This window comes from Piliocolobus tephrosceles, chromosome 9 (assembly GCF_002776525.5).
Source record: "Piliocolobus tephrosceles isolate RC106 chromosome 9, ASM277652v3, whole genome shotgun sequence".
NCBI lineage: Eukaryota > Metazoa > Chordata > Mammalia > Primates > Cercopithecidae > Piliocolobus > Piliocolobus tephrosceles.
In genome coordinates, this window is record NC_045442.1 from 14,000,490 (window position 1) to 14,071,344 (window position 70,855).

General features: G+C 47.9%; 2 protein-coding genes and 1 pseudogene across 3 annotated transcripts in view; 1 reads left to right on the plus strand and 2 right to left on the minus strand.

Moving 5' to 3' along the window:
• Nucleotides 1-19,851, minus strand: part of INPP5F (inositol polyphosphate-5-phosphatase F) — a 140,111-nt gene extending 120,260 nt beyond the window's left edge. The window contains exon 1 of the mRNA XM_023224308.1: nucleotides 19,811-19,851. The gene's annotated coding sequence lies outside the window, so the exon portion shown is untranslated. The remainder of the gene's footprint in view (nucleotides 1-19,810) is intronic.
• A 7,810-nt stretch (nucleotides 19,852-27,661) lies between these two features.
• On the plus strand, nucleotides 27,662-28,301 carry LOC111550710 (annotated as a pseudogene).
• Nucleotides 28,302-33,507: 5,206 nt separating this feature from the next.
• BAG3 (BAG cochaperone 3) lies at nucleotides 33,508-59,280 on the minus strand. Of its 2 annotated transcripts, none has more exons than XM_023224331.1 (4): nucleotides 58,743-59,280; nucleotides 40,865-41,191; nucleotides 38,492-38,893; nucleotides 33,508-34,854 (listed from the first exon to the last, which is right to left on the minus strand). In XM_023224331.1, exons 1-4 carry the CDS (start codon nucleotides 58,920-58,922, stop codon nucleotides 34,036-34,038), a joined length of 1,728 nt encoding a protein of 575 aa, XP_023080099.1. In that variant the 5' UTR covers nucleotides 58,923-59,280; the 3' UTR covers nucleotides 33,508-34,035. The 2 variants fall into 2 exon arrangements, with proteins under 2 accessions (XP_023080099.1, XP_023080100.1); XM_023224332.1 differs by having other exon boundaries at nucleotides 33,816-34,851.
• Nucleotides 59,281-70,855: the final 11,575 nt, after the last annotated feature.

Sequence of the window (70,855 nt, forward strand, 5' to 3'; positions counted from 1 at the left end):
ACCTTAGGGCTTATCCAAATTGCCCTACAAAATGTGGAGTCCCTTCCCTATGCACAATATGAAATAATATAGACATATAGAAACCAGATGATTGCAACAACCTATTCATGACTGATACACTCTTAAGGTTCTTGGATAAATGGGAGTACCTATTAAAAATGATTCAGGCCAGACACAGTGGCTCACACCTATAATCCCATCACTTTGGGAAGCCCAGGTGGGAGGATTGCTTGAACTCAGGAGTTCAAGACCAGCCTAGGCACAAAGCGAGACCTTGTATCTACTAAATTAAAAAAAAAAAAAAATCAGCCAGGTGTAGTGGCAAATGCCTGTAGTCCCAGCTACTTGGGAAGTTGAGGCTGGAGGGTCACTTGAAATCAAGGCTACAGTGAGCTATGATCGTGCCACTGAGCTCCAGCCAGGGCGACAGAGCAAGACCCAGTCTCAGTCAATCAATCAGTAAGATCCTTTCAGAGACATCTTGAAAATATGTTTTAACTGAGAAAGTGGAAAAAAAAAGTCAAGAAACTGACATAGTTTCATTATTAGCCTAATCTAAAATAACATGTTTGCTGTGTGCTAAAAATAATACTCAGACTTTCTGACTGAGTAAGCACACTGAGAATAAACAGGTTTTTTTTTTTAATCACAAAAACGTCAATCATAATCAACACCCAATGTGGGAAAGTATCTTCCTCTTAAAAATATTAAGAAGCTGGCTGGGTGCAGTGGCTAACCCTATAGTCCCAGCACTTTGGGAGGCTGAGGTGGGCGGATCACAGGACTTCGAGACCAGCCTGGTCAACATGGTGAAACCCCATCTCTACTAAAAATACAAAAATTAGTTGGATGGCAGGCCCCTGTAATCCCAGCTGCTTGGGAGGCTGAGGCAGGAGAATCGCTTCAGCCCGGGAGGCAGAGGTTGCAGTGAGCCAAGATTGCGCCATTGCACTCCAGTCTGGGCAACAGAGCAAAACTCTGTCTCACAAAAAAAAAAAAAAAAAAAAAAAAAAAAAAAAATGAAGAAGGTGAGCAATGAGCAACAAAAATGTCTAGATTTTACAGACAGAATAAGAGCCCAAAGGTTGTATGCACTGAAAAACAAAACCAAACAGCTATTCATATTTTCCTTAGGGTTTGAGGACAAAGACGCTCTAAAAGAAGGTTATAATGGAGCCAGAAAGGAAGCATACAAAAATATCCCTGTCTATTTTTGTAAAGACAAGGTCTCACTATGTTGCCCAGGCTGGTCTTGAACTCTGGGCCTCAAGTGATCCTTCTGCCTCAGCCTCCCCAAGTGCTGGAATTATAGGCATACGCCACCACCTGTGGCTGGGTTTCTCTTTCAACTGGCAAAATAGAACCTTCCTTGGAGTTAGAAAGTAGGAGATCAGGGAGTTTCTCACTAATGATGGTGTAATTCAGCAAAGGATCCCTTTTCGGGTCATCAGCTTAGTGTCAGTTCCTGGTTCTATCTGACTCATTGCAGTAGTGGGAGGTTTCAAAAACTTGAAGTCGGGAGGGTTTACATCAATTTCACATATTACAAACAACAACAACAGCTCACAGCGCTAGCGAGGCATACCATTCTACTTATCTTTACAACCTAACAAGAGCAGTAATAGTCAACAGAAATATTCTTCTCTGCTACGAACAGATTGAAATAAATACCTGAGTTCCTGATAAAATGGAAAATAACACCTTTCCATAGGTGTGGAATCACCAATGACATCAGAACAAAAATTATTGCTAGGTACCAAGGAGAAAATGTCTTGAGGACAAGATGAATAGCAAGTTCAGAAGAAGGGAAGTCAAAAAAAAAAAAAAAAAAAAAAAAAGCAGCCCCCTGGGCGACCTAGTGAGACTCCAAAAAAAAGGAGATGAAGGAAGATTATCATGATGCTACCTCTAATTTTCTATAGCAGGCTCCATAGAGCTCAAAATACTTTAAAGACGTATTTTTATTCTGAAGTAGCAGGAAGGAAATATCAGCAGCGTTTACAGATGGTGAAACTGAAGCGTCACGTCGTTGGGGGATGCCTAGTTCTCCCTGCAGCATCTGGTAGCTGCGCAGGACGGTGCCTGGAGAGTGAGTTTCTGTCTTTCCTAGGAGCTTACCAACTCAGTCATCAGAAGGTTTCCCCAATCCAAATATATTTTATTTTAATGTAAAAATAGAATATATTGTCTGGACACAGTGGCTCACACCTGTAATCCCAACACTTTGGGAAGATTACGAGGTCAGGAGATCGAGACCATCCTGGCTAACATGGTGAAACCCCGTCTCTACTAAAAATATAAAAAATAGCTGGGCGCTGTGGAGGGCGCCTGTAGTCCCAGCTACTCAGGAGGCTGAGGCAGGAGAATGGTGTGAACCCAAGAGGCGGAGCTTGCAGTGAGCCAAGAACTACCACTGCACTCCAGCCTGGGCAACAGTGCGAGACTCTGTCTCAAAAAAACAAAACAAAAAAAAATGTTAATAATGATATTATAATTTCCTTCAGAAATCTCAAGGCTATTGAGAACCAGGATTAGTCTACTGATTACAATAAGAGAAGGGGCTGGGCACAGTGGCTCATGCCTGTAATTCCAGCACTTTGGGAGGCTGAGGTGGGAGGATTGCTTGAGCCCAGGAGTTTGAGACCAGCTTAGGCAACATAGTGAGACCCCATCTGTATAAAACATAAGTGAATTAATAAATAAATAAAATAAGAGAGGGGACAAAGAGATGTGGTCATTTGATCAGTGTATTGGTTTTCTAGGGCTGCTGTAACAAATGACCATAAAGTGGGTTGCAGCAAACAACAGAAATGTATTTTCTCACAATTCTGGAGGCCAGAAATCCAAAATCAAGGTGTTGGCTGGGCCAGGCTCCCTCTGAAGTCTCCAGGAGAGAATCCTTCCTTGCCTTTTCCAGCGTCTGGAGGCTGCCTGCAATTCTTGGTGTTCCTTGGCTTGCACATATATCACTCCAATTTCTGTCTCATTTGCCACATGTCACTCTCCCTGTATGTCTGTGTCTGTATCAGTATTCAAATTTTTCTCCCCTTGTAAAGGTACCAGTCATTGAACTAGTGTTCCAGTAAAACCTCATCTTAACTTTTTTAGATCTACAAAGGATCTATTTCCAAGTAAAATCACATTCATAGGTACCAGGGATTAGGACTTGAGCAAATCTTTAAGGGGACATGATTCAATCAGCAACAATCAGTTTGAAAACAAGATATTACTACCTAGTGGTAAATACACTTAAAACTACCAAAGGCCATGGCTCTCCCCCTAAAAATGGAGACAGCATCATCTTTACTGTTGAAATAGCCCAGAATGTCTTTCTCAATAAGCTCTCTCTAGATGTTCTTCCCACCTCTAAACTCATGATTCTAGGACTTGAAACTTACTGTCTCACAGACTGTCTCTCTATATGCAGTTTTTCCATTACAACATGTTCACATCCCCATCCTTGAAGCTGGTAACAGTGTTTTTTTGTTTTTGTTTTTGTTTTTTTTTAGAGGAAACTTGTCCTGAAATGGAGTGTTTTGTTCTAAACAGTTCATGTATTCTTTAGAAGGAAAGGAGAGGGATGTTCACAGATGGAAAAACATATAGTAAGAATAATCAACATATTTGAGCTTCCATTCTGCTTAAGACTGTGGTAGACACCATCAGTCTGTTTAATACACATGATCGTTTCCATTTAGGGACATGGAAAATGAGGGGCGGAGCACAAAAGGAACTTGCCAAGGTCTCACGGACCCTAAGAGGGTAAAGGGTAAGCTACAGACAGATGCACCCTACTTCTGACCCCAAGAGCAACAAAACTAGGACAGGTGAAAAGAGTAGAGAGGATGTGATGAGAAAGGCCAGGAACAGAAGCTTCCTTCTTTTCTTTTGTACCAAGCAGCTGTTTGTTCAGGAGCCACTGTTTCCCATTTGTGCAGTGCTGCTTCTGCACCTCAGCAAATTTTTGACCTACCAACAGAACCAGAATAAGCCACTCACACAACACCCACAACAGGGACCCATTGTCATGGAAGTCAGGTGGCTGAGAGCTAAGCATTATTCCCCTGATCTGTTTCTGTCATGGGCGTTATTTGGAGGTTGGATGAAATCATGAAATGTAAGCATTCTTTCTGAGCCTAGAAGCAGCCCAACGAAATTCAATGATTCATTCCTGACCCCAGCTACCTCCTTTTACCCCACAATATTCTTTCTCCACCTTCTCCTATAAAAGCATTTATTCACTCAATAACTGCTATGTGCTAGTTTTAACAATCTGACAACTCAAAGAGGTAGACATCAGCTCTCTCTCTTTTTTTTTTTTTTTTTTTGAGATGAAGTCTAGCTCTGTCACCCAGGCTGGAGTTGGAGTAGCAGTGGCTCAATCTTGGCTCACTGCAACCTCCGCCTCCAGGGTTCAAGCGATTCTTCTGCCTCAGCCTCCTGAGTAGCTGGGATTACAGGCATGCGCCACCACGTCCGGCTAATTTTTTGTATTTTTAGTAGAGACAGGGTTTCACCATGTTGACCAAGCTGGTCTCAAACTCCTGACCTCGTGATTCACCCTCCTCAGCCTCCCAAAGTACTGGGATTACAGGCATGAGCCACCACGCCCGGCTTTTTTTTTTTTTTTCTTTAGAATTGCGAAACCATAGAGAGACAAGTCAAAATAACTCCTGAAGATTGTCTCTTAATGCAAGAGAAATACAAATAACCAGATTTCTTCTTTCTCTTTGGACTTAAAAATGAAATCTCATGTGATTTATCTTTGCAATTCCAAGAAAATATTTAATGTTCTATTTTCTCCTTTTTACCATATTTTACTTTACTCTCTCGCTTTCTGCTTTTCTGAATTATTTTTATCGCCTTCTTTGTTCTTAGAATTTTCTTTTGCCCCCACTTTTCCCCTCTTCTTCAGTTTCCTAATTGTCCCAGCTATTTCACTCTCTCTTTCTTATGGTTCTCTCTAGAATCATAAAAGTGTAGAAATTTAATATGAAAAGGGACTTTCAGTTAGTTTAGCAGTACCATTTTACAGATGAAGAGCTAAGGTTTAGGGAATTTGTCCAAAGTATTCCAGTTAATTTCTGGGAGGACCTGGCACTGGAACCCAAATGTCCTGGTTACCTGAATACAGCTCCAATTCCTTCTTTATATCTAATGCCACATTCATATAAGATATCTTCATATCCCTGCATACCTGCTGATCTCTTGTGCTGCATATTAATGTTAAATCGTAGGCTCGTAGGCTCCGGGCCATCAAGTATGGATTTATTTATTTATTTTTATTTTTGAGACAGGGTCTCTGTTGCCCAGTTGGAGTGCAGTGGTGTGATCTCGGCTCACTGCAAGTATGGATTTAGTTATTCTGGTGCTTAAAAGGTTTGAGGTGTCATTTTTCTGAGTAGATGGCAGATGATTTCATGAAATCTGTGAAATGCGGCTTCCTTATTTAATTTTATGAAAAAGAGAAATACAAAGAACAAAAGGGGAAATTTTGATACAGTATTACCAATAGTAAAAGTGGTAATTCTTGAGAAAGAAAGAGGAAGTGAAATTGTACAACTCAAAAATATGTTCATGGTATACTCATAAGATTTCAGTCAGTAGCACAATCTAATAATAAAACACTTGGGTCATAGGTCAAACAAGTAATTACAATCTGATGTTTTAACTAATTAGAGTGGAAGCAAATTTTATACAATGTTGTGTCCCCACAATCCCAACAGTTCTTGATGCATCCCAAGTGCTCAGTGCACTTTGTCTAATAAATGTTGACTGACATAAATATGTGGTCTAGAGAAAGTTAAATTAGAAGATCGACTCAACTCTGGATTCAGGGTTCTTTTAATGCCAATATTCTAATTCTAATTTTGAAAAGCAGCACAAGAATATTACCAGTTAGAAAGAAAGAATCCAGCCAGGTGCGGTAGCTCATGCCTATTATCCCAGCACTTTGGGAGGCCGAGGCGGGTGGATCACCTGAGGTCAGGAGTTCAAGACCAGCCTGGCCAACATGGTGAAATCCTATCTGTACCAAAATACAAAAATTAGCTGGGTGTTGTGGCATGTGCCTGTAGTCCCAACTACTCGGGAGGCTGAGTGAGGCAGGAGAATTGCTTGAGCCAGGGAGATGGAGGTTGCAGTGAGCCATGATCACGCCACTGCACTTCAGCCTGGGTGACAGAGAGAGACGCTGTCTAAAACAAAAAAAAAAAAAAAAAAAAACAGGTTAATACAGTAAATATCATGTTATTTATATTTTCCCATAATTTAAAAAAAAGAAAAAAGCAAGGTAGGGAAAATGTGTATAGTTCTGAGTAAGGAGGGAGATAAATCTAGATATATTATTACTTATATATTACAAAGAAAAATAGATTTAAATTTTAAATTGTTAACTATAGTGGAAAAGAGGCAACAGGGTAGAAAACACAGGGATATAAGCTAGACTTATTTGAATATACCTTGCTTTGTAGATTAGATTTTGAAATTGTGTAGCTATTTTATATAATTACAGAATAAAATAAAGAGAGAGACACTGTCTAAAAAAAAAAAGGTTAACACAGTAAATATCATGTTATGCATATTTTCCCATAATTAAAAAAAAAGAAAAAAGCAAGGTAGGGAAAATGTGTATAGTTTTCTACAAATGGCAATCTCAAAAAGAGAAGAAAATGGCAATCTCAAAAAGAGAAGAAGAGGAACTATATCTCCTCTATCTCTTTCTTTCTCTATTCCAGCAACCTTACAGACCACTATTCCAGATGATAGTGGTGCAAGCTAGAAGGGGGCTGCCCGACCCCTGTGGACTTCATGTGAGCCAAGAAATAAACTCACATTGTGTTAAGCCACTGAAACATTGCAGAAGCTAGGAGAGATTGGTTTTCGTTGTTGTTGTTGTTTTGTTTTGAGACAGGGTCTCGCTCTGTCGTCTAGGCTGGAGTGCAGAGGCACGATCATGGCTCACTGCAAATTCTGCCTCCTGGCTCAAGTAATCCTCCCATCTCAGCTTCCCAAGTAGCTGGGACTAAAGGCACACGCCACCATGCTCAGCTAATTTTTGTACTTTTTGTAGAGATGGGATTTCACCATGTTGCCCAGGCTGGTCTCAACTCCTGAGCTCAAGTGATCTGCCCACCTTGGCCTCCCAAAGGGCCAGGATTACAGGCACGAGCCACCACGCCTGGTCTAGGGTATATTATTTGGACCAAATACCAGGTAATGCAGGTGAAGCACTTGGCCCTGACTCATGCTAAGCAGTCAGTACAAATGCAGCCAAGCCTCGGGTCAGCCCCAGAACCAAGAATGAGAACCACGCAGATGCCCTGTCAGAATCACATCTCTTCCCCTCTTGGAACATCTGTTTCTTTTTTTTCTCATGTGGAGATCAGTTTTCTCTGCTTGTCTCTTCACATGATAAACAGAAGGTAACTATCCCATAATCCATAAATTAATTTTTCCTCCACTCAATCCAAGTCAGTTCAGGTATTGGCTGTCTCTCAGGCTAATTCCCTAAAGTCTCAATCCCCTCAAGAGAAAATATTATTACCTTAGCTTGGATTAAGTGTGTGCTTGTGGCCCCATAATATGGTCACTGGAGGAGGGTCTTGCCGCCCTCCAGCCCCTGCTGTGAGTGGGGTAGGCAGTCACCCAAAAGCAGTCACTGGCAGGCTCCACAGGCGTTCCCTCTAAAATGACTCTGTTGGTTGGGATATGGGTTCAGAGACCCCAAATAATAATGGTATCAACAGATAAAGCAGTTCTTGTTTCCTTTCTTGAACAGCTGTATGTAGGCAGCTTAGAGCTCGTATGGTAGTTGTCGTGGGTTGAATAGGATCTCCCAAAAATTCATATCCACTCAGAATCTCAGAATGCAACTTTACTTGGGAACAGGGTCCCTACAGATGTAATTAGTTAAGGATTTGGAGATGAACTCATCCTGGTGGACCCTAAATCCAACGACTGGTGTCTTTATAAGGAAAAGAGAGGACGTAGAGGAACACACAAAAAAAAGGCCATGTGAAGATGGGGGCAGAGATTACAGTGATGCTGCCACAAGGCAAGGAACACCTGGGACCACCAGAAGCTGGAAGAGGCAGGAAGGATTCTTCCCTGGAGCCTTCAGAGGGAGCATGGCCCTGCTGACACCTTGATTTCAGACTTTCAACCTTCAGCACTATGAGATAATAACTTTATATTGTTTCAAGCCACCTAGCTTGTGATCTTTTGTTATGGTGACTGTAGAACACTGATATAATGGTTTTGGGGGGCATCTGGGACCCAGGCTACTTCCAGCTTCCTTTCTACTATCCCTACAAGGTGGCTCTCATCCTCATAATCCAAGATGGATCTCTAGGCTCCATATCCATCAAGCGTTGGGATGGGAAGAGGAAAGAAGGAGCTCGCTCCCTCCCTTTGAGGACACATCTTGAGTAGCACCCCACACTTCCGCTTACCTCCCACAGTCAAGCCCAGATGCAAAGAAGGATGGGAAACACAGTCTACTTTCTAGAGACAGAGTCTTACTCTGATGCCCAGGCTGGAGTGTAGTGGCAACATCATAGCCCACTGCAGCCTCAAACTCCTAGGCTCAAGCAATCCTCCCACCTCAGCCTCCCGAGTAGCGGGCCTGGCTAATTAAAAACATTGTTTGTGGAGATGGGGTTTCACTACATTGCCCAGGCTGATCTTGAACTTCTGATCTTCCCACCTCAGCCTCCCAAATTGCTGGGATTATAGTCATGAGCCATTGCACACTCAGCCAAACTGCTACTTTTTTAAAGCAGTGATTTGCCTTAGGATAGTTAATATGGTAGTGGAATATAAAATGTCCTTTTTCATAAAATGGAAATGTTAATTCTTATTTGATATGGCTGTTGGGAGGATGTAATGAGATAATAATGCCTGGCTCACAGAAGGCCCTCAGTAAACAACAGTTATCGTTGAAGGTGGGAAAGGCTGGGGTACATCAATCAATTCATTCATGTATCCAGCAAACGTTTGATGAGAGCACACAGTCAGTGTTGAAGGGTCTAAGGAGTCACTCCCACTACCCCCACTCTAAGAGTCACACCAATAGAATATATGTCCAAGGATCTCTAGCCAAGCAGGAAACAGAAAACCAACCTTGTCACAAAGCTCTAGTAAAAACTGGATTTGAACATGGCTTAAACCTAGACCTAAGGGAGACATAATCCCCCTTTTCCACTGAACTGAACAGAGGAAGACTCACAGGGCAGGAGTCACTGGACCTACCCATCCAGTCATAGTGGAGAAGTTGGAAGAAAGAGAATGATAGATCCTCGCTTCCTCTGCCACAGAGGTGGTCCTGCCAAGGGGTGCTAACCCCACAGAAGCATTGTATCTGAGCTCAGGCAAAGTAAGAAGGGTGGGACCTGTGGCCTGGCCTTTAAGACCAGTTACCCACCAATGAGACTGGCCCAATCAGATCTTCAACCTCTCACCTGGGAGGAAGCAACTAAAGGAAAGGAGAAGGATGATGGAAGTGTTTCCTGAAAATGTTCTTCCAAATAGGAAGAGAAGCAGAAATCTTCTCCACATCCAGGGTCTAAAGAGGAACTAAACTTTTATCTGGTTCTCTTTAAGCTACCAGGTATTTGGAAGTTGGGGAGGGTGTTCATGGCTTGAAGAGAAGGATATACAAAGACATGGAACCACAAAAGATCATGGCAAGTCCAGAAAAGGGTCAGTAGTTTATTTTGTCTGAAGCATAGCCATTGTGTGGAAGAAACAACAGGAGAAGTGTCTAAGCAGCCAGGCAGGTGCAAGACGATTTGTCAAGACTGATTAATTTGAACAAAGGTGGCTATCAGAAAGTAACAGGAAACATCATATTTATCCATGAAATGCCGGGAGCATTCTCTTCAAGTCAAGGAACACGAGGATATTTGTTATTCCTGATATTATTCAGCATTTTTGCTAGACATTGCAATAACACAATAAAAAGAATAAGAGAGGCTGGGCACAATGACTCACGCCTGTAATCCCAGCACTTTGGGAGGCCATGGCAGGTGGATTACCTGAGGCCAGGAGTTCGAGACCAGCCTGGCCAACATGGTGAAACCCCGTCTCTACTAAAAATACAGAAATGAGCCAGTCATGGTGGTGAGCACCTGTAATCCCAGCTACTCGGGAGGCTGAAGCAGGAGATCACTTGAACCTGAGAGATAGAGGTTGCAGTGAATTGAGATAGCACCACTTCACTCCAGCCTGGGTGACAGAGTGAGACTCTGTCAAGAAAAGAAAAGAAAAGAAAAGAAAAGAAAAGAAAAGAAAAGAAAAAATACGAAGCACAACATAGGATAAATTAATTTATAATTAATGATTATTATAGATATGATTGTCTACCTCTTGCCATCTTACAGAAACAGCTAGATTGGACCTTGTTTTAATCTACTAGGGTGACCATAACAAAATATCATAGACTGGGGGGTTTACACAACAGGAATTTATTTTCTCACAGTTCTGGAACCTGAAAGTCCAAGATCAAAGTTCAGCAGGTTTGGTTCCTCCTGAAGCCTCGTTCCTTGACTTGCAGACAGTCTTTTCTCTGTGTGGGGTACGTTCCTGGTGTCCATTCCTCTGGTTGCATTAGCTTAGGACCCCATCCTTATGATCTCATTTAACTTTAATTACTTCTTTTTTTAAAAAAGAGTACACCAGACTAGCCTGACCAACATGGAGAAACCCTGTCTGTACTAAAAACACAAAATTAGCCGGGCGTGGTGGCGCATGCCTGTAATCCCAGCTACTTGGAAGGCTGAGGCAGGAGAATCGCTCGAACCCGGGAGATGGAGGTTGCAGTGAGCCTAGATCGTGCCGCCGCACTCCAGCCTGGGCAAAAAGAGCGAAACTCCGTCTTAAAAAAAAAAAAAAATACGCTGGGCGCAGCGGCTCACTCCTGTAATCCCAGCACTTTGGGAGGCCAAGGCGAGCGGATTACGAGGTCAGGAGATCCAGACGAGGAATGGAGATAGAGACAGAGACACAAGTCAAGCAAGCATCTGAAACCTCTCTCCCCAGTCGTCCTACTTCTTGAAGACAGAGCAGGCTTTTTACTCAAACAGTGGTCTTCAGATACTGTTCTTTAGACTCACCTGGGGGAGCTTTAGAAATTTGTCAATATCTGGGCCCCTCCTGCAGAGTTTTTATTTAACGCGTCTGGGGTAAAGGTGGGCTTGTGTATTGTTTCTATTCACCTTTTTAAAGTGTACAATTGAGTAGTTTTTAGTATATTCACAAAGTTGGGCAACTATCACCACTATCTAATTCCAGAACATCTTCATCACCGCAAAAAGAAACCCATCAGATTCCTTCCCATTGCCCCCAACTCCCAGCTCCTGGCAACCACCAAGCTTCTTTATTTTCTTTCCTTTTCCCTTCCTTCCTTTCTTTTCTTTGCTTGACGGAGTTTCACTCTTGCTGCCCAGGCTGAAGTACAATGGCGCAATCTCGGCTCACCACAACCTCTGCCTCCCGGGTTCAATCAGTTCTCCTGGCTCAGCCTCCTGAGTAGCTGGGATTACAGGCATGCGCCACCAGGCCCGGCTAATTTTTGTATTTTTAGTAGACGGGGTTTCTCCATGTTGGTCAGGCTGGTCTCAAACTCCCAACCTCAGGTGATCCACCTGCCTCCGCCTTCAAAGTACTGGGATTACAGGTGTGACCCACCGTGTCCATCCGCTACTTTCTTTCTCTAGGGAGATGCTCCTGCTGGGCATTTCAGATGACTGGAATCATACAGTATGTGGCCTTTTGTACCTGGCTTCCTTCATGGGTTTATTTTATTTTATTTTATTTTTTTTGAGACGGAGTCTCGCTCTGCCGCCCAGGCTGGAGTGCAGTGGCCGGATCTCAGCTCACTGCAGGCTCCGCCTCCCGGGTTCACGCCATTCTCCTGCCTCAGCCTCCTGAGTAGCTGGGACTACAGGCGCCCGCCACCACGCCCGGCTAGTTTTTTGTATTTTTTAGTAGAGACGGGGTTTCACCGTGTTAGCCAGGATGGTCTCTATCTCCTGACCTCATGATTCGCCCGTCTCGGCCTCCCAAAGTGCTGGGATTACAGGCTTGAGCCACCCCGCCCAGCCATGGTTTATGTATTTTTTTAAAATCTCACTGATTGTACAGCCAGAGTTAAGAACCATCCCTGCTAATAGAAGTCCCTTCGTGGAAACAATAAAACTTGCAAAGGCTTCCCTCTGAACCTCACCTAGGATCAATCCACAGCAGAGTCGCCACAGCTCATGCAGAAAAAGCTGGGAAAGGGCTCTGATTGGCCTAGCTTGGGTCACATGCTCAACCCTTGACCAATCACAGTGCTTAAGAAATAATCATGTGATTCCCTCCCTTGGGCTCTAGCCTAAGGAAAATGTGGGACTTGACAAAGGACTTTCAGTAGATCCAATTTAGAAACTTGTACAGGAAGTTTATTTTATTTTTTTCAGGTCCCTTTTCTGGGCAAGCAAGGCAGCTTAAACTACTAAGGCAAACCGATTAACCTTAAGATCTTCATGTTACATGTCTGACAAAATGATGCTGCAGAAAAAAAGATACTCTACCAATTTACAGGAAATACAAAAGGCTGGGGATCTTGTTAAAGGATACCATGGGGATTCAATGGACAAAATCCAGACTGTGGGAAACTCTCCAGAAGAGACAATATATTTGTTTTTTGTTTGTTTGTTTTGTTTTAATTTCGGTAAATAAACTGCAAGGAAAAGAAAAAGCTAGAAAGAGAAACTAAAATTGGAAGACATTTAAAGCTACAGCAACCAATCACAATCTATAGGTATTAATTAGATCCTAATTTTTCACAAATGTATTACATTTGTGAGATAATTAGAAACCTGAATATGAGATATTTAATGATTATGTTAAGGAATTATTGTTCATTCTTTCAGATATGGTAATAGTATTTTTTAAAATCTTTGTTTGTTTTTTGAGATAGGGTCTCTATCACCCAGGCCAGAGTGTAGTGGCGCAGTCTCAGCTCACTGCAACCTCCACCTCCCAGGCTCAAGCTATTCTTGTGCCTCAGTCTCCTAAGTAGCTGGGACTACAGGCGTATGCCACTGTGCCCAGCTAATTTTTTGTAGTTTTAGTAGAGATGGGGTTTTGCCATGTTGTCCTGGCTGGTCTTGAACTCCCGACCTCAGGCAATCTGCCTGCCTTGGCCTCCCAAAGTGCTAGGATTACAGGTGTGAGCCACCTCACCTGGCCAAAATCTTAATCTTTCAGAAATCCGTACTGAAATATTTATGAATGAAATGATAGGCTGTATGGGATGTGATTCAAAATATTATGTGAGAGGGAGTGGATTAGGATAGGGATGGAGTAGGCCTGGTTTGGGTTGACGGTTGTTGGGACTGGGAGGATGGGAACACAGGAACATTATAATATTCTGTCTTCTTTAATGAATGTTCAATACTCCGCATAATAGTTCGGGTATGGTGGCTCAAGCCTGTAATCCCAGCACTTGGGAGGCCGTGGTGGGGGAATGGTTTGAGCCCAGGAATTCAAGACCAGCCCAGGCAACATGGCAAAACCCCATCTATACAAAAACAAAAATTAGGCCAGGCATGGTGGCCCAGTTGCTTAGGAGGCCAAGACGAGAGGATTGCTTGAGCTCAGAAGGTTGAGGCTGCAGTGAGCAGTGTTCACACTACTGTACTCCAGCCTGGGCAATAGAGTGAGACCCTGTCTCAAAAAAAAAAAAAAAAAAAAACCTGCACAATAAAAATGTTAAAAGTAACAAAAGAGGGCACGGTGGCTCATGCCTGTAATCCCAGAACTTTGGGAGGCCGAGGCAGGTGGATCACCTGAGGTGGGGAGTTCAAGACCAGCGTGATCAACATGGAGAAACCCCATCTCTACTAAAAATACAAAATTAGCCTGGCATGGTGACGCATGCCTGTAATCCCAGCTCCTCGGGAGGCTGAGGCAGGAGTATTGCTTGAACCTGGGAGGCGGAGGTTGCAGTGAGCCAAGATCACGCCACCGCACTCTAGCCTGGGCAACAAGAGCGAAACTCCATCTCAAAAAAAAAAAAAAAGTAACAAATGTATGTATTTATATTGAAACTGTCCTGCCTCTATTTTTTTTTAATAGTGGTTTGAGTCTGTGTATATATAAAAGTACTAAAACCGACGGGAGTGGCGGCCCATCTTGAGCAGCCGCTGTGAAGACACCAGCTGCAGTAGCAGAGGCACAGCCCTGGCTGTGCGCTCCACGGAGCCGGCGCCAAGAACATGTGGGAGCCCTGCACTCCTAGGCACAGCTGCAGCTGCCCAGCCGCAGCTGCAGACCCAGGAACCCTTGCCCTCTCGGGGACCCAGGAAGACCCCCTGCCCCTGAAGGCTCCGAAGCACCTGCTCCCCCTGCCTGGTCTCTCCCCACTCCTGGTGTCTGCTCTGATTCAGAGCAAAGTTGTGGCCAAGCCCATGTGCTGTTGAAACCTAGCCGGGTGTGAATGCACTCGGGGTGGAGCTGACAAACCAGTCCCCTGACACCTCGGCCCCCTCCAGACTTTGGGCACCAATGATCATGGGAGGGAGGCCAAGCGGGTGGTGAGGGTGGCTCGGCATGGGTCTTCAGGAAACCCTCAGCATGAACAGCCTGAGTGTGGTGGGTGACATGTAGATGGTGGCAGGAGGCAGACAGGCTTCTGGGCGGAAAGAGGTGGGTCCCCCGTGAAGCCCCACCTTCAAGCCAGGGAGAGCCTAAATCACGGGGGCTGGGTGGTCAGTTCTGGGTGCAGTCTGCAGCCTGAAGTGAGAACTTATGTTGCTCTTTTCAGGCCCGCTCATGGCCACCCATGGACCAATCAGCACACACTTTCTCCCTTCTGAAGCCCATAAAAAACCTCAACTCAACCAGACTCACAGAGACTTTGGGATGACCTGCTGCAGATAGGAGCTGACTCCTCTGGGTCTCCTCTCCGCTGAGGGCTACAGACGTGGGGACTACCGGCTGCAGGAAGGAGCTACCTGCTTCGGTCTCCTTGACTCGTCAGAATGACCTGCCTGTGAATAGGAGCTAGCCACTTTGGGTCTCCTGAGAGCTGTTCTATCACTCAATGAAGCTCCTCTCCACCTCGCTCGCCCTCTAGTTGTCTGTGTACCTCGTTCTTCCTAGATGCATGACAAGAACTCGGGACCTGCCGAATGGTGGGACGGAAAGAACTGTAACACAAACAGGGCTGAAACACAACCCCCTGGCTCACCACATTGCAGGCAACAAGAAGAGAAGAGCTCTGACCCTTCGGGGACCTCAGACCTAGGGGCTCGCCATGCCAGGGCTGCGACAGCTCTTTGGGGCTCTGCAGTTCCTGGCATCTCCAGGTTTGCAGGTGCCACCACATTACCCTCATTCAGACATGGGTGCCTGCAGCAGAAGCCACATGCAGTACATCTGGTCCAGCCACAGCTTTTCATGGAGCCATCACCTGTGGTGGCACCTGGAGCTGCTTGTCCCACCATAGCAGCCAGCATGCCTGGCTGTGCAGTGGCCAGACCCCATGCTTGCTCACCCACACACCCACCACTCCATGCCTGGCTTGCCCTTGGCAGGTGTGGGACCTGACACAGCCTACCGGGCCAAGTGGATGGGACGAGCCCAGTGGGCAAGAGCAATATTCAGGCAGAAGGCGCTGCTGGCCACAGAGGTTTTCCATCTGGAAAAATGACACCCCAAGGATCCTGTGACAAAACTACATTTCTTTTAAAAAGGAGGAAGGAAGCAGGAAAATAGCCCCCTGGCCACAGGGAGAGTAACTCAGTGGGGGTTACTGGATTGGGTGGTTGGAAGACTGAAAGTGAAGAGCCCGTTTAGGAGAATGACTCCAAGAATGATGGTGGTGGCAGGAAGGAAAAAGAAAAGATGGAAGCTCCGAAAGTAGAACACTGGATATTTGATATATGAAGGGATTATTGTCGATTTTTTTTTTTTTTTTGAGCAAAAGAGTTTTGCTCTTGTTGCCCAGGCTGGAGTGCAGTGGCACAATCTCGGCTCACTGAAACCTCTGCCTCCCAGGTTCAAGTGATTCTCCTGCCTCAGCCTCCCAAGTAGCTGGGATTACAGGCACACACCACCATGCCCAGCTAATTTTTTGTATTTGAGATGGGGTTTCACCATGTTGGTCAGGCTGGTCTCAAACTCCTGACCTCTGGTGATCCACTCACCTCAGCCTCCCAAAGTGCTGGGATTACAGGTGTGATCCACTGCACCTGGCCTGTCAATTCTTTCATGTTTGGTGTTTGATTGGGTTTAGAGTGAAGGAAAGAAGGTATTAAGCATGATGCTGTTTCTGGCCTGGGCAACTGGGTGGCACCATCTCCTGAAGTAGGAAACATCAGGGAGAAGAAGGTAGAGGGGGGATGGAGTGCCACTGTGCATACAGTGACTTTGAGATACCTGTGGGACGTCTAGGTGGAGCTGTCCAGCTGGGTGAGGTCTGGGATGAGGTCGTGCACATACAGAAAGTCAGAACGGATTCGTATAGAGCAGGTGACCAAGGCCATGTGGAAGAGGCAGATGGCCTGGAGAGGGACTAGAAAGGACTCTGGAAAGGAAAGGAAAATCCAGACCAAGGGGATGGTCAGCTTTGAAAGCACAGGCAGAGAAAGAGGAGCCCACAACATAGGCTGGAAGGAAATAGCCAAAATATAGGAGGAAAACTAAAGATGGTAAATCTCATGGGAGTTACAGGAAAGGGGGCAGGAAAAGGGTCAACAGCTCCAGAAGCCACTGAACATTCATACACAGGAAGAAAGGAATACTGTCTGTTGGATTCAACAACAAAGACACTGTTTATGACCTCAGTGAAAGCAGTTTCCGGGCTGCTGAGCACATAGGCCAATGCCCTGGGTGGAGGCGTGAATGGGAGGCATACAAAGCTGCTTCTCGTGGCCTGCTCTCCCCCCCACCTCTAAGGGAGGCTGTCCTGTCCACCAACCTGTGGCCCTAAAGAGTCACATCCTGTAATCTGAGGCCAGTGACCTATGACTTGTCTCCTCACTTGAAGAAATTACCAGGCTAATTAGGTTCCATCTCTTGAGCATCTGTTGACGGTAGGAGCTGGGCTAAAGATCCTGAAGTTGACTGAAGCTGGAGTGGTCATTATGGGATGGTGCCAGATGGATAAGTAGAGAGTGAGGGAAATGGCAGAGATGGTCAGAGAGAAGCAGACACACACACACACACACAGATGAGGGAGGAGAGGGCAGGGTAGAGAGGAGAAGGAGCCCAGCCTGACGAGTTCGCAGCCTCTGTTCCAGGTTTCCATGAGGCCAGCTATCATTCAGCGTCTTGGGTAAGAGGTCTGGGATGAGGTTGAGCAGATACAGAAAGTCGGAATGGATTCGTGTAGAGCAGGTGACTGAGGCCATGTGGGAGAGGGAGACAGCCTGGAGAGGGGCTAGAAAGGACTCTGGAAAAGAAAGGGAAATCCAGACCCAGAAGATCTATTGCTAGATTTGCACGTGGTTGCCAGTGTGTCCCTACAGGAAGAAGCTCCCTAGAGCCAGCCAGATGGGTCTCTATTCCAAAGGAACTAGAACAGAACAGGAAGTGAGGAGGTAGAGGCAGTGAGTGTGGATAACTCCTTTAAGAAGTTTAATTTTGCAGGGAGGAGAGAGATGGGGCAACAACAGGATACAGCGGTGAGAACAACTTAAAGATATATATATATATATACACACACACACACACATATATATATATATGGTTTTTTTGGTTTGTTTGGTGTTTTTTGAGATGGAGCCTCACTCTGTCATCCAGGCTGGGGTGCAGTGGCGCAATCTCGGCTCACTGCAACCTCCGCCTCCCGGGTTCAAGTGATTCTCCTGCCTCAGCCTCATGAGTAGCTGGGACTACAGGTGCCCACCACCATGTCTTGCTAAGTTTTGTATTTTTAGTAGAGACAGGGTTTCATCACATTGGTCAGACTGGTCTTGAACTCCTGACCTCGTGATCCACCTACCTCAGCCTCCCAAAGTGCTGGGAATCCAGGTGTGAGCCACCACGCCAGGCCTATTAACTTAAAGATATATTTATGTTGCTCGGGATAAATCAAGAGGAGAAGTTGGACACACAAGAGAGCTGGGACAACTGAAAAATCAAGGTCTCAGAAGAGTGGATGGTGGCATCGTCTTCGAACAGAGACTGTGAGCCCCATGTCATTGGCACCAATGCATTGAGCCCTCGGCCTCCCCAGGACAGGGCGGGTCTCCTCTCAGAGGCCTCTTCTTTTCTTACCTCCCTGGAAAGAGAGGAGCCACAGTGACTGCCGCCCTGTCTTCATCAACCCTGCCTTTCTAATCAGGCTGCTAGCAGCTTGGGTTGGATGCCTGATATTTCACTTCAAATGCCTCCCAGACTTGCTAAGTCACGTCCAGGAGGCATTGACAGCTGTGTGTGATCACTTGTGCTGGGACTCTTGAGCAGCACCCAGCTCTAATACAGAGCTTCAAAGGTGGAGCTGGTTATATTCTGGCTGTGTCTTCACCTCGTAAGGCGTACGACAGCCCCTCGTAACCTGACAGGCATATTTCTCATTCTTTTTTTTTTTTTTTTTTTTGAGATGGAGTCTCACTCTGTTGCCCAGGCTGGGGTGCAGCGGCGCAATCTCGGCTCACTGCAAGCTCCGCCTCCCAGGTTCACGCCATTCTCCTACCTTAGCCTCTAAGGTAGGAGAACTACAGGAGCCAACCACCACACCCAGCTAATTTTTTGTATTTTTAGTAGAGACGGGGTTTCACCGTGTTAGCCAGGACGGTCTTGATCTCCTGACCTCGTGATCCGCCCGCCTCGGCCTCCCAAAGTGCTGGGATTACAGGCATGAGCCACCACGCCCAGCCAAAGCCACCACACCTGGCCATTTCTCATTACTTCTTTGCAAACACTCTATGCCCCAGCTGCTCCAGACAGCTCACTGTAGAACGGCTCCCCATTCCTTTTCAGTCTGCCCTACTAAAGATCCCTGAGCAATTTGCGGGGAAGGACTGAGTCTTGTTCGTCAAGGTACATCGAACTCCTAGCACAGTGCCAGGTATAGAGTAGCATTCAGTAATACCTGTGGGATACAATTTTCCCTGAATGCACGTCATGCTTTCGCACCTGCAGGCTTTTGTTCATGATGTTCCTGCTCCCCAGAAGATCCTCTTCCCATTTCAGACTCTTAACTAGATTCTCCTAATCTACTGTCTCTCTCTCTCCCACCTCCAGCACCCGATTACTCTTCATCTTCTTAGCCCATTGTGCTCTAAGTTACCCCAGCTCTGTCCTGAGTTACCCCAGCATACTGTATTCAAACTGCTGGTTTATTCAATTCACTGCCCTTACCCCCTTGCCCCTATTAGGCCTGAAGACAATGGATAGGCTTTAGCCATCTTTATATTCCAGTCTGAAACTCACTGTGTTTCTTTTTCTTTTTCTTTCTTTTTTTTTTTTTTTGAGACAGGGTCTCACTCTATGACCCAGGCTGTGGAGTGCAGTGGCACAATCATGGCTCACTGCTGCAGCCTCAAACTCCTGGGCTCAAGTGATCCTCCTACCTCAGCCTCCCAAGTACGTGGGACTACAGGCATGCTCCATCATGCCCAGCTTTTTTATTTTGTATTTTCAGGGGAGACAAGGTCACACCGTGTTTCCCAGGTTGGTCTCCTAGGCTCAAACGACCCTCCCACTTTGCCCTCCCAAAGTACTGGGATTACAGTCATGAACCACCGCGCCCGGCCTACTCTGTTTCTCAGCAGCAATTAGAGTAATGTCTGCTGTATAGTAGGTATCAACATACCTGTGGAATCCACGTAGGACAGGCTTCTCTTCTGTGTCCTGGAGTACTTCTTGCTAAAATACAGCGGGGAGAGATGGGACAGGAATTAAATATTCAGTCTCACTCTCAATTTTGAAACTGCCTCAGACCATAGGACTCTCTAAGTTTAGTGACACCTGGTGGCACCTCCATGGCAGGGGTGGAGGGCTACAGCTCTGCTGGAGACACTCACCCAGTTGATCAGAAAGTGCTTACCACCCTTTTGGCCACCTTACTAGTCCCCACTGACTGCTAAGAGGCCACAACGAACTTGCTATGGGAAAGAAAGAGAGTGTTCTCAGATCTCTCACAAGAAAGAACTCAGGGTGAGTCTGCAGGGTAAAGTGAAACCAAGTTTATTAAGAAAGTAAAGGAATATAAGAATGGCTAGTGTGGTCAGGCACAATGGCCCATGCCTGTAATCCCAGCACCTTGGGAGGCCAAGGTGGGACGGATCATGAGGTCAGGAGTTCGAGACCAGCCTGACCAACATGGTGAAACCCCATCTCTACTAAAAATACAAAAATAAGCCGGGCGTGGTGGCGCACGCCTGTGATCCCAGCTACTCAGGAGGCTGAGGCAGAAGAATCGCTTGAACCCAGGAGGCAGAGATTGCAGTGAGCCGAGATCGCGCCACTGCACTCCAGCCTGCGTGACAGAGCTGATTTGTCTCAAAACAAAACAAAACAAAGCCTGGGCATGGTGGCTCACATCTGTAATCCCAGCACTTTGGGAAGCCGAGGCGGGTGGATCACCTGAGGTCAGGAGTTCGAGACCAGCCTGACAAGATGGTGAAACCCTGTCTCTACTAAAAATACAAAAGTTAGCCGGGCATGGTGGCGCGCGCCTGTCGTCCCAGCTACTCAGAAGGCTGAGGCAGGAGAGTGGCGTGAACCTGGGAGGCAGAGCTTGCAGTGAGCCGAGATCGCACCACTGCACTCCAGCCTGGGCGACAGGGTGAGATTCCATCTCAAAAAAAGGAAAAAAAGAAAGAAAAAAAAATTAGCTACGGCAAAGACAGAGCAACCCCAAGGGCTGCTGGTTGCCCGTTTTTTGGTTATTTCTTGATGATATGCTAAACAAGCAGTGGATTATTCATGCCTCCCCTTTTGAGACCAAATAGGGTAATTTCCTGATGTTGCCATGGCATTTGTAAACGGTCATGGCGCTGGTGGGAGCGTAGCAGTGAGGTCACTCTCATTGCCATCTTGGTTTTGGTGGGTTTTGGCTGGCTGCTCTACTGCAGGCTGTTTTATCAGCAAGGTCTTTGTGACCTGTATCTTGTGTTGACCTCCCGTCTCATCCTGTGACTAAGAATGCCTAACCTTCTGGGAATGCAGCCAGGTAGGTTTCAGCCTCATTTTACCCAGCTCCTATTCAAGGTGGAGTTGCTCTGGTTCACATGCCTGATAGACTGGAGGTACAGGTAGATCTCACAGAGCAGCCAGTATAGTCTGGATGAAGGAACAAAGGAAACGACGCAGTTCCCTTGTACCATTCATGCTGAAGAGGTCATATAGAATTAAGCCTCCAGAAAGAGGGGGCCCACAAAGACCCTCCCCTTCTCTCCATTTCTCCATCTGCCCTCAATACCCCTCTTCCTGCCAACCCCTCTTTCACGCAACTAGACCCGATACCTTTCTCTTTTCCTCCAGATACTTCTCTTCACGGTTTACCATTACCCTAACCTTGTTTTTTTCCTGCTTAGTCCAGCATTTCCTCAGAAATGTGTCTTGACATCTCCCACTATGATTGTGGATTTGTCTATTTCTCTTTTTACTTCTGTCAACTTTGTTATGTATTTTAAAGCTTTGTTCTTTATTAGGTGCTGCACATCATGTGTGAAAAATTATAGCTATCACTTGAGGCCCTAGCTGATAGTAAGATTCGTTTTTGCTTGTGGCAAAAAGGCAGTTGGGGTCTGGGCAGACACCCTTAATCCAGTGGTTTTCAACCACAGGTGATTTTCCCCACCATGGGACATTTGGCAATGTCTGGAGAAAGTCTGGTTGTCAGAATTTGGGGAAGGGGAGTTGCTACTGGCATCCAGTGGTTAAAGGCCGGGAATGCTAAACATTGCATAGGATGGTCCACTGATCATGTCAATATCAGTGTCAATAGCACTGAGGTTGAGAAAGCTTGCCCTAATCCAATTATCGGAGGCGTTTGAACCAGAGTAACTCCATCCTGAGTAGGGGCTGCGTAAAATAAGGCTGAGACCTGCTGGGCTGCATTCCTAGAAGGTTAGGCATTCTGAGTCACGGGATGAGATGGGAGGTCAGCAGAAGATACAGGTCATAAAGACCTTGCTAATAAACCAGGTTGCAGTAAAGAAGCCAGTTAAGACCCACCAAGGCCAAGATAGCAACGAGAGTGACCTCTGCTTGTCCTCACTGCCACGCTCCCACTTGCGCCAAGACAGTTTACAAATGCCGTGACAACATCAGGAAGTTACCCTATATGGTCTCAAAAGGGGAGGCATGAATAATCCACCCCTTGTTTAGCATATCATCAAGAAATAACCATAAACATGGGCAACCGGCAGCCCTCGGGGCGGCTCTGCCTATGTGGTAGCCATTCTTTGATTCCTTTACTTTCCTAATAAACTTGCTTTCACTTTATTCTATGGACTCACCCTGAATTCTTTCTTGCTCCAGATCCAAGAACCTTCTCTTGTGGTCTGGATCAGGACCCCTTTCCTGTAACACAATCAAACGTTAAGCCAATGGGAAGCTGGGTTTCAGTTTTTGTCAGAGTGTCTCTATTTTCATTCCTATCCCTTCTAAAGAGTGAGGCCCTTTGGAAGTTGAAAGCTGGCGACGACTACTTGAGCTCTTCCTTCCTTAGCATGAGACTGCTGGGCGCTTCTCTGCCTCATGAAATATGCAAATGCCTCAAAATTCAAAGCTCTGCTAACCCTTCTTTCCAGGACCTTGACCCTCAAATCCTCACCCTCCTTGGTGGCTCACCTTCAAATATGTCTTGTTTGTTTTGCCAGCTTTTCTAGCTGCTCTGGATAGGAGAGCTGATCTGCCAATCTGCCTTTAGGGGAAACAGCAAGAGATTGCCTCTCAGTCTTTTCTTGAAGCTTTCAAATGCAGGCTTTAGGCCTATTGTGATGCTAACACTCTCTCCTCGCCCTTACTTTGCCCATTCTGCATAGAGTGGGCAGCTCTAGTCCCCCAAGCATGAAAGAAGTTGGGTACTCCTGTTTCGGATCATTACTGCCACCAGGAAGAGCTATGGGGTGAGAAGGGGGTGGATTTCTCCCTAGTTATGTAAGAAACAAGCAGGTCTCACCCTTCATTTTTCCTTTCTCATACAAGGTAAAATGCTGCAGTCTCATACGAGGAAGCATATTTTTCCCGTTAACATTATTTTGATCCTGCTCCTTAAGAAAGAATAAGCCTGGCATTAAAGTGCGGGGAGCGTTCACCTTCCCCCCACCCCAAAGTCTGGCTTACAGTGTTGGAAAACCAAGCGAGTGGTGACTGGGCCGGATCACAAATGGATGCGGTCAGCTCCCGTTATTAGGATAGAATTCTAATCAGATTGTGGATCCGATTACTTCTGACTCATAAATCTCCCTCCTTTAGAAAACAGGGATGTCTCATTTACTGGAGGAATGACAGTGTGAATGGAGGCATGGTTGCGTTCTCACCAGCTGAGATAAACGCCGACCAGACCAGCACAGACATCCTGTGCTCGCTTCCTTTACTTGGTTGTCAGATGAGGCCTTGGTGTATCACTGGTTTCGTAAGGAATACGAAAAATGACAGAAGTGATTCTTCAGGTGGGTCATTTTATTATAAAATGGAGCCCACAGTCAGGAACTGCGCCCTGAGAGGGCAGGACAGGATTTCCCTGCGCGGGGAGTGAAAGCAGAAGGCGTAGTCACGATGCGCCCCCTACTGGTCAGCGAGGAGAAATCCCTCACCTCAGGTTTCAATTAGTGCGGTGAGTCCTGAATTAAGAACCTCAGACCCGGCCGGGCGCGGTGGCTCACACCTGTAATCCCAGCACTTTGGCAGCCCGAGCTGGGCGGATCCCCGGTGGCTCACACCTGTAATCCCAGCACTTTGGGCCGAGGCGGGCAGATCACGAGGTCGGGAGATCGAGACCAGCCTGGCTACCAGCCTAGCTAACACGCTGAAACCCTGTCTCTACTAAAAATGCAAAAAATTAGCCGGGCATGGCGGCGGGCACCTGTGGTCCCAGCTACTCAGGAGCCTAAGGCAGGAGAATGGCGTGAACCCGGGAGGTGGAGCTTGCGGTGAGCCGAGATCGCGCCACTGCGCTCCAGCCTGGAACCTCAGACTTGAGGCGGGGTGCGATGGCTCACACCTGTAGCCCCAGCATTTTGGGAGGCCAAGGCGGGTGGATCACTTGAGGCCAGGAGTTTGAGACCAGCCTGGCCAACATGGTAAAACCCCGTCTCTGGTAAAATAACAAAAATTAGCTGGGCGTGGTGGTGCATGCCTGTAATTCCCGCTACTTGGGAGGCTGAGGCAGGGGAATGGCTTGAACCCAGGAGGCGGAGGTTACAGTGAGCCGAGATGGCGCCAGTGCACTCCAAAGAATCAAAGAACTGGCCGGGCGCGGTGGCTCACGCCTGTAATCCCAGCACTTTGGGAGGCCGAGGTGGGCGGATCACGAGGTCAGGAGGTGTAGACCAGCCTGACCAACATGGCAAAACCCCCCTCTCTACCAAAAAATAAAAATAAGAAAATTAGCTGGGCGTGGTGGTGTCCAGCTGCTGGGGAGGCTGAGGCAGGAGAATTGCTTGAACCGGGGAGGCCAACAGAGGTTGCAGTGAGCCTAAATCATGCCACTGCACTCCAGACTGGGTGACAGAGAGAAACCTTGTCTCAAGAAAAGAAGAAAAAGAAAAGAAAATTTACTGAGAATCCCAGAACTGAAGTGGAATTCCATGAATCCAATGGAATTACATTAAATTCCATGAGCTGGAATCCAATTCCATGAATGAAATTTCATGAATCCAATGGGATTCATGGAATTGCTAACACACAGTGAGATACTAAGGAGGCTAAGATGAAGAGCCCCTGTCTCAGGACTCCAGGCCCCAATTTCACAGCCACAATCTGCCAAGGTCAGAGGTAGCCTTAACTTGTACTGTACTCATAAACCAATCTCCCTGGAGATTTCAAACCTTCAAATTGCTTTGGTAAAGCCTTAACTCCTTCCTACCTGAGGAATTCGATTGGAAAAAAAGCCTTAGCTCTAAAGAAAGATTTTGAGTTTCTCATTCCAGTGGACCACAAAAAAAAAAAAAAAAAAAAAAAAAAAAAATCCCATTTGTGCAAAATCAACCATTTACATTTTATACTAATCAATAAGTAATTCTTGGGCCTTGTGCTTGTTTGTAAACACATGCCTTCCCTCTTTCATTCTAACCTGAAACTTCATCCTTATCTATTCTTGCAATGATTATTAAAAGTAATTTTATTTTAAAACAACATATTTTCTTTTGTTAATTTCTTAGTTTTTTTTTTTTTTCTTTTCTATAGACAGAGTCTATGTTGCCCAGGCTGGAGTGCAGTGGTGTGATCTCGGCTCACTGCAACCTCTCCTTCCTGGGTTCAAGCTAGTCTCCTGCCTCAGCCTCCCAAGTAGCCGGGATTACAGGCATGCGCCACGAAGCCTGGCTAATTTTTTTTTTGTTGTTTTTTTGTATTTTTAGTAGAGATGGGGTTTAGCCGTGTTGGCCAAGTTGGTCTCAAACTCCTGACCTCAAGTGATCCACCTGCCTCGGCCTCCCAAAATGCTGGGATTACACGCGCAAGCCACCATGCCCAGACTCTTTTGTTAATTAATTTAATTTTTAAATTTCTTTTTTCTTTTTTTTTTTTTTTTTTGAGACGGAGTATCGCTCTGTCACCCAGGCTAGAGTGCTGGAGTGCAGTGGCAGGATCTCGGCTCACTGCAAGTTCTGCCTTCTGGGTTCACGCCATTCTCCTGCCTCAGCCTCCCGAGTTGCTGGGACTACAGGCGCCTGCCACCATGCCCAGCTAATTTTTTGTATTTTTAGTAGAGATGGGGTTTTACCATGTTAGCCAGGATGGTCTCCATCTCCTGACTTCGTTATCCGCTCACCTTGGCCTCCCAAAGTGCTGGGATTACAGGCGTGAGCCACCACACCCGACCTAATTTTTCAGTTTCTGTTGATATACTATAGTTGTACTTATTGTGAGGATACATGTGATATTTTAATACATGTATACAATGCACAGGAGCAAATCAGGGTAGCTGAGATATCCATCGCCTCTATGTATTTTCTTATATCTTGCTCATTAGAGTGAAATATAAGGAACAAAACACTAAAATGGAGAAGTTACCATGTTTTTCATATTTTTAAATTCTAAGGGTTTGAAAGGTATATATTTGGGATAATGGACCTTTTTGTCTTTTTTTTTTGTCTGAAGGAAATTTGCGACCCAATCATTAGTCAAAATTATCTCCAAAAAATGTTAATGAAACTGGGCACCTTTTGGGGGACTTTTTTTTTTTCTTTTGAGATGGAGTCTCGTTCTGTCGCCCAGGCTGGAGTGCAGTGGCACGATCTTGGCTCACTGTAAGCTCTGCCTCCCGGGTTTACGCCATTCTCCTGCCTCAGCCTCCCAAGTAGCTGGGACTACAGGCGCCCGCCCCCCCGCCCGGCTGATTTTTTTTTTTTTTTTTTTTTTTTTTTTGTATTTTTTAGTAGAGACTGGGTTTCACCGTGTTAGCCAGGATGGTCTCAATCTCCTGACCTCGCAATTCGCCCGCCTCGGCCTCCCAAAGTGCTGGGATTACAGGTGTGAACCACCGCGCCCGGCCGAAACATTTTTAAAATATGTCAGCTACTTCAATGTCAGAGGCTGGACAGAGTTGGCTGAGAACAGTCACATTTAGGCAAGAGTCTTGTGTGCACTTTTTTGGTTATGAAAATGTAGGGCAAGTAAGCACTCGTTGCCCTGAGTGAAAAGTGACAAACATTTTTTTAAAGGGTTGATGAAGCCTGTCCCTCCCTTAATACCTCTCGATGGGCAAATTTCATTGTTGGCCTGGGGCTCACGCCTGTAATTCCAGCACTTTGGGAGGCCAAGGCAGGCAGATCATCTGAGGTCAGGAGTTTGAGACCAGCCTGGGAAACATGGTGAAATACAAAAATACTAAAAATACAAAAATTAGCCCGGCATGGTGGCGGATGCCTGTAATCCCAGCTACTTGGGATGCTAAGACGGGAGAATCACTTGAACCAGGGAGGTGGAGGTTGCTGTGAGCTGAGATTGCACCACTGTACTCCAACCTGGGTGACAAGAGTAAAATTCCATCTCAATATAAGTAAATAAATAAATAAATAAATAAATAAATAAAAATAAACATTGAGAGACTTCACAGGAACAAATTTCTGGTCTTTCTGGAAAATTGGAAATCTCTTGTGACACTGGACCAACGCCCCACATGACTATTGCTGCCTGGGGCCGAGCCTCAGTCCTTGGGTCTGCCCCCATCCTACATCCCACTTCTGACAGCTTGGCTCTGTCAATCCTCCACCTGGCTGGCCTTGTGAACTTTGAGATCACACCTCGTAGAAGGCTTGTGCTGGGACAGAGCTGGCTCAGTGCTGGGAGATCCCTGAAGGGACCCCAGAATTGGAATTCCAGGTTCCTGGAGGATATCAGCTGAAGGCTCACCTTTCTGTGTGCCCTATAGGCATAGATAAGTTTGGCGTTCAGGAGAAAGAGGGTATCAGAGCTCCAAGCTTGTTTCAGCGCTTTGGATCCATTTCCATCCGTTCTTACAGCTGCTCCTCAGACCCTAGCAGCCAAGATGGTGAAGTGAATTGAGAGCAAGTTTGCTTTTCAGGAAGCCTTGGAGGCTGCAAGTGATAAACTTGTCATAGTTGACTTCTCAGCCACGTGGTGTGGGCCTTGCAAAAAGATCAAGCTTTTCTTTCATTCCCTCTCTGAAAAGTATTCCAACATGGTATTCTTTGAAGTACATGTGGCTGACTGTCAGGATGTTGCTTCAGAATGTGAAGTCAAATGCATGCCAACCTTCCAGTTTTTGTTTGTTTGTTTGTTTGCTTGCTTGTTTTTGAGACACAGTTTTCCTCTTGTCCCCCAGGCTGGAGTGCAATGCAAGATCACGGCTCACCGCAACCTCCACCTCCTGGGTTCAAGTGATTCTCCTGCCTCAGCCTCCCAAGTAGCTGGGATTACAGACATACACCACCAGGCCTGGCTAAGTTTTGTATTTTTAGTAGAGATGGGGTTTCTCCATGTTGGTCAGGCTGGTCTCAAACTCCTGACCTCAGGTGATCCACCAACCTCAGCCTCCCAAAGTGCTGGGATTACAGGTGTGAGCCACCGTGCCTGGCCCTTTCCAGTTTTTTAAGGGACAAAAGGTGGGTGAATTTTCTGCAGCTAATAAGGGAAAGCTTGAAGCCACCATGAATGAATTAGTCTAATCATGTTTTCTGAAAACATAACCAGCCATTGGCTATTTAAAACTTGTAATTATTTTTATTTACATAAAGTATAAAGTATGGAGACTATAAATCCAACTGCCATCTGGATGACAATAAAATATTAATTCTACCCTAAAAAAAAAAAAAAAAAAAAAAGGAGGGTACCAGAAACAGACCCAGAGATGACTGGGGTCTGGGAGGAGGAAACTGGAGAACCAGTGAGTGTGAACAGTGTGTGTCAGTCAGGGTTCCCCATAGAAACAAAATATACAATGCTTGTGTGGTGGGGATGTGTATGTGTGTGGGGGTTTCATTTTTATTATTAATAGAGACTGGTTTTTGCCATGTTTCCCAAGCTGGTCTTGAACTCCTGGGCTCAAGCAATCCACCCTCCTTGGTCTCCCAAAGTGCTGGGATTACAGGCATGAGCCACCACACCCAGCCATGTGTGTACTTTTTTTTTTTTTTTTTTTTTAAGAATTGGCTCACATGATTGTGGGGACAGACAAGTTGGAAAGCTGTAAGGCAGGGCAGGGCAGGGCATCAGGCTAGAAACTCAGCTGGGGCGGATGCTGTAGTCTTGAGGCAGAATTTCTTCTCCTCCGGGAGAAGTCAGCTGATGGTATATGTTAACGGAGTCTGCAGAATATGTGCTCAGCAGCATCTAGTGTTGGAGTTAAGTAGCTGGGTGCTATGGTTCAGCCAAGGTGCCACCTGAAACACCCTCACATGGTGGGAAGAGCGCGGTTGAGGAAGGAACCCTGGAGACCTTGATGTTGAAGAGAGGGCAAGGGAAGAGGGTGAGTCAGAGCCTGCTGGGGAGGAGAGCTGGAGACATTGCATAATGCCGGTGACAGTGTGTCCACAGGAGTGGTTTTGGTAGGGGTGAGTGCAGGAATGGATGGCTGTGGGTGGATCAGGATGTGGGAGGTGAGGGGGCTTAGCTGACTCTTCCACGGCATGTGATCAGAAGATGGGGACGGTGAGCCGGGGGCGGTGGGCTCACAACTGTAATCCCAGCACTTTGGGAGGCCAAAGTGGGTGGATCACCTGAGGTCAGGAGTTCAAGACCAGCCTGGCCAACATGGTGAAACCCCATCTCTACTAAAAATACAAACTTTAGCTGGGTGTGGTGGCACATGTCTATAATCCCAGCTACTCGGGAGGCTGAGGTGGGAGAATCGCTTGAACTCGGGAGGCGGAGGTTGCAGTGAGCTGAAATTGCACTACTTCACTCCAGCCTGGGCAACAGAGCAAGACCCTGTATCACCAAAAAAAAGTCAGGGCGGGGGTAGAGTGAGAAGGAAGTGTTTCTTTTTGGTTTGTGCTTTCTGTAGCTAAGGAGAAGAAAAGAGCCAGTGGAGAGAGAAAGAGATGAAGTGAAAGACAGTGAGTGAGGGGCTGGCAGGAGTATTTTCCCTCTTCAAACTAGAGGAGATCTTCTTGCTCAGCCTCCACGCAGCCGGCCAGATCCTAGGGCAAAGCTCTGGCTAGAGAAGGCAAGGACAGGCAAGAGAATGTTTTAGAAAAAGACCCTTTCCATCTGGAATGCTTTTTCCAACTCCCTTCGCACCTTCAGGCTGGCTTCTAGTTGCACCAGGAACTCTGGGCCCACTTGTGAGGTACGAGGGCGACCCTGTCCATGAGGAGGACCTGTGGCTGCCTCCTCATCCCTTCCACCAAGCACAGGATGGCGCCATTGCTGGCTTCTGCTGCCCTCTCTTGTGGTCCTGCACCTCCTCACCTGCTCAGATGCTCCCCGGGGACTGATGCAGCTCTTCCTGGTCTCCACTGGTTCTTACTGGGTAGTGCTGGACAATACCTTGGAGTACCAGGAAGGCAGGGACCTGGCCAAGTGCACATACACGAGTGGAGGAATTTTTACAAAGCGACAAAGTATAACGTGAGAATTACAGATCTTCCTTACATTTCTTTTGTTGTTTTTATTTTGAATTACGTATTGAGGGAAGCGCTACAATTTTTTCCATAGGTGGGTGTCTAGGGCTTCTCCAGCCCCGCTCTCAGCCCTCTGCACTCACACTTTTAGAGCCACAGGATGTGGAAGGGCACCAGAATCACAAAGGGTGGGTGTGCCTGCTGGAGCTTTTTTTGTGCTGCCTGAAAGTTCAAAACACGCTGAAACAGGGAAAGAAAGGTATTTGCTCAAGTGACTAAGACATGTTCCAGCATTTTCCCACAGGCTTCTGCACATCTCAAAATAACTGCAACCCTGGATCCTGTCTGTTGGCATTCGATTACATTTGTATAATGTTACAGACAGTGGGCCGGCCAGCCAGCCACACTCACACAGGGGCTTGCAGGACCGCACAGCCCATAATGGAACTCCATGCTATGCATCCTGGCTAGGCTGCCAAGGGAGAAATACCAAGGCAGAGACCACAACAGTAGCAAGTGCAGACCTGCCAGAAACATCCAGATCACCAAGAGGCGACTTGGGCAAGGCCCTCCTTTCACAGCTGAGAGCAAAGGGCACAGAGAGGGGAAATAACTTACATAAATTAACTTAAATAAATTACACATCTGGGAATTATGAAAGGAAGTTGGTGAAAGAGTTGGTCCTAAACTCACATCTCCTAAAGATGGTATTTATTTGTGCAGGAACATCAATTTAGCCTTAGAATCATCACATCTTAAGTGGAAGGGAGTTGTAAGCACCCCCTGGCCATCCAGGGTGCCTCTGTGCCCGGGTCTGGACAACAATGTGGGAAGAAGGAAGTGCTGGAATGGACCTGCCACCCCTCCGGGGATTCACAGTCTTGCTGAGGAAATGACTCAGGGTGTTGAGAAAACAACTGGGCTTTGGCAAATGCACAGAAGGGTGCTGGGAGCTTTGGGAAGGGAGAGTTTGAGAAGGAATGCGTGGTCCAGGCCGGGAAACTTTCAACCCAAGGTGGGCCTCAGAGTGGGAAGATCTGGAGGCCAGGCATGGTGGTGCACATCTGTAATCCCAGCACTTTGGGAGGCCGAGGCGGGCAGATCACTTGAGGTCAGGAGACTATCCTAGACTGGCCAACGTGGCAAAACCCCATCTCTACTAAAAATACAAAAATTAGCCAGGCGTGGTGGTGCACGCCTATAATCCTGGCTGCTCAGGAGGCTGAGGCAGGAGAATTGCTTGAACCCGGGAGGCAGAGGTTTCAGTGAGCTGAGATTGCACCACTGCACTCCAGCCTGGGTGACAGAGTAAGACTCCGTCTCAAAAAAAAAAGGGAGTGGGAAGATTTGGAAAAGCAGATTGGGGGGCCCGTGCAGGCATCGCAGGAAATAGCCCTGACGCTCGGTAGATGCTCAGTGGTTGTAGCCCCCAACGCTTACAGGGGCCAAAACAGTTGAGTCACCAAGAGGGTACAGCTAGCTCTATGCCCTGCTCCCCACACAAGGCCCAGGGGCCACCAACACAGGCCGGGTAACTCCCGTCCTGATGCCCATGGAATGTCTCAGTTTGGATGATTGAAAATATTCCAACCACATTAAAGAGCTACTTATTTGATGATGTTCAGTGATAAAAATACTATCAACCTAATTCAGTAACCACTCAAGCAGACTTAACGTCATATGAGGTCCACTGAGTCCCAAAAAGAAGTGGTCACATCAACTTTTTTTTTTTGAGACCAAGCCTCACTCTGTTGCTCGGGCTGGAGTGTAGTAGCGTGATCTTGGCTCACTGCAACCTCTGCCTCCCAGGTTCAAGCAATTCTCGTGCCTCAGCCTCCCAAGTAGCTGGGATTATAGGCGCGTGCCACCACGCCCGGCTAATTTTTGTATTTTTAGTAGAGGCGGGGTTTCACCACGTTTGCCAGGCTGGTCTCGAACTCCTGACCTCAAGTAATCCACCCGTCTCGGCCTCCCAAAGTGCTGAGATTACAGGCATGAGCCACCGCACCCAGCCTGGTTCATTTTTAAAATAGTCCAGTAGGCTTTTGTTTTTTTCCTATTTACATGTTCCGAGTTTCTAGAATCAGTGGCATGTCGGCTTATACTCCCCAAATGAGTTCACCCAGGAATGATGTTGGCAGATTCCCATGGGAATGACTTCAGCCTTCCTCAGCAGGCTAACAGTGGCAAGCACACCAGTGTGTATTTTTGTGCAGCATCGTCAGGCGCCAGTATTAAACTCAGTACAGTCATGAGAAGTTCAGCTCAGGCGCTCTTAAGTCAGCACCTCACTGAGAGTTCCAAGGTCTCAGGCCTTTCTCTTTTCACTTTATTTGGCAAGTGGTTAAATAAATAAAATAAAATAAAGTAAAAAAATCCAGCAGATCTCCACACTGTGGGGCTGTGGTCCCTCCCAAGCTTTAAGAAAAAGAAAAAACCACTGGCATAGCAAGAAGAATCTCCTTCTACCCAGGCCTGAGTGTATCTGGTCCCCAACTCCAGAGGCTTCTAGGAACCCAATCCAGGAAGATAAATCTGGTCTCAGTTTGGTTTGGTGACTCACAAGGTGTTAATAAAGATGACCCCAAGATTCTCAGAGCACATTTCCAACCCCCAGTGACCTAGACTCCAAGGAACACTTTGGCCAGCCTTGGGCAATAGTGGGAGCTGGCTTCCCTGTGCGCTTCCATTTTTAATTTTTGGAGACAGGGTCTCACTCTGTTGCCCAGGCTGGAATGCAGTGGTGGGATCACAGCTCACGGCAGCCTTGATCTCTTGGACTTAAGCTATCTTCACATCTCAGCCTCCCTGGTAGCTTGAGAATAAAGACGCATGCCACCACACCTAGCTAATTTGTTTTCCGTAGACAGGGTCTTGCTATGTTGCCCAGGCTGGTCTCAAACTCCTGACCTCAAGGAATCCTCCTGCCTTCGCCTCCCAAATTGCTGGGATAACAGGTGTGAGCCATTGCGCCAGGCCCTCTGGGCATTTCTGGATAGTCTCAGCCTCTTGGTGAGGCCTGAGGCCAGGTGGGAGACATGCTACTTAAGTGGCACCTTGGCAGTTGGCTGCGTCGGTCTGAAGGGATGCAGCAGGCATATTCCCATTACCTGAGTCTTCCCAGGTTCCTGTTGCAATCTGAGACTGAGAGGTGACCAAGACAATTTTCTCATGAGCCAGGCTATTGGAGATATCACAAAACCCAAAGCAGGCTTGTTAAATGCACCTGTCATTTATTCTGACTGAAACCAGGGACACTCTCCATGTTGCCACTGCTTTCAAAGGTTTAGAAACCACAAAAACCATTTTCAGTTATATTACTTTATTTTCTTTTTTAAAATGTAGCATTAAAATCATCCAACATACAGGTATTCCTATGGCTTCTGGCACATTTTACTCTCTCTAAAGTTAGGTATTTAAATATGAGATGAAGAAAATCATCTCATTAAAATGGCAACATTTCTGATAAATGTGTTTCATATTTATGTGATGGGTAATTGACTCCCCATCTACCCCTTCAGTCCAGAGCTACAGAAGACAGCGCACAACCACAGCTAACAGGTGGAGGGTGCCCAGTAGACAGGGCTCCAGAATAACAAGCAACGGGTTAAACTTCTGAAACAACAAGCAACTTCTTTATTTGTACAGAGTAAGAATATAGAAGAAAAGCTTCATTTTCCTTTTTAGCCCTTTTATTAGTGTTTTGCCTCCACCCAAGTTACTGCATACCAAGCAGCTAATAATAAAAACCAACTGACTTAAAGTCTCTGAAATGCATGCAACTTAAAATTCCCTAAAGCACACATCGGTTCTGAGTCTGATTTTTACGGGGCAGAAGCTACGGTGCTGTTGGGTTACCAGGGGTGTCTGTCGTGCTGCTGGGGTTTGAAGTTGCTGCTGCTGTGGCTTCTGGCTGCTGGGTTTCTGTGTGGGGATCTTCCCCATTTCCAGCATTTTTCTTGCCCTTGTCTGCTGCCACGGCACCCATCTCCATGATTGCCTGCAGTGGCTGATCGGCCTCAAGGTTGCTGGGCTGGAGTTCATAGACCTGGACTTGACCTGGGACATCAATGGCTTTCTGTTCAAGTTTTTCCAAGATGGTCTGAACCTTCCTGACACCGTCTCTCCTGGCCTGACGCACATCGGCTCGTCCCTCGGGGTCCACTGAATCCAGGGCCAGCAGCTCTTTGGTCAAATACTCTTCGATCATCAGGTACTTTTTGTCAGTCTTCTTGCCTTCAAAGTTGTCTACAGCCTGCTCCAGCCCCTGCACCTTCTCCAGGATGGCTTCCACTTTCAGCACTCCTGGATGTTTTGGGGGAGCCTCAGCTTCTCCTGGTTTTGGAGGTGTAGCTTCTACAGGGGCAGTGCTGGGGGCTGCCCTCTCTTCTGCAGCCACATTCTTGGGGGAAGAGGGGACAGCAGAAGGGCCAGGGCTGGGAGAAGGACAAGGAACTGGAGCAGGGGGAACTTTTACCTCTACCTTCTCAGAGGGAGGTGGGAGCTTCTGGGAAACAGGTTTAGAATCCGCCTCTTTGCGGATCACTTGAATTGGGACGTGTCCAGGAGGGAGTTCTGGTCCAACTGGGCCTGGCTTACTTTCTGGTTTGTTTTCAGGCTGGGGAACAGGTGCAGACTCTCGATGGGTCATGGGCTGCTGAAAAAGAAAAAAGGACACAAAAAGATATTTTTAATAACTGACTGAAAGTCACAGAAATTGTAGCCAGTACAGATTAGAAAGAAAACTGAAAAATGGCTTTTAAAAAAAGTTTAATAGTGTAAAAGATTTTCAAAGTCAATCAATGGCTGTTACAAAATAAAAACATGGTATTAATCATGTATGTAACTAAACCATTAGTCAGGCTTCCATTGATCACCCTGGGCTATTTGTCTGTTACCTCTCACTGAATTTCTCTGTAGATGGTATTCTTATGACAATGAAAAGAAACCCAACCCTACACAAAATCTTTAAAAATTAGCCAGGTGTGGGAGCTTGCACCTGTAGTCCCAGCTACTCAGAAGGCTGAGGTGGAAGAATCGCTTGAGCCCAGGAATCCAAGGCTGTAGTGAGCCATGATTATGTCATTGCACTCCAGCCTGAGTGACAGAGCGAGATCCTGTCTCAAAAGAGGGAGGGAGGGAGGGAGGGAGGGAGGAAGGAGGGAGGGAGGAAAGAAGGAAAGAAGGGAGGGAGGGACGGAAGGGAAGGAAATAGCAAAAACCCATGCTGACTGCTGAACTAGGCTGACTCAGAGCAGACTCCTGAGTGACTCCAGCTCTCAGGTGATGCAGCCTTGGAGTCGCTGCCTCTGGTCCTCCTTCCTTACGCTGTGCAGACAGTCTGCTCATGGTGTGATCTTCTCGTCTCCTGTTTTAGGAAAGAAAGGATCTTCTTTTTTTAAAACCATGACAGCCTAGTAGTTTCTGCCCAGACCAATGTATTTTTTTAGAATTAGCCAAGATGCTCTAAATGGTTAACTCTAGAACAATTTTGCTTCAGGATAGCTGTGCTGTAGCCTAACATTCAGCAATGACACAGCACCTCTGTGCTCTGGCTGCACAGGTTTTCCTGTGACTATAAACTACAGTCATACAGATATATAGAGTTTTGAGGGGGACGGGGTCTCGCTCTGTTGCCCAGGCTGGAGTGCAGTGGGGTTATCACAGCTCACTGCAGCCTCAACCTTCTGGCCTCAGGTGATCCTCTCACCTTAGCTTTGTGATTAGTTGGAACTACAGGCACATACCATCATGCCTGGCTAATTTTTGTATTTTTTTTGTAGAGGCAGGGTTTCGCCATGCTGCCTAGGCTGGTCTTGAATTTCTGAGCTCAAGCAATCTGCCCACCTCAGCCTCCCAAAGTGCTAGGATTATAGGTGTGAGCCACCATGTCAAATAAACCATATATTTTTAAATGAGCTATGCTCAAAACAAAAATACATTGACTCTTTTTGGTTTGTTTTTTGAGGTGGAGCCTCGCTCTGTCACCCAGGCTGGAGTGTGCAGTGGTGTGATCTCAGTTCACTGCAACCTCCGCCTCCTGGGTTCAAGCAATCCTCCCACCCCAGCCTCTCAAGTAGCTGGGATTACGGGCGCCCGCCACCATGCCCGGCTAATTTTTTTTTTGTGTTTTTAGTAGAGATGGGGTTTCACCATGTTGGCCAGGCTGGTCTTGAACTCCTGACCTTAAGTGATGCACCCACCTCGGCCTCCCAAAGTGCTAGGATTACAGGTGTGAGCCACTGTGCTTGGCCTTATCTTGACTCTTATTCATGTAAGTAAATATCTAAAACCTCTTTTAAAATCTCACCCTACTTTCATCAACTGGGAACTAACTAGACTATATTATTTCTAAACTATTCCCGGTTTACAACACTCAATTCCACTATAATGTTCAGTGAGGTGAAATCCTGGAAAGCCTCCCGAAAGGGAACTTTGCATCAGCTCTAAAAGGGAGGTTACCACAAACATGGTTAATGGGGGTAAAAACAGGATGAGATATTGTTTCACTGATTATGAGAAATACATAGGAATGATGTAGATAAAATATCCCTCTCTCTACAAATGGGCCCCTCCTAGAATTGCTGAATCCAGTGTGAGACGTAGCTGTCTACATTCCAGCAACCTCCTTTTCCATTAAATCTCTTTCGCCAATCCAGACATCCTCAGCTTTGGCCCTTACCACTCACAACCCAACCACCCCTCCTAGGTTCTGACAACGAGACGGCTGTGTAAGAAGTGACTTTAGAAACACTTTAGAGAGGGTGTTCCACGGCCTGTGCTCTTCAAAAACATCAAGGCCATGAAAGTCAAGAAAGGCCGAGGAACTGTCCCAGACTGAGGGAAGACTAAAGAGAAGTTGCATCTAAATGCAGTGCTCATGATCCTTGTTTCAATCCTGGAAGACATCCTGGAAGTGGGGACAAACTGCTATAAAAAAGATTAGAAAATGAGCTGTGTACTGGATAATAATGTTATAAGAACGTTAAATTTCCCGAATCTTGTAAGTCTGCCACGGTTATGAATGAGAATGTTTTCCTCTTAGGAAAATATTTGCTATTCAGGGGAAAAGGGACATTACATCTGCAAATAATTTTCAAACAGTTAAAACACATCACTAATATAAGAGAAAGAAGAAATGACAAAGCGAATGCAGACATGTTGACAAACAGTGAACTGGATGAAGTGTATGTGGGACTCTGTATGATTCACACAACTCTTCTATCAGGTTGAAATTATTTCCAAATAAAAAAAAATTTTAAGAGGAGGGTGCTCTATTCCAGCGCCCTGGCCAGTGTGACCATTTGTAATAAAAGAATAACCCATGTTTGTTCACAAGGGGCTTTCCTCTTTAAAAACTGTAGCATTCAGCTGCTGGAGTTGCAGCCACAGGGGGCCCAGGGCTGCTGACTGTTCTGCTGTTAAGCTGCAAGCTGCTCACACTAAATGACATCCTCTTCCAGGAACCTGCACCTCGTGTCTCCACTGGAAGATAACCAGACCCCTGCCTATAACCTTCCCCAGGCCAGCACGGCTTCCAATCCGCCATAGCTGGCTGATGCCTCAGCCAGACCACATGGTACCTGATTACAAAGGGACGAGGGGGGTTAAGACACGGGCCCTGTGGTCAGGCTCAGCTCTAAGCTGAAGAGATAAAATGAACACTTCTGAAATACCCAGAATAATCACATGTTGAACTCATACAAGCTGGGAGTCTCTCATTAAGAGACTCATATGAGGCGTCATGAGATGAGAAGGATGAGTAGGCTTCATGGAGGAGACAAGACTGGCTCATCCCTTGGAGGACGGAGAGAACCTGTACTGTGCAGGCATTTCAGGGAGCGGGTTCAGCATGGGCAGCGGCACAGGGGCAGGAATGAGCAGAATGGGCCTGCAGACTGGAGTGGGTAACTGAGAGGAAGGTGACGCGCTGCCTACACCCAAGATGAGGCTGTGGCTGCAGTGTGGATGGGGGTGTGAAGAGCCCTGAAAGGGTGTGGTGGGCACTAAGGAACCTGGTCCCCGGTATGTAAGTTCTTCCAAGCCGTTTCTTCTGCCCTAAGTCAGCCGCAACGCACAATGATCAGCCCAGCAAAAGCTGCAGAGTGCAGAGGGCCTGAGCAATTGTCCCGAATTTCTGTTAATACCTAGCAGTTTCTCAAATCTCACTTCCCTCCAGGTACACACATGTTAAATAGGCAGGGATAAAGGAGGAACCCAGGGCACCCACAGAGCTCCTGCTGCCCTGGAGACATACCACCATAACCAGTCTGCTGACGACTAACTTCCCGTACCTGAGGCCTGTCGACCACGGTGTGCACACGGATGGGCGAGGGGGAGTGGAGTGGCGTGCTGCTCCTGGCTGGTGAGCCCTCCCGGCTCGATGCACTCTGGACAGGTGACCTGAATGGGGAAGCCGCCCGCAGGGGCCGGGGCTCCCAGTCATCCCCCTGGATCTTGTGGTACACAGGCTGGTGGGTCTGGTACTCCCCCTGCTGCGCTGGGTAGTGCGTCTTCTGGGCTTGGTGGAAGGAGGGCTGGGCTGCTGGCCGGGTAACGTTCTGCTCGTGTATCACCGGAATGGAGATGTACCCTCGCGGGAGCTGGTGACTGCCCAGGCTGCTCCTGCCGGAGGAAGGCAGGCTAGCCGAGGAGGATGAGGATGAGCAGTCGGAGGCAGCTGGAGACTGGGACCGCTGCAAGAGACACAGAGTAGAGGGCATGACCCCACGAATGAACCCCCTGCCGTAGCATCCTGACCATGCCTTCTGCTGTGCACCTCCTCAGGGCAATCCACATCATAAGACCTCCTATCTGTAATCTTCAATTTTCAAAATGTGGGGTTAAGACTGGGAGCTTTGGGGCTGGGCGCAGTGGCTCGCGCCTGTAATCCCAGCACTTTGGGAGGCCGAGGTGGGTGGATCACAAGGTCAGGAGATAAAGACCATCCTGGCTAACACGGTGAAACCCCATCTCTACTAAAAATACAAAAAATTAGCCGGGGGTGGTGGTGCATGTCTGTCATCCCAGCTACTTGGGAGGCTGAGGCGGGAGAATGGCTGAACCCGGGAGACGGAATTTGCAGTGAGTCGAGATTGCGCCACTGCACTCCAGCCTGGGCGACAGAGCGAGACTCTGTCTCAAAACAAAAACAAACAAACAAAAAAACAAAATATAGGAAGAGCGCCCCCTCCCTCACCGGGCTGCTCTGAAGATGACGTCAGTCACCTGGGTGTGTGCATCAGCCCCGGGCCAGCACACAGGAAGCGCTCACACAGGGCATGTGTTGTCCCCACTACCCTTTCTCTGCCAATCTACAGAGAACTCGGCTGAGCAACTGGGAGCTGCAAGCATCCCGTGTGGCCCAAAGCAGCTCAAGTCCCTTTCCCTGCTGGGCCACCTTCTATTCACCTCGAAATTAAGAGCATTTCCCCTTCTAAGTGCCTTGTTAGCTTAAATTTGCAAAGATGTCTCAGATTTACCTGTCACTTTGATTTCTTGCAGCAAAACCATTATAAATATAGGTATTACTTCTTTTGTTGTTGTTGTTTTTGTTTTTCTGAGACAATCTCGCTCTATCACCTAGGCTGGAGGGCAGTGGTGCGATCTCGGCTCACTGCAACCTCTGCCTCAACCTCCTGAGTAGCTGGGATTACAGGAATGTGCTACCCTGCCTGGCTAATTTTTGCATATTTTGTAGAGACGAGGTTTCACCATGTTGGCCAGGCTAGTCTCAAATTTCTGGCCTCAAGTAATCCACCTGCCTCAGCCAGGTACTACCTCTTTAAGAAAAGAAAAAAGCCTCTGGTATTCCCCATTAACTGTAACTTTTCACTCTCAAGCAGGTGTGAAGCTGAACAGATTCAGACGGAGCTGAGAGGCAAGTGTGACTCTGGGTGCAGATAGGACATGGGAGTTTGTGCCCAGGAACAATGCTGACACACACACCGGGATGATCTACAGACAGGAAAATGAGAGGGCTTACTGCTCAGGAATCCTACTAGGAATGCCTCAAATCTCAGCTAAGAACCACATTAAATATCTTTTAGCTATTAATGCACGGAATCCATTGACGTATCCCTGAGATGTTTGGCTTCAGGATTAAAATGCCGTCTTAAAGCAGTTGCCTTGCTGACTCCTTATTTCTTTTTAAACTGTGGTGCACAGTGAGGACAGGCATGGGGTCTCATTTTCCTATCAATATAGCTCCACAAGTGGTTAAGATTTATCCATAAGCATTGAAATGAACAAAATAGTACACAGCTATCTCTGTGTTTCTGAATAGAAAGCCCAGTGTGAATGAGGAGCACGGAAATTAGGAGCCAGAAGGCAGGCCAGGCTTCCGGTCCCAGCTCTGCTCCCTCCACCTGCGTGCATCTGGAGCAGGCAGGCTGTAGTGTGCCCTTCCGAGCTGTTCCTTAACTACAAAAAGAAGCCATGTGATTCCTGCCCTGCCGCACTGAAGAACAGCCCTATGAGATGCTGGGGGATGACATGGGGCTATCACCCTGTCTTTGCTGGGTGACCTCTGATGCTTCAGGCCAGGCCTAGATGCCCTGCATGTGAACAGGTGCCTGGCCCAGGGCAGTGTCCTCGGGGACTGGGCCCGGCCTGGGAAGCACAGCGGCTCACTCCTCAGCAGGCCCGTGAGCCTGGCCTCTCCTTACCTCAGGTCCGTGAGAGGCTGGGGGCTGGGCTGCCGCCACTGCTGCCACCTGTCCACACTGTTTATCTGGCTGAGTGGTTTCTGGCATACCCCGCAGAGGTGACTGGGACCTCTGAGGAGCCGCTGGTGCCGCCTCAGTTCGGAATCGCTGCATCCCAGGCTGGGGATAGGCATGGAAAGGGTGCGCCTGCCGGTTCTCAGCGCCTTCATGGAGCACGGGAATGGGAATGTAGCCTGGTCGGAGCTGGGGATACACAGGGTGGCCTTCCCTAGCAGGCGGCAGTCTAGAGCCCTCCCGGGAAGGGCCATTGGCAGAGGATGGAGTCTCCTGAAATAAAAAGTGGAGAAACACAGGCTCGTTAGGAACTGGGAAGTGAACCCTCCTGGCGGAGGAAACAGTGTGGCACTTGGCACTGTGATCTTCCCGAGTGACTTGGGCCTCACAGCGTCAGCCAGCTCCCAGCCCCTGCAGCCTCCAAACCCTCTACCCCTCTAGAGCGTGCTCTCTGGCCAACAGTTTACGAACTAGGGGCATCAGGAGAAAGCCAAAAGTATCTGTTAAGCACAGGAAAGGTTCCAATTCCCCAAACTGGTAAGACAGGTTTCTTTTCTGGGTGAATGAGGGCAGCAGTGGGTGTAGGAGAGCCGCCCACGCCCGCATTTTCAGAGACCCGGATCAGAAGGTAAGCTCCAGGAGCAGGGGTCAGCGCCAACCTCTACATTACAGCAAGCATCTCTGTTTCTAAAAAGGCCCTCACGTTTCCCAGCAACACAGAGCTTGTGCTGGGCCCAAACACAGGACACAGTTTGGGAATCTTTACAGAGAAGTGGGCTGGGGAGTGAGGGCTGCCTCCTCAGGAGTACTGTTAGAACAATTTGCAGGAAGGGGAAGGACAGGGACGCAGAGGCAGCGCAGGGGGAGAGGAGCACCCAGGGTTAACTGTGCCGCCTAACGATGCCAACTGACAAAGATTCTCTGCTTGGCCAAACCTTAGGCTTCTGAAGCTTCTCCTAGGCCCATCTATGCACTTCCTTGTAAAGCCAAGTTTTAGCAAAAGACACTGTTAAGACAGTTTAGCCAGAATTCCCCTCCCCAGCCTCACTATCTGATCAGCTTCCTCAGCCTCCATCATCCCCAGGTGCTGTCTAATCACCCTGGCCTGTCTTCAGCAAGAATCCTGTCTGGTCAGCGTAGCCAGAAACGCCCTCAGCCCTGATGCTTCCTCTTCTGATGTTCCATCCACTGACCCCCACACTCCTCCCTGACTATAAATTCCCACTCGCCTGTGCTGTACTTGAAGTTGCACCCAGTCTCTCCCCTCGACTGCAAGACCCCACTGCCGTAGTCCCTGTGCCTATCTTGATGGCCCTGAATAAATCTTCATGACTGTGTTTTAACAAGTATCACTGAAGAACTTTTTCTTCAACACAACAGAGCCTGCTTGGGCAAGGAGCAGTTGGAGTCCTTCTCTTATGCCCTCTCTTGAAGTTCTCCCTTCAGTGGCCTGGCTATTTTCAGACCCTTGAGAAGGCCAAGTTCCAGATGTACCGCAGGAAAGATCTTATTTCAGACAACAAGGCTGGCCAGTCACTCACTGGGCAATGCCATCTCTCAGCAAGCTGGGGCTGCGCAACAGAAGTCCTAACAGTCCCCGAGCGCTGAGGGTCCTTTCCCAGGAGGGGAGCTACTGATACGTGTCACTTGCATATATCTGTGTAGGGCAACTCTTAAGAAGGGGAGTGATCTTTCCTGACAGAGGCAGCTCTCTGCACAGCAAACAAATGCCAAAGGCTAAGAATCTACGAGCTTTTAGGGGACAATCTCTACTGCTACAAAATCAATCAAAAGTTAAGGACAGATACTGAGGGCTGCTCTGCACTTTGAGTGAACAGACCATTAATTCTGTGATGTTTCTATTTGTGTGCAGGCGTGGGCACCAGGTGGCTGACCCTGGTTTAGCCCTTTCAGGCCCATCAACTGCCTCCCTCCTACTGAGACCCTGCCCTTGGAGGGCCTCCAGCACACAGGAAAGGCAGGGGTGTCACTGTGTCCTTGGGGACATGGGCAGACAGGCATTCTCAGATTAGAACAGCCACGTGCTCAGGGCGGCGGCATTACATTAGCCTGCTTAACTCTCAGGTCACCCAAGAGCAGGAGCAGGTCCAGGCCTCACATTCAGAGCTGAATTCCTGCCGTGAGGCGGCCCTGACTGGGAGCCAGCAAGAGGCGCTGAAGAAACCCTCTGCTACTCAGCGTTGAGTCATAACACGCCTGTGGGCACTGTGTCCACTCACTGAGGTCCTCCTCCTTCCAGCCGAAACCGGGGCCTGCATTCGTCCCGCAGTGTCATTTTTGCTGGCTGCCCAGGGGCTCATTGTTTCTTCCCAGCCATGCACAAAAGCCTCAACCATCTACACACTCCACACAGCAGGGCCCAGCAGCGAGCAAACCCTCATCCGCCTCCTGCTCCTGGGCGAACATCCTGCCACCTGCTGAGCAGTCCTATGGGGTTATCAAACCAGCAAGGCGCACTCCCTGCCAACAGGCGCTTAGAAGATGGGCTAAGGAGGCAGGAAACAAACAAGCAGCAGAATGACTTGGAAAGCACGGAGGCCTGAGGGCTGGGGAAAGTCACGGGCTCTTCCAGGGTAGACGCTGCCCTAGGTGGGGTCTAAGTGTGATTCGTACCTCTATTCCTAACAGTTCTATGAGCTTGGCTAATTCTCTTACCTCTGTAAGCCTTCACTTCCTTTTCTAGAAAATGGAGCTAGCCAACACCTGCCTGGGAAATGTTGTAAGGTTTTATAAGGTCACATCAAGAGGAAGACTGGCAATAAATGTGAGTTTCTCCCTAAACAGGCGCAAAATTATGCTCTTCAGACTCCAAAGTGTCAAAGGAATCAAAAGTGAAGGATAGGGCCAGGCGTGGTGGCTCAAGCCTGTAATCCCAGCACCTTGGGAGGCCAAGGCAGGCAGATCACCTGAGGTCAGGAGTTTGAGACCAGCCTAACCAACACGGCGAAACCCCATCTCTACTAAAAATACAAAGATTAGCTGGGCATGGTGGCGGGCGCCTGTAGTCCCTGCTATTCAGGAGGCTGAGGCAGAAGAATCGCTTGAACCCCGGAGGCAGAGGTTGCAGTGAGTTGAGATTGTGCCACTGCACTCCAGCCTGGGCAACAGAGCAAGACTGTCTCAAAAAGAAAAAAAGAAAAAGTAAAAGTGAAGTACAAAGTGAATCAATGGTGCTAGAAACCAGAATGGTGGTCACCTCTGGAGGAGACGGTAGTGGCTGGGAAGGGTCTCGAAAGAGCTTTCTGAGGTGATGGGAATATTCTCTTTTCTGGGTGGTGGTAAATGCGTGTACAGCTATGTAAAACTCCATCAAACCCCCACACTGCCCACTCCACCACATCCCACCCACACTCTCTGGTTTTAACTGGGAGAGCTGCTAATCCCAACCCCTTGTAGCCAGACCCTTCCAGGGTCTTCCAGACCCAAGACTCCCTTGAGGAGATGCAGTGCCTCCTGGGGGAAGCCCCTGGATCCAGAAGGCCCTGAGCCAGTCAGCCATGAGCTGAGCACCTCGTACATCTTGCTGAGCACATCTGGCACCTCCATTGAAAGAAAAGGGGAAGAAGACAGGAGAGAGAGGAGGAAGGAAAAACAACTCTACGTCTGCACACAAGATGCCGACAGCAGAGACTGCTTGCTGGAAGCCAATATTCAACCTTTCCAGAGACATGGCTTAGTCCACGGAGAAGGAACGTGGTCACTGCAGGCAGCAGCAGTGGTGTCAGAAGAGCGGTGGGAAGCAGTGGCAAGGGGCAGGCTTGGGGGTCAGTGCGAAGCTGAGGGAAATCAGGCTGGAGGCCCAGGGGCCAGGCTGGAAGTGGGGGCTGAGGTCCACCCTTCTGAGTGTTCCAACCATCGCAGGATATGCCTCGGCAAGACAGAGGGACTGGAAAGAAGCCAGGACATGCTGAGAAGTGAGGAGGGACGTCAGGGAGGTGAGTGAGGAGGTGAGCACAAAGCAGGGCAGAGGGCCTTGTGGGGAAAGGGCATCCAGAAAGATGAGGGGCACCTGGGGGGAAGGGGACCTCTACTGCATGTGAGGGCCACTGAACAGGCCAAGCCTCCTGGCACAGCTGGAAAGCAGAGGTCAGGACAGGCAAGGGCGGCCTGGCTGCTTCTCCAACAGTCCTGAGGTCTGTACTCCCGGGTCCAGGTGAATTAATGACCCATTTATGCCATTTAATAAAAAACCATGTGTCTCCTTGTGAGCACTGCATCTAAAAGACATTCTAGGCTCCCTTGCACTCTGGTGGGGTTTTGTCAAAAAAAAAAAAAAAAAAAAATTGCTTTAAATAAAAAACACATAGATTTCACAAAATAGGCAATTAAACACTTCTACGTGAATGAATAATTTCAACCAAAAATGAAACTCCCTCCCATAATGAGGTCTGTGCTGGGAATGCTGATCCACATTCTAACGCTCCCATCCGCCATCATTAGGGTCACAACAGCAAATGCTTCCGTTTTTACTAAGTAAAAAGCACTGCCTGGGCCAGGCATGGTGGCTCACACCTGTCATCTCAGCACCTTGGGAGGCTGAGGCGGGGGGATCACCTGAGGTCAGGAGTTCGAGATCAGCCTGGCCAACATGGTGAAACCCCGTCTTCACTAAAAAAAAATACAAAAGTTAGGCTGGGCACGGTGACCCACGCCTGTAATCCCAGCACTTTGGGAGGTTGAGGCGGGTGGATCACGAGGTCAGGAGATTGAGACCATTCTGGCTAACACGGTGAAACCCCGTCTTTACTAAACACACACAAAAAAATTAGCTGGGCGTGGTGGCGGGCACCTGTAGTCTAGGCTGAGGCAGGATAATGACGTGAACCCAGGAGGCGGAGCTTGCAGTGATTCGAAATCGCACCACTGCACTCCAGCCTGGGCGACAGAGGGAGCCTCCGTCTCAAAAAAAAAAAAAAAATTAGCTGGGTGGGGTGGCGGGTGCCTGTAATCCCAGTTACTCGGGAGACTGAGGCAGGAGAATCGCTTGAACCCGGGAGGCGGAGGTTGCAGTGAGCTGAGATCACACCACTGCACTCTAGCCTGGGCTACAAGAGCGAAACTCTGCCAAAAAAAAAAAAAAACCAAAAACGAAAAACAAAAAACACCACCTGGAAGAGTTAAATTGACCTTTCTCTCTTCTACAGTGTTTTCAACACAATCTAGCAAAGAGAGATATTTTGTAAATAGAAGAATCAAAAGAAAAAAATGTGTAATATTTACAATTCTCCTAGAATCTCACTAAAACATGTCTCTTCAATCTACTAAGTGTTTTCAAGTTCAAGCACATCCAGATAATGGCTCTTGGTTACACCAGCATCTCTCAGATAAGGCTCACTACGTGCCCCTTACTGATGCAAGCAGGAGCTCGGAATCTGCCTCCTCAGAGTTGGGGGGACAGCTCTGTGTGATCACGGGACAGGGACTGGGATGCAACCACGGTGACCAAGCAGATGACTGCTGATCCTCATGGCCACCTCGTCAGGGCCCGCCTGCAACTCAGAGCTCATTATCCTTATCTCTGGCTAAAGACATCAGGAATACATATTATACAAAATCCAATCAGGAAAGAAGAGCCCAGGGGCTCAGTCCTGACTGACTCTCACTGCTTATCTCACTATATTAATTTATAAAATGAATTGGTTAATTCTGCCCCCTTGTTTGTGCATTGCATTAAAAATCTGAGGTAAGTCTCAGGGCACCAAACAACTCCACGACATGGCCAAGATAGAGAGCAGGAAAAAATGACCCCAGAGGAGCCAAAACGTGCCCTATTATATATATACAAGATACTATGATTAGAGAAAGCCTGAGGTCAGGTTCTGAGCTTTGGTGAGCTGTTGGGCTCGTTTGCTTAAGAGCAGGTCTAAACTGCACTACTGTTTTTTAGAAGCAACATGGGCGCCGAGGGAACAGCAGGAGACCTGGGAAGAGGCTGCACTTGGTCCTAATGCTGGCTCTGCCCCTAAATACATGTGTTACGGAAGCGGCTCACATGCCCTCTGTGAACCTTAGTTTTCTCAGCTGCAAAATGAAGGGGAGGCCCAAAAATGTTCTAGAAAGCAGTGGCTCTCCAGCGCTTGGGGTATCGAAGCACCCAGGAAATGCAAAAATTACAGACTCTAAGCCAATCCAAGTAGGTCTGATTCCGTAGGTGTGTGAGGAAGCCTGAAGGTCCGCACTGAGAAAAACGATGATCCAAAGTTCCTTTCAGCTCTGCTACTCTGCGTGGCCTCATTTCCAAAGTCCCTTCAAGCTCTCAACAGCTATACAAAGTCCCCAAACAAGGAAAAGTTAATGTCACAGAAATCTAAAACTGACTACTCCTAACTACACTCAAATCATGTCAGAACTGCCGGAACTCGGAGCATCCCAAAGTTTCATGTCCCAGATGAAGAGGAGGGTTAGGCCCGCCCAGGTACGGTGGTTCATGTCTGTAATCCCAGGACTTTGGAAGGCCGAGGTGGGTGGATCACCTGAGGTCAGATCCAATCCCAGGAGTTTGAGATCAGCCTATCCAAAATGGCAAAACCCCATCTCTACTAGAAATACAAAAATTAGCTGGCCGTGGTGGCGCATGCCGGTAATCCCAGCTGCTCAGGAGGCTGATGCATGAGAATCTTTGGAACCTGGGGGTGAGAGGTTGCAATGAGCCAAGATTGCACCACTGCACTCCAGCCTGGGCGACAGAGACTCTGTCTCAAAAAAAAGAAAAACGAAAAACCAAAAAACAAAAGAAGGAGGTGGCTAACCCCTAACCCTGTGCCCTAAAAGTGGGGTGGGAGCGACAGCCCCTGGGTACCTGCGAGGTGTCTGCCTAGCCAGGCGCACGCCGGGCACACGCAGGTTCACGCAAGAACTGTAGAGGAGAATCCACCTTGACCCACCCACAACTGACTCCCTGTACAATGGCCACTGAACCCGGAAAATGGGCACCTTCTGTGAGCCCCAATCTTGGCTCCATAGTACAGTGCTCTTTAAAAAGTGGGTTCCACATCTACAAACCACAGCTTCCATCACTCTGGTCTGAATTAGGAGAAACAGTAACAAAGGCAACTCTTAGGGCTGTCTCGTAGCACTTCTGACTTGGCAGGTCTGGAGTATTAAGTAGGACACAGATTGTATTAACTGGGTTTTCAGGCCAGAAGAGCCTTCACGTGGGTCAGGTGAACACTTCAAAACTTCTAAAACAAAGAAAAAAGATGGAAGAACACAGGAATCCTGGAACTCCCCATATGGGTAAGGCCTGGATCAAAATTAAGTGGCCTGCCTCGCCTCAGGCAGGAAACAAACAAAACACTTTCTTCCAAAGTGTAACTGGAGCTGGGTGTGGTAGCTCACGCCTGTAATCCCAGGACTTTGGGAGGCCGAGGTGGGCGGATCACCTGAGGTCAGGAGTTTGAGACCAGTTTTGGGGTCAGGAGTTTGAGAACAGTTTGGTCAACATGGTGAAACCCTGTCTCTACTAAAATTCAAAAAAAAGTAGCCAGGCATAGTGGTGGGCGCCTGTAATCCCAAGTACTTGGGAGGATGAGGCAGGAGAATCGCTTGAACCCACGAGGAAGAGGTTGCAGTGAGCCGAGATCGTGCTTATTCCACGGATCGTGCCATTGCACTCCAGCCTGGGCAAGAGAGTGAGGCTCTGAACTAAAACAATGACCAAAACAAAAAACAAAGTGCAACTGGAGTCGAGCTTTAGCACCCTACCGAAGTTCTCTGCTTGCTATGATGGGATGCATGAATGAATTAAGTATTACTGCCCATTTGATACTGAAATAAACAATAAACAGCCATTCACATCCCTACAGCCAAAGTCAAAATCCCTTCAGTCCCCACTGGACTGTAATATAAGGTCTCTCCCACTCCCCCATCACTGTTTTGGGCACATAACAGACTCAGGGAAAATTATGAGTAATAAACTAAGTCCACATTCCACTTACAGCACACCTGAGGAGTTAGGCTTTGTCCAGAGACTCCTGGTAAGACAAGAGGCCTGTGCCAACCACATACGCTATAAATGATCACAAGTCACAGGCTACTGGAGGCTTTATCTAATATGCCTGTTACCAAAATATATATACATTTTATCCTAGGATAAACAGATGACTGTTCCTACGTGATTTCAATGGGGAAAACTTTTTTTTAGAAGATGAAACCAATATTGCTTCTCTTTGCAGCTGTGTCCAAATAAACAGGAATGAACCAGCATGAGCCTGGGTCTTCAAGTTGCCACCCTGGGTTCCAGTCCCTTCTTGACGTTTTCCAGCTGTGTGACCATGGACAGAACTCCTTGCTACTAAGACTGTTTCCCCAGCTGCAAAGATCCCCACATTTCCCACGGGTTTTTGTAAGAGTTAAGTGAAATAAGGTACAAGTCTTTGTAAACTCTGAGCTGCTCTGTGCCCTAAACAATTGGGTTTCTTTTTCTTTCTTTCTTTTTTTTTTTTGGACACTGAGTCTCACTCTGTCGCCCAGGCTGGAGTGCAATGGCACGATCTCAGCTCACTGCAACCTCTGCCTCCCGAGTTCAAGCAATTCTCATGCCTTAGCCTCCCCAGTAGCTGGGATTACAGGCACTTGCCACCATGCCCAGCTAATTTTTGTTTTTGAGACGAAGATTCGCTCTTGTTGCCCAGAGTGGAGTGCAATGGCATGATCTCGGCTCACCACAACCTCTGCCTCCCAGGTTCAAGCGATTCTCCTGCCTCAGCCTCCTGAGTAGCTGAGATTACAGGCATGGGCCACCACGTCCAGCTAATTTTGTATTTTTAGTAGAGATGGGGTTTCACCATGTTGGCCGGGATGGTCTCGAACTCCTGATCTCAAGTGATCTTCCTGCTTCAGCCTCCCAAAGTGCTGGGATTACAGGCGTGAGCCACCGTGCCCAGCCACAATTGCGTTTCTTTATTCCACAAATAGTAATTGATGGACTCAGCTTTTCTTCAGCACCAGCTGGTTGGGCTTACTGTTTAACAAGCCTAATTCTTTTTTTAAAAATATATTTATTTATTTATTTATTTTAGAGACAAGGTCTTGCTATGGGGCCCAGGCTGCTCTGAACTCCTGGGCTGAAGTGATCTGCCTGTCTCGGCCTCCCAAAGTGCTGGGATTACAGGTGTGAACCACCACACCCAGTTCAACAGAGCCTAATTTTTTAGTCTGTCTCACCAAGTTGGTAGTAAGATGGTCAAAATTAGAAGCCCCTTTATCTGAGAATCTTAAGAGGACTAATTAGCAAGGATGTCACTTTCTCTGCTGAAGACTATACCTAAAGTTACACAACCTGGAAGCAAACAGCCAAAGACAACTCTAGGGACCTGAGCCCTAAACTACCCGCCTCTCCAACAGGCCTGGCTGCTGGTATGGGGAAGAGGTCTGCTCTGCAGACAAACTCCTGACTGAGCAGGGCACCCAAGTGCACTGACTGTGGCTCCTTGACACACACCTCCCTGAGGCCTAGGGAGAAAAGCCAGGCCAGGCTGGGGCACAGAAGGGTCTGCCTGGGAGCAGAACATCTGCTGGCATCTCCTCGACATCCTCGATGGCCCCTCACCAGGGCACACGTCAGTCATCCCTAGGCCAGGCACCATCCACAGCTGCTGGCATTTCCCCTGCTGGGGGCACTCGAGTCAGCATCCAGGCTCCCCGCAGCCCCAGCCCTGCAGTCTGCCTCACGGGTTCCATGTGGCAGAGGTAGGAACTGGAATGCGGCCCAAGGTCACACAAAAGTTAGCTTCAGGGCATGTTAGAAACTACCTACCTCTTCTTTAGGGGGGAAAAAAAAAAAAAGAGCAGAGCCACCTGCTTTAATCAATCCAAAGTCACAAATCACAGATGGAAAGTATCTGAAATTTCCATCTCAGGAAGCAAACCCTGAATTTAGACAGAGCCAAGGAAAAGGGCCTCTCTCATCTGCTACATTTCCATGCTAAATGTAATGGTCAGCCACCTGGCAAGTCCATCCTCCAGACAAGACCTACAAGTGTCTGTTAGGTATCAGCGTACAGGACATCAGCAGACGTATATTTTGTACAAAATACAATTTCCAAAAGAAAAACATCCTCAGTTCATCAGCTGCCGTGCAGGCAAGGGGACTCTCTCTGATGGACGGTGAGACTCTTGAGTCCCTGGGGGGCTCTGCTCCCACCTGCAGTGGCTTCTCAAGCATTTGGCCCACAGCAGCCACACCCCCCAGAAGAGGGTGGTGGCACTTGGAAAACTCCTCCTTCCTTCCGTCTGCGGTGACATTTACACCCCTGAGAGCTGGGTCCAGAATAGCTGTACAGGTAATCGGCCCCTCAGTAAGGTGGGCTGACGTCTTCCCTCACAGACTGCGCTCCTAGCTCCTGCCTGGTACTTTGGGGCTGCACAGACATGGCTGAGGGAGACCCTCCCCTTGAGGAGCTGAGGCGGAGTAAAGCCAGCGCTCTACACAGCACAGTGCAGGAAACAAGGCCCCAGCCTGTCTCGGGCAGAGGATGGGGAGATGCATCTACAGACGCATGGGGCGGGGGTTGGCAGCTGGGTCAAGGCTCCGGAAGGCCCCACAGCTTCATCTGTTACTGTTCCTCTACATCCTCCACTCACAAGGGGCACGGGAAGCCCCAGGGAGGGCTCCAAGGGCCACCTGGACACTAGTGGGGTGAGTCAGCTGCAATCCATACAAAGGGGTAAGAAGAGGCCTTGCTTCTAAGAAGCAAGACCCCTGGCCTGAGAGCTGAAAGGCCCACAGACAGCCAGGTCAGTCTGCTGTGTGGAGAGGTCACACGTCTATCCACAAACACACTTCCACTCCACAGAGCAGGCTGCAAATGTTTCCGGGGGTTCCACGCATGCATCACTTCAGGTTTTGGGGAGTTCACCTCCCATGCACCATCTTCCTTGATTCTCCCAAGAGCATTGCTATGCCCACTTCACAGAAGGGGAGATTGAGGCTCAGGGAGGGTAAATGCTTTGCCTAAGATCTCTAGAACTCAGGTTTGTCTGATGGTAAGGCCAGGTAGATGCTAATCTTTCTGCTACTCCTGTCATAGCTGTACACTGTGATAATATCCATGTGTCACTAACGTCTCCAAAACCTTCACCTTCCTGGGGTAAAATGCAGCAGGAGAGAAAGGCTTCCATTTCGCCCAGCCACACTGGGCTGAGGCTCAGACCTGGAACATTCAGTTCAAGTGTACTCTGGGTCAGGGAGCCAGCACTCCATGCTGAGTCATCGGGCCAGCCAGGCAGGGCACACGAGAGTGAGAGCACTCAGCTTAATTCTGAGTCACCACAGCCCCAAGACGGCAGGGACGCCCGGCATGGAGCGGTCAGAACCGGGGACGACCCCATCCAACCCAGGAAGGAGTGCGAACCCCACTGGGATGCTGGGGATCTGAACTGACCCTGAAAGGGTGGGCCAGCGAAGCGGCTGGCTTTTCTTCTGCACATGGAGGCGCCTTCCCATTCTCCCACTGTGTGGATTTTTAAACCATCCATTCATTTATTCATTCATTCAATGTCAAGGAAGAATTTTTTTAAATAACTGAAAAAAATATATAATTCTACTTTAATGAACACTGAGGAAGATACTTTAAAACAGGAAACGTTTGTTCTCCAACTGAATGCTAAGGAATTTTCTGTAAAAAGTCTCCCCAGTTCACTGGGGCATAGCCCTGTGCTGGGAGCTCTTGGACGGCTGAGCTGTTTACAGGGTCCTGACACACAGAGCCGGCACTCTGTGATTCTAGGCTTTTCTGAATTGACAGTGAATAAGAAGCTTCACGTATGCTGTGTCTGATCTTACTGCCAGCCACAGGAAAAAAAAATTTTAAGAGACTCCTTTCACAGTGCCAGGGGCTGCTCTCTGTGCAGCTATGGAAGCACGGTCTAGCTGCTGCCAGCTACCAGCCCTGCTGGAAGATGCTGTGTCATTGGGAGAAACAAAAAAGATCTTCTCCAGACCTGTAAGGATGAACTTAGGGAATCAATACTGAAGTCCTCTGTGCAGAGAAGGCCATTCACAAAGTGACAAAAAGGAGCAGGCCTCTGGGGACCTTCAGGAGCCCAGGACAACTCTGCAGTTCTTAGGAACCAATGGGAGGCTTCCCAGGACACACCTGCACCCTTTCCGAGCAGCTCTTCTGTAACTGCCTTCGCGCTCCCGGCAGGCCCGTGTTCTACCCTTCTCCGCAATCACTCTTGCAATCTTTTCTGAGCCTGTGGACCCTCCCTGCCAGGTATCAAGAGGCAGAGATGAAACACACAGACTCTGCCCCAGAACTCTTAACGGGGTGTGACCCCAAGGCAAAGCAAGAAGTGCAGAGCTTAGGAAAAAATATTCAAATTAAAATAATATGGGGTCCAGAGGAGAGACAGCCTGCTTCGGACCAGGGAGAGGCAGGACATGTTTTGTGGAGAACGGCCTCAAAGTGGGCAGACTTGTCCCCTATATGGCATTTAACACTGTGACTCGCACACTGTGGGCACCCAGTGAATTTCAGATGGGGTGAAGGAGTGAGTAGAGTTGGGCCCATCTCCTAAATCCAGACCCAGGTTCAAGAAACAGGTCAACATTCCTGATTAACTGTACAAAGACGGACTCAAGGCTGTTTATCATCTCAAGCTGTGCCTGGGGAGTATAAAGCAGCCAGGCCCACTAAAGGCAAGTCTGTCTGTCACTCCTTCAGGAACCCAGGTGGGGGGTAAAGCCACAGAAGTCTTCCTGTTTATCACAGGCCAGGCACACTGCCTCTCCAAGTCTGCTGTTTCATGCGCAAGACACTTCATAGTTTCTCCTTCAGAGAGCTGGTGAGGATTTAGAGATAAGGCTACCAAAAGCATCCACTCATATCTGGCACATATATGTAAGTGTGTTGACAAGACAGAAAAATACTACATTCATTCCTCTCTCCCCAAGTTCCTCCTAAGCTTTTGTAAGCTGCCTGGCTTCCTAAAAAGCAGTCAAGGTCCCAAAGATATATTCATCGAAATACGTGACAACTTAGTAACACCAGATATCTCACATGGTATCACATGTGCCACACGATGCATACAGATGAATCCTGCACCTGCAAAACGAGGGGCTCTGGAGCCTGTCTCAGAAGGCCGGCTGATGGGCATGGTGGCGCTCACCTATAATCCCAGCTACCTGGGAGGCTGAGGCAGGAGAATCACTTGAACCCAGGAAGAGGAGGTTGCAATGAGCCAAGATCACACCACTGCACTCCAGCCTGGGAGACAGAGTGTGACTCTGTCTCAGAAAAAACAAAAACAAAAACAAAAACCAAAAAAAAAACCAAGAAGGCCAGCTGAGTCTATGCTCTGAGGCAGAAGCAGATCAGGGGTGTGTACCTGATTCACAACAAAAGGGAGCCCGGGAGGGGCTGGAGAAGAACACTGTCAAGTGTGACACGGGGCTCACTCGTGTTCGTCAGTGCCAGAGGATCTCAAAGATCCTAATAAGCAAGGCCTTTGTCTTCAGTTTCTTATGTAAGCTCTCTTAAACATTTAAGAGCAATATTAAAACAGCAAAACTTAAAGGGGAAAGAGTAGGTCTGGATGATGAATGGTTTTCTACTTTGGATGATAAACATCAGAACATCATTTTTAAATGTCAATAGAAAGTAATAAACACGTAGAGTGGTTTATATAAGATGACTGTGTGTCATTCCAGAAACGAGGACAGGACTAAGCAAGCCTCATGGGTGGCATGAAGCTTTCTGACTCACAAGCAGCCCCGATAGCATCCAACAGTTAAGCCTTCCCAGCCCTGGCTAAAGTCAAAGCTGCCGCAGGTACTGTGTACAGGCTCCACCCTCATAAAGGGCAAATCTACCCTACAAAACGGGACAAATGATGTTCTCGGAGGTGCAGTTGGTTCTCATGTGAACAACACAGGCTGTTCTTTAGAGGGGAAAATGAAAGTCCTGGATGAGCTGGGCTCCAAGGCACTGGCCATGCTCTTCATCCGCTCCCCAGCAAATCACTTCCATGCAGTTGCACAGGAACTTGCTCAGACATAACTGCAACTTGCTGGAAATACGAAGGAGAGAATGGCCACTCACTTCCTGATTGTGCTCTGCCTCTGCTAAGAGGCATAACAGCTTGCAATCGATCTGGAAAGAGTAAAACGATCTCATCTTTAAGAAAATTCAGGAGGCTCTGCTGAACTTTAAGCAGAATAATGGGTCTCTCTATTTCAATCATAACTTGAAACATTTCCAGTGTTATCTGAAAGGATATTTCTACCTCCCTCTCACAGTGCCTGAGTATAATCTGTTAAATGATTATGGTGAGATTCTGCCAGGTGGGCAAGACAGACAGAAAAGGCTCTGGCTTGCTTTTTCCTGGGGTCTGGGAGGGTCTCTGGACCACCTCCCCACTCTTGCACTGCCAGCCACCCTGCCAGATTTTGCACCGTGCTGTCTCTGCTCTCTTCCCATGTCACCCCCATATTCACACCTCCAGAAGCCCGGGTACCCAGGGAGTTTCCCCAAGAAGGAAAATGGAGGCTCGGGAAAATGCTCTGCAGGTTAGATATTCAGGAGGCACTAAGCCGCAGCTCGTCCTCCCCAAAATGGGATCACTGGCCAACCGTGGCTCCCACTGCCAGTGCAGCAGAACCAGAACCACCAAAAAAGTTTTTTGGACCGATTAGTTTTCTGGCTCCTACACTGAGCAATTCGGATTTGAACATGGGGTTGGGGGCAGGGAGGCGATGAGACACAGCCTCAATCTGTGTTCTTAACAGTCCCTGGAGACTGCCAGGCTGGTAACCCACAAGATCCACAGAGCTAGAGCGGCCCCGCTCCATGAGGGAGAAAAGTCTCCCTCTCATCCCAAGGAGGCCTGGTGGGAACAGCATTCCAGAATATCCAGCCTCTGTTCTGTTTATTCAGGGAGGAGCCTGGAGGAGTGGCTACACCAGCACTGAATGCCAACCTCTGCCAGAAAGGGGCCTGTACTGGTATGAACTTGCCAAATTAGTGGGAAGCCCAAGTGTGCAGAAAATCAAACTCCAGGAAGACTGCAGGTGGGGAGGCCCAGCTGCTTAGAATGGGACTGCATGAGGCACAACATCTTTGCCGGCAGCCATCCTGCTTCAGCAATGACAGAAGACACTTGCTTTCGCTCTGCCCCTCTGTGAAAACAGGGAGTTAGTTGTCCTAACCACTTCAGGAGAAGGCAGAGGATCAACTGCAAGATGGCAGTAGAAGACTAAATACAAAGGTCTAGTCTTTTCTTTCCATTTTCTTACTAACGTGGTTAAATTTTAAACATCCTGAAGCTGAGTCCTCCCCCAAAAGAGAGGTCGTCTCTTGAGCTCCTCATGCGCAATGAACAGCTTTTTACTGATTGACAGCATTTCCTCTTGAAGATGATGATGCTCACACGAGCCTCAGCTCAGCTCCTCCAAAATCACCCTTTGTTTTATGCAAGGGCCCTTTTCTCATTATGCATTGAGAAGCCCATTCCAAATACAAAATGATATTCTAGGATTCTCCACTACAATTAGTCTCCAGCAAGGTGTAATTCACACAAGTGCAACCAGATATTGTGTGCATCAAAGCACAGGATTGAAAACAATGAAGCACAAACAGCTAATGGGCTGAATGTTAGTTTTCTCCTTAAGTTTTGTGCCATGCTGACAAGTCTCAAGTCATTCACTTGGTAAAGAGAACTCTTTTCTTGAGTTGATCACGTCCCATCATCAAAATCCAAGCAACCACAGCACAGAGGTCAGTGACCCAATAACTTGGTGGCCAGGAGGGCACAAAGATAATCAGGTATTCTAGCCTGCATGCTTCAGTTTCACAAAACATTCACTTCCAACTTCTGAACAGACACACTACCTCTTACTAGGACTTTCCTGACATTAGTTCTCTCCCTGTAATTGGTACTAGCTGGATGACCTTCAAAGTCACACCTGAACTCTCTGGGTTTTTCAGAAAATAAGAGATCTTCTAACTAAGAGATCTTCAAGGGCCTTTCAACTTAAAAATTTTGACTATGAAATTTTCAAAGAAACCTTTCCAGCATCAGACTTCTGATGTAGTAGTTCTTACTTTTTATTTATTGAGAAGAATAATGGCAACTAAACTTGCTTTTTTTCTTTTAATAAGGTTTATGAAACCACAGTCTAACCCATGCACCGGGTGGGTACAGGAATATCTCAACTTGCTGGGTAAGTTTCATGCTGAGAACAAAGTGCTGGGAATGTTTATGTTCAAACTTGATCTTCACTCACAACAAAGGCTGCCAGCAGATACCACTGTCCCTATGTCCACAGGAAGAAGGCCTCAAAATGATAGTTGCAAACCACACTAAAGATCAGGTACATCCACACAGACTCCTAAGAAAGGTGGTTTGAAATGAGTGTCGGTTTCACCCAAAAATGGATTGAACAGACCCACAAAAAGGTATATGCAACTGTGCCCACCCCAGCTAATTACAGCCTCTTGTATTAATTTTCAAGAATAAATATACAAGTAATCTCTCGTAAATGTAAACTGCTGCCTGTACACTGTCTCACTGTTGGGCACCGGAGTTTTATCAATATTGTTAAAACAAAAAGTGCATTAAAATGAAGGGAAATAATACAGGTCTTTCTTCTAAAATAATGGGTTACAAAGTATTTTTAATTTGGTGAGTTTTTAAATCTTCAAAATAATTTACCAGCTCTTTGCTGCTTTTATCTTGCCCAGACGGTAGTAACAATTATGCTTTAAGTATAACAGATTTATTTTTAAAAAGTTTTTATTTTGAAAGTTCAAATTTATATAAAATTGAACGAATAGCATAACTATGATTTTTGAAAATTAACAGACTCATTCCAAATTTACGTTTTCAAATTTCATGCTCTTGGGGATTAAGAAGTATATATCGTTGCATATATGTAAATGAGACATACTTCTGCTGTATTCCCAAGAGTATCATTACTCAGTTATTTGTGTGCTGGTAACAAATCCTAAGTATTTTAATACCATAACAAGGCAGGAAGCGAATGCCATTATAAATATACATGTATCATTCTTTTTCTCTCCAGTGTGAGGCAATGTGGTAAGGCAATGGCCAACTGTAAGTCTCAGATCTCTAGTTTAGAAACTGCTGGGGAGAAGTGCACCCTCTTTTATATTTTACAAGTCATACTAGGATACATTCGTATTGAAAGCACTTTCAAACACTAATACAATTTTAATTTAAAATACACACACACGCGCGCGCGCGCACATCTATATGAATGTTTTGACACCAGCCTCCTGAGTCATTGGGTGCCTGAGATGGGACAGCAGTCAAGATACCCCTCAACCAAGTTGGAGAGCTTGAGCGGTAAAATTCCCCCCAAAAACCACCATCCAAGCTTGCGAGTGTCCCCCTCGAGTCCGCGGTCAGCGGGGTGCGCCGCGGGTCCCGGGACCGGAGGCCGAGCCGGCAGCAGGGTACGCGGCGGGCCGGAGCCTCCGGAGCTGACCAGGCCGGCCGCCCCACTCCCAGCCCGGGAGCGCGAGGCCAGCGCCGGACACGGGGCCCTCCGCCCTGAGTCGAGCCGTGGACGGCACCGGAGCCACTGCGGGGTAGCTTCCCGGGCCACCGGATCGCGGGGCCTCCTTTCGCCCCGACTCCTGTAAAGGGCGGGTCTGGAGCGGGGACTCGTCCGGGCGCAGCCGGAGTGTGTGGTGGGGCGCGGAGCCGGTGTCCGCCCGCAAGGGGCCTTCGCCGACCGCAGGCCCCGCCGCCTCGCGTCCCCCCAGCCCTACCCACTCCCCGCCGCCTGCCGTCGAGGTGGCGCCGCCGACCAGGGCGGGCCGCGGGCCCAGCTCACCTTGGGGCCCTCGGAGGGCACGCGCGGGTCGTTCCACGTCGTGGTGCGGCTGTTGTGGTCCACGAAGAAGGGCCAGCCGGTCTGCGGGTCGATCTTGATCTCCCAGCCGGGGGGCAGGGGGTCGCGGTCACCGTTGCCGGACGCCACCTGCATCATGGGCGAGTGGGTGGCGGCGCTCATGCTGGGTCGGGGTCCGCCCGCCGGGGCGCGGGTGTGGGGCGCGGGCTCCGGGCGCCGAGTCTCTGGCCGGGCCGCCGCCGTGGGCCCCTCTCCGCCGCCGACGTGTCCGGGAAGCCGGCGCCGGGCACCTTTATGAATTAAAGGCGGGGGTGACGTGGCCAGAGAGGGGTGGAAGTGTCTGGAAATAGCCTCCTCGGTGCCAGAGGGGAAGGAGGCGATAAAGGGAGGTAGCAACTGGCCGGCTAGAAACTTCTGGTTCAGTCCAGAGAAGTTGGCCGCGGCCCGGGGTTGGACGCGGAGCTCCGCCCTGAGTCACCGGCTATAATCGCGGCGGGCGGGGCTGAGGGGCCGGGGCGGGGCCTCGGCCCGCTCGCCCCTCCCCCACCTTCTCCCGCCCCTCCCCCCGCCGTCTCGTGCGCGTGCCCGGGCCGGAGTCGCAGGGGGCGGGCGCGTCTTCGGGGTCCGCCTGCGGGTGGGGCGCCGGCGGAGCTGGACTGGAGGCTTACTCCGTGCGCCCCGGGAGGGTTTCGGCTTTCGCACTCGCTCTCTCCCTCTCCTTTGCGCCGACTGAGTGTTCCCGGGGCTGGAGCCCGTGCTCCCGGTGCCTGCCGCCCCTCTTTCCTGTACAAAGCCATCTCCCCCACCCCCACCCCGACCCCCTACCCCCCCATATATGATAGCCGGGGACCGTGAGGGCTGTCCGGGAGGAGCGCGGGGACGCTCATCTGACACCAGAAGGAAGCCAGGGAGAAAATGGAAGTTAGTGCAAACTCACCTGCCTGCCTTTGGAAACTTCAAGAAAAAGACAGATTGTATCAGCTGATGGCTTTTAGTCTCCTAGACTAAAAAGAAACTTCCGTTGCAGTGAACAGCTTTAAAGAAAAATCACATTTTCTTGGGTTCGGATCTTTTTTATGGTAGAGGTTGGTTCTTGCTATCTTACATCTCGACCCTCATTTGGGAAGTCAAGACCGAACCTAACCATGACATTTTTTGTTTGGTTTATTCAATTGCACTTGTAACCTGTCAAAGGAGAAAATTGCAACACATTTAAAGATCTTTTCTGTTGTTGCCGTTGCTGATTCTCATTTTTTAACTTTTGTTGTTAAAGATCTTAATTTTATTTGTGATTCTAGAATTGGGCAACACCTCCATTTAATTAGAAGAAGTGCTCCCATGAGCTGAGCAGAAGAGGTTGATTTTATAGACAGAGAAGGGCTGAAGAAAGCAGAAGCAAAGAACCAAGACTGGATTGGTTGTTTCAAAATTACTTTCCTTGTAAGGAGGGGACAGCGAGACACAATCATAGAAAAATAACTGATGAGGGCTTGCCACCATGGCTCATGCCTGTAACCCCAGCACTTCGGAAGGCCAAAACTGGAGGACGTCTTGAGTCCAGGAGTTTGAGACCAGCCGGAACAATACAGTAAGACCCCCATCTCCACAAAAACAAAAAATAAGCCAGGTGCAGTGGCTTATGCCTGTAGTCCCAGCTGCTCAGGAGGCTGAGGTGGGAGGCTCATTTGAGCCCAGGAGTTTGAAGCTGCCATGAGCTGTGATTGTGCTTTTCATGCCAGCCTAAGTGACAGAGCAAGACCCTGTCACTTTAAAAGAAAGAGAGAGAAAGAAAGAGAGAAATGACTGGTCATCACCAGGTTACATACATACAGATGACTATACAATTGACCCTTAACATGGGTTTGAACTGAGCAGGTCCACTTGTACATGGATTTTTTTTCAATAAAAGTTACACTGAGTGTGCTTGCCTCTCCTGTCTCCCCTTCCATCTCCTCCACCTCTTCTACTTCTGCCACCCCTGAGACAGCAGAATCAACCCCTCCTCTTCTTTCCCCTCCTCAGCCTCCACATGAAGATAATGAGGACGAAGATGTTTATGATGATCACTTCCACATATTGAGTAGTAAATGTACATCTCTTCCTTATGATTTTCTCAATAACATGCTCTTTTCTCTAGCTTACTTTATTGCAAGAATACAGTGTATAATACATATAACATACAACATATGTGTTAATTGTTCATGTTATTGGCAAGGCTTTCGGTCAACAGTAGGCTATTGGTAGTTTTGGGAGATTCAAAAGTATGCAGGGGCTGGGCATGGTGGCTCACACCTGTAAGCCCAGCACTTTGGGATGCCAAGCGGTGGATCACTTGAGATCAGGAGTTTGACACCAGCCTGGCCAACATGGTGAAACCCCAACTCCTCTAAAAATGAGCCGGGAGTGGTGGTGGATGCCTGTAATCCAGCTACTTGGGAGGCTGAGGCAGGAGAATCGCTTGAACCCAGGAGGCGGAGGTTGCAGTGAGCCCAAGATCATGCCACTGCACTCCAGCCTGGGCGACAGAGCCAGACTCTAATTCAAAACCAAACAAACAAACAAAAAATGTTTGCAGGGATTTTCTTTTCTTTTCTTTTTTTTTTTTTTTTTTGAGACAGGGCCTTGCTCTGTCTCCCAGACTGGAGTGCAGTGGCGCAATCTCAGCTCACTGTTTCCTCCACCTCCTAGGTTCAAGTGATTCTCCTGCCTCAGCCTCTCAAGTAGCTGGGATTATAGGTGTGTACCGCCACGCCCAGCTAAATTTTGTATATTTAGTAGAGACAGGGTTTCGCCATGTTGACCAGACTGGTCTCAAACTCCTGGTCTCAAGTGATCCACCTGCCTCAGCTTCCCAAAGTGCTGGGATTACAGGCATGAGCCACCTCCCCCAGCTATGCAGGGATTTTCGACTGCACGGAGTTGGTGCCCCCAACCACCTCCTGTCACCCCCGCCTCATTAGAAAGTAGCTTGTTCGGGAAATTAGACCATCATCTCTCCTGATTTCTCAGTCAGATTACAACTTGGTTTTGGTTTGGTGATGTAGAACTTTAGCATGAGTGACTCCTTTCTGATTTTTAGTCGGGTCTGTTGAGGCCTAATGCAGGAGCGTAGTCCAAAACAGTGACCTCTTGTAACTTTTGTTTAACAAACGTCAACGAGCACCTCAATTCCCCTGGGAAAGACGGACTGTGTTCCAGAAAGAGAGAATGTTTGGGAGGTGACATTTTAGATCTTTAGGCACACCGACTCATTCCCTTCCCCAGAAACACTTTGAACTAATATTGGGCCTAGTTTTCAGCTCGGAATCAGAGAATATCCTCGAACCCCAGTCGATACCTCTGCCCTTTCCTGCCCTCAGATTACTCCTTCTGGAGGAAATGCTAGAGAGGCCTGCCTACCATTTCCAACGGAATGATTCTCACTTGTAAAAGTACGCTTATCCGCTTTGGAGTCCAATAACTCCAGCGGTGATTAGGCCCCGGGGACTGATGCAGGTCACCAAACATGTTAGAGACTGGTGTGTAAACCTGAATGTCAATGCACTGATTTCCCATGGGAAATATTACTGTTGAAGGAACTAGACCCCCAAATTCACTAGTCAGCTCCTGTCTTATGCATCCTTATATCTGCAGCCCTGAACCCAGAGCCCATATTCAATAAATGTTGATGTTTATCAAAGATTGAATCCAGAGTGAAATTTTATTTCTATCTTCTTCCTTGCTCACTTTGCTTTCCACTACAGTTTAAATAACTACAGTTTAAATAAACACAGAGGCCAGGTGTGGTGGTTCATGCCTGTAATCCCAGCACTTTGGGAGGCAGAGGTGGGCGGATCACTTGAGGTAAGGAGTTTGAGACCAGCCTGGCCAACATAGAGAAACTCCGTCTGTACTAAAAATACAAAAATTAATTGGGCATGGTGGCGGGTGCCTGTAATCCCAGGTACTCAGGAGGCTGGGGCAGGAAAATCGCTGGACCCTGGGGGGCGGAGTTTGCAGTGAGCCGAGATCATGCCATTGCACTCCAGCCGGGGCAACAGAGCGAGACTCTGTCTCAATAAATAAACAAACAAACAAATAAACACCGAAAGTGGTGTTGGCCATTTTTCCCCTGAAAGAAGCAGCAGGGAGGAAGCAGGTTATTCTGGGACTAACATAGCTGCTTCTGACAGTTGCTCTGGAGGCTAAAGCAGCTCCATCTTGGATGCTTATCTGCCATGTTCACTTCTGAGGAACCCCAGTTCCAGGAATGCCTCTAAAATTTCCATTTTCACATACTTACCCTTAGGTCAAAATAACGTTGGTGTTACTGTAAACACATACTTACTATAAATCCTGCCTGTGGCGAATTCTCTATGGTACACAAGCCCTTGGACTTGAGGGTAACAGTGCAGGGATCCGCCATCTTGTCTTGCAGCCATCCAGGACATGGCTTGTGTTTGTAAGTCCCTATTAAGTGTTTCTTTCTGAGAAATTGGATTTGTCCACCTCTTTCTTCAGCTTCTCAGCTTCCTCAGCCTTTGGAGGTAGGTGTGCGTAGACCTGCTCAACACAGAACAGTTATCCTCCACTAGGGACTTCCACAGGGCTTGTCTAAAACAGAGGCACAAGTCTTGGAGAGCTGGCTGGAAGAAGCTGCTTTGAGCCACGTTGAATACCGAGCATCATGTCTGGTCCTCGGTGGCTTTTTCTCTTCTCCAGACCCTCGGACAATCCCTCTTTAGGCCTCCTGGAGTTCATTTGCCCAGATCAGAAGTTTAAGCATAACCCTAAATTTCTTTTGCCCCTCACTGTTTAATTATCCTTTTTTTTTTTTTTTTTTTTTGAGACTTGTTCTGTCTCCCAGGCTGGAGTGCAGTGGCGTGATCTCGGCTCACTGCCACCTCTGCCTCCCTGGCTCAGGCAATTCTCCTGCCTCAGCCTCCCGAGTAGCTGGGATTACAGGCACCCGCCACCATGCCCAGCTAATTTTTGTATTTTTAGTAGAGACAGGGTTTCACCATGTTGGCCAGGCTGGTCTTGAACTCCTGATCCTGGGTGATCCGCCTGCCTTGGCCTCCCAAAGTGCTGAGATTCCAGGTGTGAGCCACCACACCTGGCCCATTTAATTATCCTTAAATCTGTGGATTCCACCTCCTAGATATTCCTTGATTGTGAACTCCTATCTGTCTTTAGTGCCACCAACCCGTCCAGGTCACCTTTGCCTGTCCTCTGGACCCTGACACAGCCTCCTGATGGATCTCCCAGCCTCTAATCTTTGTGTGTGTGTGTGTATATATATAAGCAGTTGGTCATGTAAACCAGCCTCTAATCTTGTTCATCTCCAATTCATTGCCCACATGGTAGCCAGGGCAATCTTTGAAGCACAAAACAGGCCTTACCCCTTCTCTGCCTAGAATTCTTTAATGCCTCTCTGCTGACTCCACACTCCTTGGCTTGGTGTACACAAGACCTTTCTCCCCTCAGCCTGGTGTGCTCTCTGGCTGGCCTTGCTGCACCACATCATGCAGGCGCTGATACAACCTGCCCTTGCCTCTGCCCACCCTGCTTCCTCCACCTGGAGAGCCCTTCTCTCCAACACCCAGTGGCCTCCCACTCTCTTTGCCTGGCTGACCCCCCTTCATCATCATCAGGTACTATCTTTGGCATCACTCTTCTTCATCTTCCTGATCTGAGTCATGTGTCCCTTCTATTATGGCAAAAACTGTGCTTACTTTTGCACCAACCCAATAGGTGCTCTGTAGAAAGTAAAAAGTTTCCTCTTCAAAGCTTCCCTTCTTGTTAAAGAATAAATCATAAGTGTTAAAAATAATAGTTTATTTTAAAGACTAACTTCCTTCAAGCCTCCTTGCTTGGCGCTAATAACTCTTTGTTAAGCCTTGTCCTATGTAGCTATTAGATATAAAAGAATAAGTACAGTCGGCCAGGTGCGGTGGCTCATGCCTGTAATCCCAGCACTTTGGGAAGCCAAGGCAGGTGGATCACAAGGTCAGGCGATCAAGACCATCCTGGCTAACACGGTGAAACCCCGTCTCTACTGAAAATACAAAAACAAAATTAGCTGGGTGTGGTGGTAGGTGCCTGTAGTCCCAGTTACTCGGGAGGCTGGGGCAGGAGAATGGCGTGAACCCGGGAGGCGGAGCTTGCAGTTAGCCAAGATCACGCCACTGCACTCTAGCCTGGGAGACAGAGCAAGACTCTGTCTCAGAAGAAAAAAGAATAAGTACAGTCTATGTCCTTGTACTTTAACCAAGATGTGTGTGCTAGATGTACTCAAAGGCACGTTCCAGCTTGCAGCCTATGCCCCTTCCTTATTTAAAAATATTGTTACTTTTCTAAGTCCTTTCACAAGCAACTTCCTCATTTCCTTTGTTCTCTATTGCTTTCACCTATTTAAGAAAGTTTTAAATTATTAGCCAGTCGGATTTAATTTAGACTGTGAGGTCCCACTCCAGCCAATAGAGACAGGACACAGTAGCAGAGACAAACTGCATAAAGAATAAAAATTACTTCCCGGCCGGGCGCGGTGGCTCAAGCCTGTAATCCCAGCACTTTGGGAGGCCGAGACAGGCAGATCACGACGTCGGGAGATTGAGACCATCCCGGCTAACCCGGTGAAACCCCATTTCTACTAAAAAATACAAAAAACTAGCTGGGTGAGGTGGCGGGCGCCTGTAGTCCCAGCTACTCGGGAGTCTGAGGCAGGAGAATGGCGTAAACCCGGGAGGTGGAGCTTGCAGTGAGCTGAGATCCGGCCACTGCACTCCAGCCTGGGCAACACAGCAAGACTCCGTCTCAAAAAAAAAAAAAATTACTTCCCTCCTTTGTTCAAGTGTGCTCTTGCCATTGTTCCATTTGCAAGGAGCACCCTTTCTGCAAAACGTAAAATTGCCTTGCTAAAAAAAACTTTTTGTCTAAATGCTAATTTTTCCTTGCCATACCAGGGAACAAGCATTCTGTTTCTAAATAAACATTTTACTTATAACATGCTCCCTTATATATCCCGTGCCACCCTGTCAATTGCACTGCATTGCAATTCTTGTCTGATGGTCTAATTTGTCCATGGATTGAGTTTCGTGAGGGCAGGAGCAGACTTGTCAATCACCACTGGGTCCCCAACCTCTAGCATGGTGCCTGACAGACAGTAGTTACTAAAGCAACAATAATTGTAATGGCTACCATTTATTGAACATTTACTGCATGCCAGGTACTGTGTGAAAGGCTTTGTTTGGATTACTGCATTTAATTTTTATGGGAGAGGCTGTGATGTGTGCTGCCTAGATCCACTTTCAGGGATGAAGGACTTATTCCACCTACTGTTGGGGATGCTGTAGGAAGCCCAGTCTCAGCTTTATGGGGACTGATGCAGCTAAAGAAAACTGCCTTGCCCAAGATCACACTTCCCTCCAGGGACAACCTGCATACAGTGACTGATCTACTGAGGAGGGCCTTAGAGGCTCAGTCCCTTTGGTCCAACTCAGGATAGGGCTAACGGGCTACCCCGGCTCCAGAGCGCCCTCTAGGGTTGACTGCTGCTTTCTTTGGGACTGCATCACAGCTCAGCTTCTCCCTCTGTGCAGTCCTGCTTCCTGTGTTGCTCCTAGGAGAATTCCATAATAAAGTCCAGCTTGCTGCCTCTCATAGTCAGCTTCCTGAGGAACCAAACCTGGAACAATCCTCTTAGCAGCCTTCTAGATAGGCGTTATTATGATTCTCCTTTTACAGATGAAGCAACTAAGGTTTGGAGACATTAACACAAGGCTCTTGATTTGTGGAGGCGGGATTTGAATTGCGGCAATTGACGCTGGATCCCACGCTATTAACCAGGCACTCAAACGTGATAAGTGAATCAATGGCTTTGTCCCACTTGTCACCAAAGGAAAAAATGTAAAAAGCTAGAATTGAGAAACAACGCTTTGTGCAAATGATTTTTTTCTCAATGCTGAGGAAACAGGAGCCGCAGCTGACTGCTGTGGAAGATTATAAATCAGCCCTATCAATGCTGTGCCCAGGCCTGGCTGACTCATAGCACAGGTCACAGACAGAGGACTCGAGCCCAGCTATAATGGTGAGTTTTAAATGAAAATGTCGACCACAAGATTTCAGCGTCTGGATGATTTAATCCATTTCTAATGGAACACAAGAGCCAGCACAGGAGAACAGCCAGTTCTCCCTCATCTGTGCAAAATGCTGGTCACCCCAGGTCATTTTTGTTTGCCTTTGGGATGCTGTGAGGGATCAGCACGTGCAGTCATGCACACCTTCACCAGCCATGCCCTCTCGGGGGGCCCTTCCACTGGGGGCAGCCTAGATAAAAGGAGGCCAGGGCCATCTGGATGAAAGCCATGGCCTCTCTCTAATGTCCTGATGGTCAAGTGCATTGGGAGAGAAGAGCTACAGGGCAGTAGGTATTAGCACTGAGGGGGATACAAGACATCCGGCCTGGTTATACTGCGCAGACTTCTATGATAAGCTCTATAAATACGCCCTGCTGGAGGTGGAGGGGGAAATCAATATGGCTTCGCTGCAGTTTAGATTGCAGCACTAACTTTGCATCTGTTATTAAAAGTTAAAGTCTGTGCCTGCTTGGGCCCAGTCACCCTGTGCTCTCTGACCCTGTGTGGCAGGTATATCCTGGAACGAGCATCTAGGCCTTTAATCATAAACCACCCTGTTTAGCTATTTAACTCTCTACATTCTTCTCTGAAAGAATGGCAGGAACCGTGGTACCGGGGACTCTAGCATCAAAAGCTAATGAATTTTTACTTTTTAGGTTTTGAGGGGGAGTCTCACTCTGTTGCCCAGGCTGGAGTGCAGTGGGGGGATCTCAGCTCACTGCAACCTCTGCCTCCTGAGTAGCTGGGATTATGGGTGTGTGGCACCACACTGGCTAATTTTCGTATTTTTAGTAGGGATGGGGTTTCACCATGTTTGCCAGGCTAGTCTTGAACTGCTGACCTCAAGTGATCCACCTGCCTTGGCCTCCCAAAGTGTTGGGATTATGGGCGAGAGCAATGGCACTCAGTTTTTTTTTGTTTGTTTGTTTGTCTTTGTTTTTAATATCAGGCGCTGCCCTGATCTCATTTATCTACCCAGCAACTCTAGGAAGCACAGGCTTTTATTAAACCCACTGTGTGGTTGAGGAAACAGGCTTGGAGATGTTGAATAACTTGCCTGAGCTCACATAGCTGACCAGCAGGTAAAACAAGGATTTGAAGCCAGGTCTGGCTGATTCTGCAACCTGTATTTAACCACAAGGCGAAACGGCCCTCCACCTCTTGCTGCCTCTCTTTTTCAGGGAAGTCCTAGCTGAACAGCTGAATTGCATTGAATAGTATCACCGCAAGTTCACCCACAATCTCAGAATGTGACCTTACTTTGCAGATGTGATCAAATTAAGATGAGGTCATACTAGATTAGAGTGGGCCTTAATCCAATGACTGGTGTCCTCATAACAAGAGGACACCGGTTCATAACTATAATCCCTGGACTTTGGGAGGCCAAGGTGGGCAGATCCCTGGAGTCCAGGAGTTTGAGACCAGCCTGGGCAACATGTCAAAATCCTGTCTCTACAAAATAAGCAAACATTAGCTGGGCGTGGTGGTGCAAGCCCGTAGTCCCAGCTACTTGGGAGGCTGAGATGGGAGGATAGCTTGAGTCCGGGAGGCAGAGGTTGCAGTGGGCCAGTATCATGCCACTGCCCTCCAGCCTGGGTGACACAGCGAGACCTATGCCTCAAAATAAAAAATAAAAAGAGGGGCACGATGGCTCATGCCTGTAATCCCAGCACTTTGGGAGGCCAAGGTGGGTGGATCATTTGAGGTCAGAAGTTCCAGACCAGCCTGACCAACATGGTGAAACCCGATCTCTACTAAAAATACAAAAAAAAAAAAAAAAAAAAATTAGCCAGGTGTGGTGGCACATGCCTGTAATCCCAGCTACTGGGGAGGCTGAGGCAGGAGAATCGCTTGAACCCTGGAGGCGCAGGTTGCAGTGAGCCTTGATGGTGCCACTGCACTTCAGCCTGGGTGACAGAGGAAGACTCTGTCTCAAAAACAAATAAATAATAAGTAAATAAAAATAAAAAGAGGGAAATGTTGATACAGAGACACAGACATACAGGGAGAGGACCATGTGACAATGAAGGCAGAGATCGGAGCAATGCACCTGTAAGCCAAGGAGCACCAAGGATTGTCCGCAACCTCCAGAAGCTGGAAGAGGCAGGTAGGATTCTCGTCTAGAGTCTTCCAGAGAGAACATGGCCCTGCTGCCCCCTTCATTCCTGACTTCTTCTTTAAGGTCAGGTTTCAATTATATCACCCTGACTAAACATAAATGAATGGATAGCTTGTCAAGCAAAAAAACCAATAAATAATGATACGAATGTAGGAGGGAAGTGAAAAATGTCTGGTTACCCATTTGTTTATTCACTCCAACAAGCATTTGATGCCAGTCTCTGGGATTACACTGATGGATGAAACAGCCTCAGCCTCTGTGCTCAGGAGTTAACGATTTTGTGGAGTCAAGAACCCTGTGAACAGTTAACTTACATTACAATGTGGTAAATGCTGTTGCAGAGATACAGATAAAATGCTGCGGAAGCCGAAAAGACAGAGCAACTAATTCAGCCTAGTGAATCTGGGAAGGCTTCAGGGAGACATTTGTGTTGAAAAAATTTTAAATCAATAATCAGTAATATACACACGATACAGAACTCCAGGTGCCAAAGGAGACTGCATTAGTTCACTAGGTCTGCTGGGACAAAGTACCACGAACTGAGTGGCTTAGAACAACAGACATGCATTATCTCAGGTCTGGACTCTATAAGTCCAAGCCAAGGTGTCAGCAAGGTTGGTGCCTTCTAAGGGCTGCAAGCGAAAACACTGTTCCATGCCTCTCGCTTAGCTTCTAGTGGTTTGCTGGGCATCATCCTAATCTGCTTTCATTTTCACATGGCATTCTCCCTGTATGCCTGCCTGGGTCCAAATTCCTCTTTTTTTTTTTTTTTTTTTTGAGACAGAGTCTCACTCCGTCGCCCAGGCTGGAGTGCAGTGGCGCGATCTCGGCTCACTGCAACATCCACCTCCCGCATTCAAGCAATTCTTGTGCCTAAGCCTCCCCAGTAGCTGGGATTACAGGCACCTGCCACCATGCCCGGCTAATTTTTGTATTTTTAGTACAGACAGAATTTTGCCATATTGACCTGGCTGGTCTCAAACCCCTGACCTCAGGTGATCCACCCGCCTTGGCCTCCAAAAGTGTTGGAATTACAGGCATGAGCCACCATACCCGCTGCCTCCTTTTCTTTCTTATATAGAGATGGGGTCTCACTGTGTTACCCAGGTTGGTCTTGAACTCCTAGGCTCAACTGATTATCCTGTCTCAGCCTCCCAAAGTGCTAAGATTATAGGCATGAGCCACTGCACCTAACCTCAAATTCTCCCTTTTCAACAAGGACATTAGGGGCCCACCCTACTCCAGTATGACCTCATCTTAACTAATTACATCTGCAATGACACTATTTCCAAATACACTCAAATTTTGAGGTCCTGAGGTAGGACTTCAACATATAACTTGGTGGGGGTAGCGGAGGTTCACAGTTCACCCCATAACGGGTACTTGGTGAAAAATAAACCTCCCGGCCAGACTTGGTGGCTCACACCTGTAATCCCTACACTTTGGGAGGCCGAGGTGGGCTGATCACCTGAGGTCAGGAGTTCAAGACCAGCCTGGCCAACATGGTGAAACCCGACCTCTACTAAAAATACAAAAAAAAAAAAAAAAAAAATTAAGCCTGGCATGGTGGCAGGCACCTATAATCCCAGCTCCTTGGGAGGCTGAGGCAGGAGCATCACTTGAACCCAGGAGACTGAGGCAGGAGAATCACTTGAACCCAGGAGGCTGAGGCAGGAGAATCACTTGAACCCAGGATCTTGCAGTGAGCCAAGATCATGCTACTGCACTCCAGCTTGGGTGACAGAGCAAGACTCTGTCTCAAAAAAAAAAAAAAAAAAGAAAGAAAGAAAGAAAAGAAAAAAGAAAGAAAAAGAAACTTCCTTTCCTCTATGCTCCCCAGCTTCCCAGATCCCTGCTCT

What these genes read in the sequence shown, in the direction of transcription:
- BAG3 (XM_023224331.1), bottom strand. Translation starts at nt 58,922, where the DNA reads ATGAGCGCCGCCACCCACTCGCCCATGATGCAGGTGGCGTCCGGCAAC. An exon ending in TGCCCTCCGAGGGCCCCAAG is followed by an intron (nt 41,192 to 58,742) that starts GTGAGCTGGGCC and finishes TTTTTATTTCAG; the next exon opens with GAGACTCCATCCTCTGCCAA. An exon ending in CCGTGGTCGACAGGCCTCAG is followed by an intron (nt 34,855 to 38,491) that starts GTACGGGAAGTT and finishes TTTCTTTTTCAG; the next exon opens with CAGCCCATGACCCATCGAGA.